The sequence below is a fragment of the Cryptotermes secundus genome, unplaced genomic scaffold (genome assembly GCF_002891405.2).
Source record: "Cryptotermes secundus unplaced genomic scaffold, Csec_1.0 scaffold2142, whole genome shotgun sequence".
Classification (NCBI taxonomy): domain Eukaryota; kingdom Metazoa; phylum Arthropoda; class Insecta; order Blattodea; family Kalotermitidae; genus Cryptotermes; species Cryptotermes secundus.
Genome location: NW_019731253.1, coordinates 18,735 through 90,823, shown reverse-complemented (window position 1 = coordinate 90,823; position 72,089 = coordinate 18,735). Strand labels below are relative to the sequence as shown.

Below are 72,089 nucleotides of genomic sequence, written 5' to 3'. Positions count from 1 at the left end.
ACCGAATCAGTGCACTGACTGAGCCACCCCCTTCACAGTCATAATAATAGTCGTATGTATTGTACAAAAATGCACTCCGTTTCACAAATATATTGTGAATGTATCGTAGGAACTCAAAGCCTCGACCAAATGTTGGAAGTCAGAGATCATTTCAATCCAGACTAACCCTCCACTGTAAATAATATTTTGCGCGGTAATTTTTTCTTTTGCTTTGTTAAATGAAGTGACAGGAGGTTGGTGAAAAACTGCATAGTGAGGGGCTTCATAACTTGTACTCTTCTCCAGGTATAATTAGACTGATCAAGTCAAGGAGGATGCGATGGGCAGGACATGTAGCACGAATGTTGGAGAAGAGGAATGCATATAGGATATTAGTGGGAATGCCGGAAGGAAAGAAACCACTGGGAAGGCCAAGAGGTAGGAGGGTTTACAATAATAAAATTGATCTTAGAGAGAAAAGATGAGATGGTATGGATTGGATTGATCTACCTCAGGATAGAGACGAGTGGAGGGCTCTTGTGAACACGGTAATGAACCTTCGGGTTCCTTAAAATACTGGGAAGTTCTTGAATACCTGCACAATTGGCGGCTTCTCAAGAAGGGCTCAGCTCCATGAGTGAGTGAGTGATATGTTGGTTACACCTCACCGCCACCTGTGAGCCACCAGAAAATGTGGGAGCCTCAACGTCTCACAACCATGTGTGTCTCCACCGCGTGTTACAGGGATAGCTTTACTTAATTTCTTTATATATTAACTACGACAAACCGTACAATGTTTCAAACAGATATTACACCTTTCAGTGAAACATACGCTTTTTTCCACGGGCACGTTTGTGGTCCTACAAGTTTCATCTTTAAACGTCTATATAGCACAACATGCGCAAAGAAAAGGAGTGAATATGTGAGCATTCCTTCTTCCACTCATAATAAATTGCGTGACTTGCTACAAGTATGAGCATCCAGATCAATTCCCACTTGAATCATGTAACTTTCGCAATATTAAGATCTTTTGAATTAGCCGCCCTTTCGGTTTGCAGGACGCACTTTCCCAGGGGTGTTAGTCACGTGAATGTGTAGGCTAGCGAAGTGATGCGTCTCTTCTGCTACGTGCTATTTCACTGTCAATTCCAATAACACTCGTGCCCCAGAGAACGCCACGTCTTCGGGCAGTTTATTCCAGAAACAATATTGCATGCATAACCGACCTATCATATATATTTATGTCTATGTAAGATAGCTCAATTTAGTGACATGTTTCTGTATTTCTCTCATATCGGCAAGTAGTCACCGTGAGCAGAGTGGCATTGGTAGGATGGTTACACAGTACAAGCAAGTGAATATTCTCCTGGGATATAATAATGAAAATTAATATTTTATTAATGACACTATGTCGACTACCGTGACACATGGTAGTGTAGTTGGTTGAGGCACTATGCTACAAGCCGGAAGGTCAGAGCTACGATTCCCGACGAGGCCACTGGATTTTTTTCCAATTGATCGAATCCTTCCAGCCGCACTATGGCCCTGAGGTCGACTCAGCCTCTAACAGAAATGAGTACCAGGAATCTTCGTGGGGGTAAAGGGCGGCCGGCGTGTAAGGCTGACAACCTCACCGCCATCTGTAAACCGATTGTCTAGAAAATCTGGGGCCCTCGACGGCCTGTTGCAGGGATAGCTTTACCTTTTACGTCGACTACTGCTCTTATCTACAGTTGTAAACAATAATAGTTCATGAATGTTGGAGATAAAGTTAAAAAAAATGGCGGAAGTGGTGACCTCTTTGGGTACCTATGGCAATGTACAGTCTGGTAAAATTATTACCAGAACTGAATGGCATATGAGAGTAACAAGGCCTGTACCGCAACACCGTTGTTAAATCAGAATATTATCCCTCTTATAGATCAGTATAAAACCGTAAGAATGTTGAACTGTAGGGTTACTAGTTGGAGCCCCGATAGCAAAATCAGAATAAATGACTACGAACTGGATGTCTAGGGTTTGATTACCGGAAAAGGTACAGGACCTCTGTCTTCACCATCTGTAACATGTGAAGAACCTAGCCAGCCTCCCGTGCGGTGGGACTGGATGTTCTTTCTTTGGAGTAAAATCGAGTGGAGCATCGTCCAAAGTGGTTTAAGAATACGTGGTCCACTACTCCTACGCCCCAATACTCCCTTATATTGTTTAAGCTAGGAAGGATTTTAGTTTTACTCCTAACATTTCCGTTGCAAATATCCGCCAGTGCAAATCTCACTCAATATCTCTGGAATGTTACTACTGCGTGTCTTCCCATTTTAACCAGGATTTTATTAGTTTCTCTTCAGAGCTGCCCCTTCTGTCTCCTCTCCATAATAGTGTTTTAAACAACAATCTTGCTCGTTCGTGCAATAAAAGACTGCTCAGAAATTCGCTTCAACTACAGCCGAGCCCACAGAACTCGTGAGCGGGGACCGGAATAATGCTCTCTTGTGAAAAGTAATTCTCTGATGCGAAGCCCGACAGTGAATGTGCTTTTTACACAATTTGTTTTCTTTTAATGTGTACTGAACGTGCACAGAGGAAACAGAGCTGACGGTGATTATATATCGCAATTGAAAAATCCGTCACGGAAACAAATTAACAAGCGTTAACATATGACGAACAGCACCTCTCAGAAATAACATGAACGTATACCTGTTCCTCATATTCTTATTTAAATTTCTGGCCGTAAGGAATTTAACAGCTTGCAGTACTTAAAATAAATATTCGTATCACAGGATGCGGCTGTATACGCGCGAGTCTTAATTACGTCGGCGACTGTAAATAACTTGTAAGAGGCCGTGAAGGCCCACAGAGTTGTGAGACGTCGAGGCTCCCACATTTTCTCTAGACAGTTGATTCACAGGTGACGGTAAGCTTGTCAGCCTTACGCGCCGGCCGCCCTTTAACCCCCAGGAAGATTCCTGGTACTCATTTCTGTTAGAGGCTGAGTCGACCTAAGGGCCATAGTGTGGCTGAAAGTATTACATCAATTAAAAAAATCCAATTATCTCATTGGGAATCGAACTCGCGACCATCCGTCTTGTAGCATAGTGCCCCAACCAATTACGCTACCGCGTGACCCCATTCTATATAATATACTGATTAAAAGGTCGTTGCGCGGTCTAAGGTATGAACTGCCATCTCTCGCTCGAACGCTGTTACCGTGGCTTCGAATTCCACTCGAGGCACGAGTGCCTTTTTATGTGTTTATTCTGTATTTGTGTTTTCCTATGTGTAGGTAGCGGCCTGGCGACGGGCTGATCTCCCGTCCAACAAGTCATACCGACTGTGCAGTATAATATTACGAAACTGAAGAAGAGGTCACGGCACAGCAAATGGCTGTAAAGCCATTGATTAATGAAAATAAGGTCATTATTGTTTTTTCAAAGACCCTTTACACACTCAATTAAACAAAGTTTTAGGAAATATTGTCTTAGAAATGTTCACCGCAGTGTTGTTACGAACCGTACAGTATATCCAAATCGATTGGAATAAACGGAGGAACCAAGACAAAAACTCCAAAGATGGCAGAAAACCCTTCTCACAGTCATTTAGTTTCATGTTGAGGAAATCACTATAGAATGACACAGGAACTTATAAACGAGTTAATTTGTTGACGAGACAGTTCTAAACGTGTTCTTTCTTTCCGATTACTAATTTTTTGCAGACTCTGAAGTTGTCTTATAAGAATGCTTTAAGTATATGCATATCATTAGAGCAAATGCAGTTTCCGAATCTTTGAAAAAGAGACGAACCAATGTATTAGACTTCAAAGGAAAAACATCTGTGGGGAAGCTTGTGGTAAACAGCCAAATAACAGAGCAAGTAAATGTGTTTATTTACTTACAATTTAATATCTTCAAACACAAGATGCGGGGCAAAGTGACACAAGTGCCTGGAAGTATCAGACTCAACAACGGGAACTACTTTCAGAAACTTAGAAACATGTACAGTCTTAAAGTTTATCAAAACAACGGCTCTTCCGGCTTTTATATTGTCACGTGTAGGGGTTGACGCGTGGCATATAGACGGGTTCTGGATTGGTAATTAGATTTATTGCACCTTATACATTCACATTCGGGTCTACAAGCAATACAGCGCGCAATCGCTGATCTACCCTCTTCTCAGTTCACCGTTGCACACTCAATAGGGTTCTCGGTCTTCACCAGTCGTATCCTGGCAAAGGATTTATAACCGTCTCATTGTCACTTAAAATCACATATGAATTCTTGTCACATTCTAATTCCTTTCTTGCCGTTTCTTCTCAATCACCCTTGACTGCCCTCTCCATAACTCGACCAAATTCTTGACAACTGACTCAAATTAACTCTTCTTCAACTGAACTCTCTCATCTTCTGACAGCAACTAACTCAGAACGATTTTCTTTATCCCTTTATAACCCTTCGGTACGGACTCTGCAGAACACACAGCCTCTCCCTTGCTGAGAAATCTTGTTTACCGACCGTTGCTTAGCAATAGACGTCCTATTGTTGGGCGCGTTGGCTCCCGCGACAATGTGTTTATCAAGGAAATACGTAACAACGTCACCATATACTTATCTCCAACATGAATATTAACAACAAAACAAGAAAAAAATTAATGAGGCATCAGAGATAGAACTCTTGAGACTTTGGTAGGATTTCAGGTTATCTAAGCAGTGGTATGAAGCGTTCTACCTCCTGGGATGATAGCGTGTAGTTCGGCGAAAGTCAGCGGACGTCTCATGCTAGTTTTTTTGCTTGGCTTACTCTTGAATAGCGGACGATGGACAAAGCCGCAAAACCCAGTAATTCTGAGTGCTATACATAATCGTCAGAACCCTTTAGAATCTAGTTAACGCAGTTATTTCAACAGATCAGACCCTCGTAAGAGAACGCGAAATGATTTTAAACGGTACAACGTTATGATTGCATCTTTCGGGATGCATTATTCAACTGGTCTAGCTCGTGCAGGTCCAGCCACTTTCAATAGAATTGTTATTTAGTACACCTGAATGAGCACGAAATAATCTCTTCGTGCTATTTTGCCAGTATTGTCGCGATAACTTGAATCGAAGAATTGGAGCATAGACAAACATAGCAAAGGCACACAGTTTTCTCGGAACCAGTTTTACCAGTACGCCCTACTGTTCGTTACTATCAGCTGTTACTCCACAGATCCCTTCTTACACTTAGCTGTACGCCCTGCTATTTACTACTGTGACATGATGCCTGAAAGCCGAAATAGAGGAGTCCGTATAGACGTTTATTGTTAGGTAACGACTCGGTAAACAGGTTCCCGTGGCAACGAATGAGCAAGCAACACTCGATGTACTGTTGAGCTATAACGATGGAAAGGATGTTTTCTGCTGGATCCGCCTGAAGGCTATATAACGAGAATCACAGGCCAGCTGAGAGAATAACACAAGGAGTCTCTTTAGATGTCAGTCGAAGATGATTGAGAAGATATGAAAAGAGAGGAATTAGGCCGTGTAAAGAAGACTTCATGTGTGCTACAGTTACGATGAGGCTGGTATGATTACTGTGTCTAAAATCCGTTGCCAGGATACGACTAGTGAAGACAGAGAACCTTAGTGCGTGTATAACAATGAACTGTAGAGTCTGTAGATCAGCGATAGCGCAGTATTACTTTTAGTTACGAGTTGAGTGCAATACGAGCAAATCCAGTCATATGATATAAAACACATCTAATAGTCACGCACCCCTAGAACACGTGACAATACCATTAGGTATGGGGCTAGTGCTTGTAGCTGTACTACCACTCTGCAGATTATAAAGCGTATTGTTCGAAGCTGTGAGGACGTCTTGGAGCTGGGAACAGTAGCCCCACTAACGTGACACTACACGTACCCGTCAAAAGGGCTGCGCCCCTGAGGAATTTCTCGCGCTCAGGGACTCAAGTCTTGTTTCATCCTGCTGTGCGTGCGCAGCAAAAGAACCCCATGCCCCCCCCCCCGAGTTTCTTTAAGGAAAGTTTCGATTGAATTGTGTAAATGAAATTTGTTTTGAGATGTAGACTGACTTAGAAAGGGGGAGGAAGATAGAAGGCTGTAGTGATAGAAAAGTTAGGAACTTTCGATACTGCTCAAAAAAAGAATAAAGTTTCTTCCACTTCTTTTCTTGGTATATATAAATCCAATTTTGGATGGAGCGAGTTTAACAAGTATGAAGTGCGAAGCCCTGTCCTTTTTTATTGTGGTCTGAATGTTTTCAGCGAATGACCTCATCAGTCAAAACCTGTTGTGTATTTGAGTGTCAGCCAGCCACTTTGAAGGTAATGGAGTTGAGAACTGCAATATAAAAATAACCCATACAATTTTCTAAAAGCCTTTATATCTTTGGAGGTTTGTAGAACTTGCATCTTTATTGCGGCATCCCACGGTGGAATAAGAATTATTTACTGAATCAATGAATACATTTTATAAACGTCACGGTCTTCTTTGATGTGACGCTCTCACTGATGTCAGATGTGTCGAGAGGCAAACCGTTTTCCCCAGGCACTGCATATATAATGTAGAGAATGTGCCGACAGTTCTCCGGTTTCTTACCAGAGTTTCGAGGAAACGTTTCCTCATCCTTAGCTATATTTTCCACATATAACAAATCCATTGATCATTCCTACCTATGGCTTTATAGCCCTTGTTGTCCTTGGTCACTTTTTTCAGTTTTTTAATCCATATACAGTCAGTAAGACTCCTTGGAAGGGCGATCAGCCCGTCGCAAGGCCGCTGCATACACACAGAACAGCACAAACGCAGAATAAAGGCATACAGACATCCATGCCTCGAGTGGGATTCGAACCCACGAACCCAGTATTTGAGCAGGTGAAGACAGTTCATGCCTTACACGGCGCTACCACCATGATCGGCTATTGTTCATTCTTACTTAATTACTCATGGAGCTGAGCCCTTCTGGAGGAGCTGCCAAATCTGCAGCTACTCAAGAATTTCCCAGCATTTTATGGAACCCGAAGGTTCATTACCGTGTTCACAAGAGCCCTTCACTGGTCCCTATCCTGAGCCAGATCAATCCATTCAATACCATCCCATCCTATCTCTCTAAGATCCATTTTAATATTGTCCACCCACATACGCCTTGTCTTCCCTGTGGTCTCTTTCCTTCTGACTTTCCCACCAATATCCTATACGCATTCTTCGTCTCCCCATTCGTGCTACATGACCCGCCCATCTCACCCTCTTTGATTTCATCATTCTAATTATACTTGGATAAGAGTACAAGTTATGAAGCTCCTCATTATGCAGTTTTCCCCAACCTCCTGTCACTTCATCTCTCTTCGGTACAAATATTCTCCTCAACACGCTGTTCTCAAACATCCTCAGTCTATGTTCCTCCTTTAATGTCAGAGACCAAGTTTCACACCCATACAGAACCACAGGCAAAATTATATTTTTGTATATTCCACTTTTTATGTTTTTGGACAACAGACGAGAAGACGATAGGCTCTGGACTGAATGGTAGCAAGCATTACCCGAGTACAATCGCCTCTTAATTTCCTCCTGAATCAGGTTTCGATCTGTTATCGTTGTTCCCAAATATCTGAACTGTGCCACATTTTTCAAAACATCTGTTTCTTATTTTTATGTTATGATACTGCCCTGCATTTTGGTGACGAGACAGTAACGTATAATTAATTTTCTCTGTGTTTTCTTCTAGATCAGCCTCTTTACTTGCGTCAGTTGAAGTTCGTGTGTTTTTCTTTATGGTATCTACATTATCACCCAGTAGGTTCACATCATCGGCGTAGACCAACAGCTGATGTGTCCCGTTTAATTTCATTCCCACCTGGTTTCCCTGGACCTTCCCAATTGCATATTCTAAGACAAAGTTGAAAAGGAGTGGCGATAAAGCATCTCCTTGATTTAGACCATTCTGGATAGGAATATTATCAGACAAATGTTTACCTACACGGACTTCAATATACGTTTCGTTTAAACACATTTTAATCAACCTAACTAGTTTCATGGGTATCCCAAACTCTATCAGAGTATTGTACAATACTTCCCTCCTAACTGAATCATGCCAGTCACGGTAGCCGAGCGGTCTAAAGCATGCACTGTCTTCGCTCGCTCGGAAGCCGGGATCGTGGGTTCGAATCCCACTCAGGGCATGGATATTTGTGTGCGTTTTTCTGTGTTTGTCTACAGGTAGAGGCCTTGCGACGAGCTGATCACTCGCCCAANGTGCAAACAATATATATTATATGTCTTTGATCTTGTTCTTTCTACACTACATGTTTCGGCCTCTATCGACCATCATCAGGTGTATACTCTTAACGTTGCTGCCACACTGAACCCGGTCTAAAATTTAACATTTAAAAACATTTGACGTGTGCAACATAATCTACATACCAGACACATATCAACGATGTAGATGTTGATAATACGAAGAATGTGACATTGTGTTTTTAAATGTTAAATTTTAGACCGGGTTCAGTGTGGCAGCAACGTTAAGAGTATACACCTGATGATGGTCGATAGAGGCCGAAACATGTAGTGTAGAAAGAACAAGATCAAAGACATATAATATATATTGTTTGCACTTGGGACGGAATTTGTGTCATTTATCGTGATCAACAAATTTTCGTTAAACTTCCAGACATGAAATTCTGTGAATATCCTTTCATCCGTTTCTAGTTCTTTAATACCGAGAGACGGATCATCTGATCAATTTTCATAAGCGTCCCGCAAGGATGGTAACGCGCGTATAAAGGAATCCGTTCTTTTTTAATTTGCTTAGTGGGGGTGGAGTCCAGTTGGGTCCACTCGTCACGGCGGCCACTGATTGGCCTATTGTACCTGCCCCGGGTGATTATGATGACGGAGAATTTGGTAAAATGAAGATTGGCAGGAGAAACCGAAGTAGTCGGAGAAAATCCGCCACAGCGCCACTTTGTCCACCACAAATCCCACTTGACCAGACCCGGGATCGAACCCGGGCCGCCGCGGTGGGAAGCCAGCGACTAACCGCTTGAGCTATGGCGCGGCCAAGGAATCCGTTAGACTGAGGTCTTGAGCCCGACAGAACGGTCTGTTTCTGCCTGCATAAACTAGCTCCCTCAAGGACCATATCAGTGGCATTTCATCTGTTCCTAGCTTGTCTTTGAAGATTTCAAGTCAAAGTATTTTATAAATAACGTTTTTCTCATGTGCAAAAAATTCCCCGTCTAATTCAGTCATCAAATTTGTGAGGTTAATTTGTATGCATTTAGTACACAACATCCTGGAATCCACAGTAAACATCTTAAAGACATAATGTCTTGTTCTGATTTTTCTTCCCTTATATAACCTGTTGCACTCCGCAATTACTGGTTGTCAAGCTTCACGGTTCCATAGCCTTCGAGAACAATTCAGATTTCTTTTCAAGCCTTCTTTTGTTCTCTACTATCTCTCAGATTCATGGAATGAGAATCTACAAAGATAAGTCTATTAAAACTGTCCCACTAGACAAGAGTGGGAGAGATCACAGTTTAACAACTTGGAAGTACATCGAACGCTGCCATTACTACTTTCATATGCTCTGTGAATTAACTGCAAAAAAAGAATATTAGTAGGAGGACGTGTGTCCCATTCTTCTGTCTGAAACTACTGATAGGACTCCAGTTAAAATTTTTTTATCGAATAGGCCTTTTAGAGAATTATTAAGGATATTCAATTTCCTTTCTTACCTGTCAAATGAATTTCACTTTATAAGAACTTCAGATCAAATATTATTGAATTTCTCAAAGATGCTCATTACACAAAACGCTTTTACATGCGGTAAAATTGTATTCATTCAATCATTCTTCAGTGGCTCTACATCCCTTTATTGGGCCATTGCCTCTTCTTCAGTTTTGTAAACTTTTTTACACAGACGGTAGGACTCCTTGGACGAGTGATCAGTCCCTCCTAAGGCCGCTACCTACACACAGAACAACACAAACAGAATAAACGCAAGCAGACATCCATGTCTTGAATGCAATTCGAACCCACGATCCCAGCGTTCGAGGCAGCGAAGACTGTGATTAGTACACACGCTAGAAGAGAGCATCTGAATGCATGATCATGGTGCTCAGACGTACAAATTTGTTTTATATTTTTCCATTTATGAAATATAAGGAGAAATGATTTCATGTGGCAGTATACACTCTTTGCTCAAAGTAACTAAACTTCGTAATGAGGTTTGTTTGATTTATTCCTGTTGCTGACCAAACTTCATAATTACTCATTTAAATATCAATTGATTTTGACAATTGACAAAATATGAATGGAATATCGTTGCACCTGCCGCTGAGTATTTTGCTAGACATGTACCAGTCTTTTGGAAAAATCTACTTATTTCGCTCTCCTGTCCTGAAGATGAACACAAAAAGTGCTTCAGATGTGGTTGTACATGCACATCACGAGCTCTCACATGTCAGAGAACCGAAATGTTAATTCCTACGGTCATGACAAACTCAAAACTTGCCAGGATAGTAATTCAAATGACGTCACGACTGCCTCCTTTTACGTCATTTCGAATTTATTTTTACTGATGATCCTGCTGTTCCTCTCTGAGCTACCCAGAGGGTTGTTAAATAAACCATAAAATAAATTAAACTTAAAACTCTCAGGTTCTTTCTATTCTGTGTCTTTCAGAGTCGACGGAAACTACAAAATATTAACTCCTCTGTTGCGTAAACTATAGGCCACGGAACAGTAAACTGAGAACAGTGAAATAAATGACGATCATAAAACATTCTAGCAGAAGCTGTCTCAGATAAATAAGTTGTAGTAATGTAACAAGTACTGAGAGCTAGGGTGTCTCTCATTTTAAATCGTGTTTGTGTAAAAGCAGTGTATTGTACGTATTTCGAAAGGTGGAAACAAATAAGCATATAATGAGGAGATGAGTCTGTCCTTCAGCGTGCTTCATCTTCAAAACTATCAATGAAACAGTGTTCAGAGATATCGGGACCAAATCGGTCTCACAGAATTAATGCGGTTTTGCACTTTTTCAATCGTCCGGAATTTTAGGTAATAGAGGACTCGACGTTTCGAAAACTGAAGAGACACATTCGTGGACATCGGTTTGCATCGGACGAAGACGTGTGTGGCTGAGTGAAGATGTGGTTCCGTAAACAGCCCAGAAGCTTTTTCAAGGATGGGATTGACCGTCTTATCTCCCAGTGGGATAAATGTATTAACAGTTTTGGAGATTACTTTTGAGGTAAAAAATGTTCTTTAACATGTTTTGGCTTCTGACCCGTTTTCATTGACTGCCCCTCAGACATAAAATCTATATCAACAGAGCGATTCTGAATGTTTTCGTGGCCTGTAATTTTCACACCGGAAGCAACAAAACAAAACGGCTAATGGAATATGAAATTGTAACTCAGACAGTTTCATGGCAATGTGTTCTCTGCATTGAGGTCTGGCAGAGACTATGATGTCATACCACCAAATGGCGACTGTTTAAGAGAAAGCAATGGGAGTAATTCGGTTCTTCGAAGCACAGTCCGTTATCAAAATGCAACGTCGTTACCGAACTCAATCTGGAAAATATCCACCTTCAGATAATGCTATCCGATGCTGGTTGAGACAATTTCAAGAGACCGGTAGTGTTCTGCACAGAAAGGGAGTGTGAAGACCGAGCTCTTCGCAGGAAGTTCTTGATCGAACCCAGGAAGCTTGGACATCTTACGTGTCACGAAAGGCGTTCATATGTTGAAGTTGTTTAGCATTCTGCAGTATTGATTCTATATGCAATGAAACCATTTGAGGTACGCCGTCAGATTGCTTAAGCAATTTTATTTGATAATTATAGCCACCTAAACCCCGACACTAATTTTTATTATTATTATTATTATTATTAGAGGGGGTGGGTTTCCCCATGCACCGCGACTAATAGTCTATTGTACGTCCCCCTTTGATATTCTACCAGTCGCGATACCCTACCGGTACTGGTGCGTGCTATTAGCCCCGTTCAGCCAACGAGGTCGGCCCTCGGTACCTGATACTTCCCCCATCTACCAGAGGCATTGGAAACTACTTGGGCGGGAAACTTTTTGTTCTTTATAGCCATCCTGTCTGCATTCATATGGCGTTGTTAAATAACCTACTAACCGAGCAGCGTATTAGCGTAATGTCTGTGCGCCCGAATATGTTGTGAGCTCAGGGTACAATGTCGAAGTATGTAATTACTGAGACTAATAATAATTCTGACAGTTCGAACGTGTTTCGAATTCAGTATGTTCCTGGTTCCACGGCGACATGAAGGAAGCCAGCGTGAAGTTGGGCGAGGGTATCACATGACGCGAGCTGTGCAACTATCTGCACTGATATTTATATCGACCCACCGGACTTTGTGGCCGGTTTATCCTGACTGAGGTTTTCATGGTTTCCTCAGTCCGACAGAAAAATGCAGGATAGAACTTCAAATTAGACCACTACAGCCTCACTCTGCATGTACTCAGACTCATTCATAAGCAAATGTCCCTCAGTTCTGCTCTATGCAGCCTCATCCATCAACAGCATCCTTAAATAAACAATGAATAAGTAAATATATTGTCACGTGGGGAAGTGACTATTGGCGGGGTTTGAGTAGGAAATGGACTTATTGAGCACATACACACGACTCTGAACTACAAAGTAATTACAGCGCTACCACTAGCCTCCAAATTCACAAATCACCAAAGCACCCGCTATGTTTTTCCAACCTGATGTGTCTTCACCAGCCATTTCCTTGTAACGGCTTCTGACGGTGGAGATTCAACTTCACGCGCTCAAGTCCTCTCTGATTGGTGGCTCCCAACTGCCTCATTGCTTCAGAGACTCATGTACAGAACTGACTTGGTTGCTCCAGTTGCTTTTTTTATATACCCTTTGCAGGACCGAGTATAAACATCATCTCCAACAGCACGTCTATTGTTGTATGCATATCCTTTGCTACGGGAACATGTTTACTGAGCCTCTGACTATAAATTAATGTTGTTTCAGAGCCTCTCGCTAGCAACGGCTGTTTCTCTGGCTCCAGAGTTCTTGCTTAGAGTAAGTATGCTACAATACATATGACATATAACACAGTGGCTTGAGCATACACTTTTTGTAGAAATTAGTGCAACTCACGTTGAGAATTGAGCGGGAAGTCTCTTCATATGCTTTGGCACCATTAACTTCCCTGATATCTGCTGCATTCTTTTCCAGACCCATATTTTGTCGAATGATAGGTCGTGGCCTATGTTCAACGCAATCTCCCACTTCTCATACCAGCATATAGTCAGTCATACCCGTCTCCTCTGCATACTATGCTACACGATACACGACAAAAGACTGCTCAGTCTTTCGAGGCTTACTGCATAAATTAAGTTCATGCTCGATAATTCGTTGCTATGGCAATATGAGATTGCGTAATGATAGTGTTCACCTCGCCGTTAGGATGCAGACAGGTTTCTCCCTTCTTGGTGCGGATCTGTCCTCAGTGTACTGGATTTTGTGTTCTCAAGCGGAGGCTATGAATGTGCTCTCCGGTAGTTCACCGCCAGCTTCTTGTTGATTTCTTGCTTATCTTCCTCTTCGACCATGAAGATGGAACCAGTACGGTCCTCCGAAACGTCGGCGGTCTTTACCTGACTGCATGTCGTTACAGTTAAAAAAATAGTATACTAGACACTTATCCTGATTTCTTTGCTTTAATGTGAGAGACCAGTTGTAGTTTTGTATATTGTAACGTGTTTCGTTACTGAAGACGCCGTAGAGATGGTTAATTGGTTTATTTAACAATCTTCAAATAACGGCTACAATTAATTATCACAATGTTACGGGTTTCCACACTTTACAAACCCTAGAACAAAATCTCTTAACACTCTCTTCGAGAGTCTTCACGTACTAATAATGCGGGAGCTATGCAAGTCCCCCTGAATTACACACTCCAGATATGACTGGTTATCGCACACGCGGCTGTAGCTCGTAACTTGCGAACTGAGAAGTTGTTGATAACGCACTCGGCGAGTGTCACAGTACAACTCGCAGGCTGCTATGTTTCAACTGACTCTGAATAGCCTTCGCTGCTCCTTATGTAGCCTCGATCGGACAGTCGTCGCCTGGTGCCTTGTTGCTAGCCACGCTGTCCGGAGTTGTTGACGGCTGCCTAGTAACCGCGATATCCCTCGGTGACGTCACCGCGTTGACTTGCGTTGCCTAGCGACCAGGATGCTAGGACTCGGCTAACATCGGCTCGCTTCGGCTTCGCTCGGCGCATCACGGCTGGCGGAGGGTGGGGGGGGGCGTCATTCAGAGCTCAACATGTCACAATATTTTAATTTTTATGTCCTTGAATACCTGAAGAGAAGACACTCCCCACTGAACTAAACTGAACTGAGTGCCGGAAGCTTTATCCGACTTTAACATTCTCTTTAATTTCTTAGTAAATGCAATTTTGATTCCTTGTTTTCATTCCCTATTTTTATTTTGATAATTCTAATACTAATAGACGATAATCGTTAATCTACTCATATTACTTCCATATCTGTCTGTCTGTCTTTCTGTCTGTCTATCTATCTATCTACGATCTATCTATCTTTAGTCTTGTTGCTCCTACTTGGAGAATATGGCATCTGTGAAACGCTTCGTTTCACTTCAGTTTCTTAATCCTAGACAGTCGGTAAGACTCTTTGGACGGGGGATCAGCCCGTCGCAAGGTCACTGCCTACACACAAAACAACACAAAAACAGAATAAACGCTCACGGATATTCATGCCTCGAGTGGGATTCGAACCCACGACTCCAGTGTTCGAGTGGGCGGAATTGCTTCATGTCTTAGACCGCGCAGCCACTGTGATCGGCACATTACGTCAAATTTCCCTAGGTAAAGGAAAAACTTATTATGTGTAGGTGATAATTATCGTTTCTCTTTTATACAAAAATGTATAATCGCCTGCTGGTTCAGCGGTCTCCCAGTGTCCCATCTGTACTACCACTGAACCTAGTTTACACTTTTCTAACCTTAACGCTTCTCTTTGTAATGGACGTTACCCGTTATGATTTCCCAAGCTCCATATTCCACTTTGCTTTTAATGATAAATATAGGAGTCATATATTACCCCTTGTAACGGATGTGGGCACTCATCTCTGCAGCATGCTTTCAGCACAATATGGAGGCGAGGCAAGAAAAGGAGAAATTACGGCCATGGATCTGTAACCAACGAACATGATCACCATGGAGTTATGCAAGTTAGCAGATGTACTTCTTTTGGCTTATTTTGGACTTCACCCATCGTCCGGTATATAAAAAAGACAAAAAAACCACAACGTTTCGGAGACTGGATCTGTCTCCGTCTTCAGGTGTATAGGGAAGGTTTTAACCTACTCAGTTGGGCCCCTTAGAAAGAGCTAGTCTCAATCACTGGATGTTTGCAGATGTTTGCTCCACCGAAGTAGGCCGTACACTTTTCCTGTCAAGACAAGTCTAAATGCCCATCAGGCGTTACTTTGAAACGTGTTGAATAACAATTGAATGTTAGCACGTTAAGCCATATCCTTACTGCATGACGTAGCATTGTCCCTTTAACGTGCCCATCTAGCGCCATGTTGCTGAACTTTAATCTCTGTTGACTGGATGCGTTACGCAGTGAAGCCACTGTAGGGCGTCTGCGCGTTTAGTAGCCATTGCTTGCAAAGAACGTTTAACTGAAGTCGACTCAGTATGGGTTCAGAGCGATAATTAATAGCGCGGTGCGCAGATAAACGAGCCTAATTTCAGTAATAATTGTGTAAATAACACCTCGTAAACACAGCACTCGCAGTGTCTATCAGAAGCCCAGTGCCTAATGGATTGTATGCAGAGGTTTACAATAGGCACTGGACCAAACCAAAATCCACCATTTGTTAGCTGTTTCTTTGTATTATTTGCATGGATTTGAGTAAAATCGATATGCATTTCTGACAACTGAAACTAGATCCGTAACTTCCTAATTATATACCTTCCTAATTGAATAATTAATGCTATGTTAATGGAACAAAAATTTTAAAGGCTGCCAATAATCGCCTTTATACTGCATATTAAATTAGTTCAGTTCAGTTCTAACCCTCACGACACGTTTGTACATTGGTAGTGTTATCTTGTTTCCTCTTTGCTTTGTGGGTCTACAGACCCTGTGGCCCTTGGCCACTTTTTCAGTTTATTAATTTATATACGGTAGGTAGGATTCCTTGGACTGGTGATCAGCCCGTCGCAAGGCCACTACCTTCACACAGACTAAACTCACAGACATCCATGCATCAAGTGGAATTCGAACCCACGATCCCAGTGTCCGAACGTGCGAAGATGGTTCAAGACTTGCACCGTGCGGCCAATGTGGTTGGCACTTACTATATTTACTGCCGGGTTAGAAAATGGTGGAATGAGACTGCTATTCCCCCATACGTCTTCATGGCAAGACGCTTAATTAATTAAGGAGACAAATTTACCTTAGAGTTCTAGCCTCCAAATAACTGCTCCCCAAAAATCGTTTGTCTGCATAACCTGTCCATAGTTCCCTTACCTAACTGAATATGAATACATAACAGGACTACAGCTAGAATCGTTCCCCTTCCCTTATTGAATGTTTCTGTTTTCTGTAAATTGTTGCTTTTGGGCTTTCTTTCAAACATATTGTAATGTGATCTTTTTTTTTTTTTTTGAAATACTGAGCCTGTGCGTGGCAGCTGTACAAAGTAATAGATTTTATTCAAAGAATGTTTCTCTTTCATTATGGCGTTTAAGCAGTTTCCCCTTTTGGATAAAGCTATCGCCATACGTAATTTAATAACTAGCGAACTTTTAACAAGTAAACATAGGAAGACTGCAAGATTCATAGTCACGGCTTTGATGGTTTAAAAAAAATACAATTTCATTTCCATACTTGCTTCTTTGAAATAAACAACCTTCGTTGTTTGCAGTCTAAATTTAAGACCTCTTGAGTCAGAAATATTTAATTCGATCTTGAGTGTAATACAAATATTCTTGAAAATACGCCCTCTACAGTTTCGAATACTTCGTTTACCTTGTAGAACAATAATTACAGATTTTAATTACATTTTTATACGATAAACAATTTTGAACAACAGCTACGAAGTAAATGTTGGGCCCGTACTTGACTATTAAGTCCTTCCAACATCCTTAGTATAGAACCCACTAACAAACACAATATAAATCCGATAATTATTGTGGGAAGTAAAACAATGGGACGAGAGACAAATTTACGTATTAATTTTGTATATTGCATGTAAAGAAAGATACAATAAATAATTTACATGAACGATGTAATTTCAAGATTACTGTCGTATGGTTGTGTGATCATTGTAATGCGGTAAAAATATAGAGACGTTTCGAAGGAGCGAACTGCCTCCACTTTCAGGATCGAAGGGTAAACCGAACAAGCAAGTAGCAAGCAACAAATACAGGAAGTTCACTTTTGTGCTGTTGGTTCTCTGGCTAAATAGGCTCCAATTTGTTCGTCCACGGCTTAATATTCGGCACTGAAGTTGGAGGTGGTATGTTTCTCCGAAACTGCGGTAAATCTCTACCAGACTACACTGCGTCATATCCCAAAATATCACGCTATGGCTTACGTTTCCATTTCCATCTGCAGACCCAGATGATACGCTGATAGTGACCACACTCACCACCACGTGTATTGATATATAGCGTTATCTTCCCTCACAAATTCATAACAGGACGTTGCGGTTGAATAACCTCCAGATGAGTTGTAAACTTTCCAAGTCCACTGAGGTCGGAATTTACGTGCGTCTGCAGTCAAGAGGTTTCAGTTGACGGTAGGTCACACCCGCTGAGGCTTGGTGTCACGTTCTGGAAATCTTGAGGGAATCAGCCGATAATATACGTGTATTTTTTTAAACGCTCGAGTACAGCAGAAAGTTCGGAAACATCTGTAGTAAGTGCCACATTAATCATTGCTGTACATTAAATGTTGTATTTTGTATTACTTCGAATGTAAGACGCTCTCGAGTTCAAGACTCGCCCAGTTTTGTAACATGGATTTCAAAGGAAAAGAAAATTAGAAATGCGAATATTTCTCGAATTTCGGACGCACCTCAGTTTTTCAAAGGGCAGAAAATCTGTAAAATACGCATCTTATATTGCATGTATCAACATATATTTGAAAGGATTCTGACGATGGTGTATACTGTACCNGTTTTTATGAGTTGTAAATGTAGCGTGCCCGCGCATGCGCGTGTGTTTCGTCTCCGACTCTACTTAACAGGAATTGTATTAAATAACAAGTTAGAAGTCCACGGGTAAATGTAATTTTGGTTAACTACTTTACACGCAGCTCAAGAAAGTTATGTTTTTATTCTTTTTTTCCGAAAAACAGTTCATTCTTATGAAAATGTTATTTATGCCAAAAAATCTGGTTATAACATAGATCTACTGTGTTATGAAATTTAAATTTTTCAAAGCGGTTACTGTTCAGACTATGGTTTTCTGGTCTCAGACATCTTATATAAATTTCTTGTACGCACGTACATGCTTCAACTGTGAAGACCGAAGCAACATAACTGCTCCGAAATTTCGGAACCCCACTTAAAAACTTACACAGTCCCTCAATCCAGAAAGCCACAAGCTGCTCTACAATTATTGAAATATTTGTCAGCTTCTGTACCTTTAATGATACGAGATAAATATAATTTACTCTCGTACGCAGTGTAAACAGTGTTGCATGAACATACACATACCTGGAGAGGTAAGTATGGAGAACAGAAGGTTTACAGAAGTGAAAAGAGCGGATGTGGATAACTGTTATAATATTTCACGTAAGCATTCTGCTGCAACCAATTTAATCACTTAATACACATACATATAATAGAGTATTTTTGTGTTGAGTAAGTGGTGATCGAACCAATAGAGTGTGGTATTGCTCTGAAGACTGTTTTGTGCGTACATATCAAGTACGTGGAATAGTTTGGAGTACAACTCCCCAGTCCAGCCCAAGCTATATCCCCATATATCACGTTATGTAATACACAAGCAATAGACATACCCTGTTTCTACTCCCATCAAAGAGCAGCTTCTATTCATCGAGAATGTAATTACACGTTTCAGCTTGGACAGATTTTCCTTATATTTATTCAGTCCTTCGAGATAAATGGAGCACGCAGTAGCGTAGTTGGTTTAGGCACTTTGCTACAAGCCGAAAGGTCACTCGATTATTTCAGTTTACCTAATCCTTCCAGCCACTCTATGGCCCTGAGGTCGACTCAGCTTCTAACAGAAGTGAGTACCAGGAATTTTCCTGCAGGTAAAGAGAGGCCAACTGGTAGGGCTGACAACCTCAACGCCATCTGTGAGCCTGTTGTCTATAAAATTGGAAGCCTCGACGCCTCACAACCCTATGGGCTTCCATGGCCTGTTACAGAGATAACTTCTTTACCTTTACCTTTACCTTCAAAGCAAATTACGAAAACGCGGATCACAGTCGCGTCCCTTCAGTGCATTCCACGTCTCACTAATAGTAGTTTTGGGCGCTAAATAATAGCTGTAACGTACGTAGCATCGCCGGATAGTCCAGTGGACAAATGGCTGTAGTGGTACGGTGACTTGCAATCTCAACATTTCATATAGAGGTATATAGACTACGCATCAGCAAAGTAAAGGTACAGCTATCCTATAAGAGGCCGTGGAGGCCCATAGGGTTGTGAGACGTCGAGGCTCCCGCATTTTCTATACAGTCGGCTCACAGATGGCGGAGAGGTTGTTCCACTTTATAAAATAAGGAATTTTAGCTAAAAAAATGTGTTTATCTCTGCCAACACAACTTTATATACCATAAGTCAAGTATTTGCTACTACATTGTTCAACCCATAGGCTACCATCAAGTAACCTACCTTGTCTGTTACCATAACTACTCCTCTTTACGTTGATCAATGCTTACATCTGATATCTTCCATATTGTGGTATAATCCTCCCCCCCCCCTTGGCACTACAGCCCCAGTGGGCCTAGGCCTACTTCCATGAACTCCGTTCACTTCGGTTTTTCTAGATCTTACACTTAAGGTAGGACTCCTTGGGCGAGTGATCAGCTCGTCCCAAGGCCTCTACTTGCAGACAAACACAGAAAAACGCACACAAACATCCATGCCCTGAGTGGGATTCGAACCCACGATCCCGGCTTCCGAGCGAGCGAAGACAGTGATTGTGGTATAATACCCCAGTAAAACACAATATGACTTTGCGACACAACATTTTTAATAGTAACACTGTACTTCGTGAAAACAATAAGAGAACTCTACACAATATGTCAGCTACGAAACCTGTTTTCCACACTTGGAAAAGCTTCTCACACTTGCGGTATTCTGTTTTGCAGGAAGAAGGAGCGCAGTGCATGATGGACGCTAAAGTGGAAGTGGTTATCATCTTCATGCTCGTAATTGCGCAGGTAAGGGGACAGTATTTGCTTCTTAACGTTTCAAATCAGAACACCATAAGTTCGCTATGGATATTACATTAGGTCCTATCCAAATTACGGGAATATCTTAAACGAAGATAAAATATTCTTGTTGGAAAAACTCAAGAGAAATTATCACATTGGTCTCAGACATAGAGCATTGGATATTATTAAAATAGATTTTCTGAATATAGATTCGGAAACTGTGAAGTGGATTATGCTGGCTTAGGACAAAATCCATTTACTAGTTCTCTTAAAACTTTTGATGTACCTCCAGGTTTCATATCAACGGATAATATAGGATATTCCTCGAAACATTTGCCCGATTTCAGGGTATAATTGATAATGTAATTTTGAGTGTCAAATATTGTATCGACACGGGCTGGACTCTAACCCCTTACCGAAATAACCTGGCAGTTTTAAACTGCTTCGTTTGTTGACTTGTTTTGATCATTTTATTTTTTTTAAACCTTGAAATGATATACAACTATGTAGCTATATAACAAAACGACTCAAAATTTTATAGATGTTCGCTGCTTTTTAGTAAAATAGGTAAGTTATTAAATCTAAAAATAAATGGATTTCAACAACCCCATGAAAGTGGGAATATCCCTTCATGATACCTTCTTTCTGTTTTCCAGGCATATAAAGGAACAGATATTATTGTGACATGTTGCGCAATGGAGGACAACCCCTCCCTAACCAGCAGTGTTCTTCTCAGTTCACAAATGCATTGACTTGCTGTCTTTCCTTAAAGGAAAATTTCGCGGATTACAATTGCGTCTGCCTGCATAGTGCTTCATGTGTTCTTAGTGGAGGGCGACTGTCTGCGTACTGTTTCAGGTGTTCTTAGTGGAGGGCGACAGTCTGCGTACTGTTTCAGGTGTTCTTAGTGGAGGGCGACAGTCTGCGTACTGTTTCAGATGTTCTTAGTGGAGGGCGATTGTCTGCGTACTGTTTCATGTGTTCTTAGTGGAGGGCGACTGTCTGCATACTGTTTCAGGTGTTCTTAGTGGAGGGCGACTGTCTGCGTACTCTTTCAGGTGTTCTTAGTGGAGGGCGACTGTCTGCGTACTCTTTCAAATGTTCTTAGTGGAGAGCAGTTGCCTGCCCACTGCTCCAAGTCGTCTTAGTGGAGGACGATTTCCTGCATACTGTTACATATAGTATTTGTACAGGGGGACCGCTTACTTGCTGTTTCAGATGTTATTGCTGGAGGCTACATCAATACGAGAAAGCTGTCACAATTCGTCTAACGATGAGTTAGACACGGCTTCAGGCGCGTTGGACGTAGGAAGACTTGCCAGAATCCTCAGAAGAATTGCCGCCAGGAAGACATCGTGAGCAACACTTGCCACACTGAAGTGTCGTCCGAAGAAACGCCTTGCCAACCGTTCACATAATCAGTGGTTATTTCATAAACAGTTGTGTTTTCAGTATATTTCGAACGTCAAGCATTGATTGAAGGATGACACAACGAGACGTCATATCGATCATATCATGTCTTATCGTTCTAAATGGTACCTCTGTCAAGTCTCACGGCTACAGTATATTTTGCTACTCTCAATAATGAGGTTGTCATGTTAATTTCTGTCCAACTGCGCATACTTTCCGTAAAAAATACTGCTATGCAAGGCAAGAGAATTCTAATGTTGTGTAGTACTCTATTGTTTTATCTTATAGACCTATTTTATGCTCACTGATATTTATTGATCCGGCATTCCTTTGAAGATTCTTGATTCAAGTACCAGTTTCCGGAAAGTACAGTCTATTCAACATTAAATCACTTTCAGAATTCTTTCTTGGGATACCCAAGTTACTGGATAATTTCTTCGTATTTATTGGCAATATGAAGGTCGTAAGGATGGTATTTGAAATAATTGTTAAATTTGTTTTAAGCCAAATAACTTTGTCAGAAGCATGAGTTTTTAATTACATTCTAAAGAATGTATTCATGCACACTGTAAGAGCGCAACTTTCAACATGTTTCGTCATTAAAATAATCAAGAACGAGGAAGTGTAAGGACAGGTTACACTGAGTCTGATATCAGAGTACGCGGTCCGCAATGATGTGACACGTGACCCACTTCTAACGATGCAAATGCGGTGGTTGTACTCGTAGCAACATGCAGCAGAGAGGGAGAGTGAAAATTTCATAATTCAAATGCCAAAATTAAAAATGACTTTTGATATTTACAAGAAAGAGAAGTCAGTCGGTTACTCCTCGGGTTCCCACAGCGGCGGCCCGGGTTCGAGCCCGGGTCAGGTTATGAGAGATTTGTGGTGGACAAAGTGGCGCTGGGACAGGTTTACTTCGGTTTTCCCTCCCAATTTTCATGCCACTAACTGTTCTACAATAGGCCAAACAATGTCTGCCGTACCAAGTGGACTCAGTCTCACCCCACCGCAAGGAACGTAATTAAACTCAAGAGCTCTCGTTATTAATAAAACAATTATTCATATGTTAAGAAATGACCCAAATTACAGTCTCTTTTCCGAAACAAACGTCAGTCCTAATGGACGATATATGCTGTATACACACACCCACCTGATAAACTAAAAATTCAGTCCATTCCGTAAATATTCAGTGATTCTAACGTGGCATTAGTGGAACATTTTGCTGCCATAACAAAAAGGGGGGGCGAGGGTACGCGGCAGGTTCGAGTATCTATTTCGACTCTGGTTACAATTGCTACTTGTTGTGGTTTCCTCATTTGAACAAGCATGCCTTACATTAGGTAATTCCCGATTTTCAATTAGGCATCTCGCCATGAAGATATATGAAGGAACGGGCGTGTAAGTCCTGGCATACCTAACCTTTTCACTGGATGGGGGTGAGCTGTCAGCTTCAATCACCGATAAAACAGCCCTCGGTACCCATTCCATAGGCTTACGCTGGTGGTATAATATCCATACCGAGATTCAAAACAGTCGGATCTGAATAACAGCTAACTGCACACAAATTACGCAACTTCGTCGAATAATTTCTCTCATCTCTCTCTCTCTTTCCTGTTGCTCCCACTTGGGAGCACAGGGCATCCATGAATCGCTTTGTTTCACTTCAGTTTCTTAATCATAAGAGAGTCGGTAGGACCCCTTGGAAGGGGATCAGTCCTCGCGATGCAGCTACTTACACAGGACAACACAAACAAAGAAAAATGCAGACATATCCGTGCCTTGAGTGGGATTCGAACACACGATACCAGTGTTCGAGTGAGCGAAGACGGTCTCTCATAGCTACAGTTGAAATATACAACAAAATGAACTGCAGGTAACAGTGGCGTATGCTGTATAACAATGATTAGCTTTTTACTTATAAAATTTACGACTTTATCGAATGTTGTGTTTCTACTGCAGATTAGCACTCTTTTATCTGTGATTAATGAAAAAGAAAAAAGGCGAGATATGCAAAATAGCGAAGTAAGCATTTCGAAAGAAGACGTTTGTAAACTGCATTGCATATTTATGCTCCGCTTTAAATTCAAAAGAGACTGGAAAGGTTAGAGCACTTCAGACTACATTGTGTAACATGAGGTCGTAAATATCCTAACGAGGTGAAACAGTTATGAACCATTAAATTTAGTTTACAGCTCGAATTTTATGGACATAAAGAATCGGAAATAGACCTTCTGGCTACGTGGACTTCCATCGCGCTGTTGACTGAATTGCACACAGGCATGCTCACAGACAGACAGAGCTGGTCCTGTTCGCGAGAATTGCGAGAATTTTGCTTATTCCCCGAAAACTTAATCTAATTTAAAGTTTTATCACTTACTGTCATTTCCATAGGTCCATACCTAATATATTTTATGATGATTCTATTGCTACCGACGCTTTTCACGTATAATTTCAATAGCTCCGTTCTTTTGTCTGTTCGTAAATCATTAATTGCGACGTCATAGAAATTCACTCTCTTTCTTTTGGTCTTTCTAGTTAACCATTGCATTCTTATTTAGAGCATAGCTTCCTTCACATTAGAGGAACCGTACTGGTTAGGCCTCACACTTCTTATTCGGGAGATATCGATCTTAAGTAAAAGAATATTGACTGCACTTTCTCAGATTCCTTATAGTTTTTGAGTAGTCCGGGAAATTGCTAAAATACCGCCTTAACTCACTTCCTAACGTGTCCTTTACAGACATTCGCACTTATTGAAGTGTTAGACTTCGAATCCCACTCAGGGCATGGATGTTTGTGTGCATTTTTCTGTGTTTGTGTACAGGTAGAGGCCTTGCGACGAGCTTATCACTCGCCCAAGGAGTCCTACCGCATGTGTAAGATCTAGAAAAACCAAAGCGAACGGAGTTCATGGAGGTAGGCCTAGGCTAACTGGGGCTGTAGTGCCAAAGGAGGGGAAGTGTTAGACAATATGTAAAATTCAGTTGAAGATGAGTCATTATGTAAGCCACTAAACAGATTAAATATAAATAATTTTGTTTCCTTACACGAAATATGATAGCTTTGCTGGAAGGCCATTCGACTACACGTTTTGTTCAACGCCACTGTCTGGCTCTTGTTGTGTTCCTCGTGATGTGTGAATACTGAACTACATGTTGGTCATACATATACAAATGTTTACATATGTAAATACATGTATATTAAGATATTCTTGGGCCTGGAACAGGTAAGAACGTCCCATTACGACGCTACGCCAAACTCTATACGTGTATGAAATTTGGCATATGTTCTCGCACCCGCCGAACTGACGTCAGCATTGATGCGAGTCGAACCCAAGACACTGACTAAGCGACAGGGCTTCTCATCACGGTTCGTAGTGCTTCCGAACGATAGTAATAAAGAGTCCGTTCTGGCCGGAGCACGAACTCGACACTTACACTTAATTGCAGTCACATTTCATCGGCGTGCGCCAAGATAATGCGCAGTCACGATCATGTCGTTTACATGCGAAATGAAGTTATAACAAATAGGGATCATGGATTCATAACGGAAACGGATTTGGGGGTTAAATTGGACCATAAATTTAGGCATCCGGGGAAACGCGATATGAAATGAACATAGATTCTCATATTAGGCGTCAGGCTGCATGGACCTGCACAGCAAAATATGGCGGTCGTAGAATTACACTGCTCGCCGCAATTATGATCGCTGCATGTTTCATCAGAGCACACGCTTGTTATTCAGTTATGGAGCAAACTGCTTTTTAAAATTATTGAATAACATATCAATTTAGTAATCAGCGAACGTTGCATTGTGAGCACAACTCCTTATATCGCGAAAACCCCTCCCTAGTATCTGCTGGCTGAGGTTCTTGTAGCCTGCCCTCTGTCGCTTCCGGAAGTGAGGCATTGTGCTTTTTAACATTTAGTATACACAGTCTGCAGAATCTGCAATAAATGTATGTGTTCAATAAGTACTGACTTGTGAAGGAGTTATGCCCAGTGGCGTAAATCATATATTTTTTTTTACTTAGGTATCATTTTAATTCTTATATTTAGGTTTTACTCAGGTCTTTCTGGTCGAGTTAGGCCGGTGTATCTTCAGTCTATGTGTAGTTTCGTTATTGTCTAGTGCGTTAGTGTGGTTTTCTGATTTTCTTAATTATTTGATATTCCACTGAGCACTGTGTTCAATTGTAGATCTTCATGGATCCTGTGGCTGTTTATGTACCAAGGTGCGTTCAGAATGGATCGGGGATCTCGGATTGAAAGCGCTGGAGGATTTCGATGTTGGAATTGTAGGCTGTCCCACATAGCTGAATTCCATAGATCCGTATGGGTTTGAGTATTGCTTTGTATAGGAGTCTGCTTCTGTTGAACTTTTAGCGAGTAGCCAGTACATTGTTTCGCTTTTTGGTTGAGCTGTTCCTTTTTTAATTTCTTGTGCTTTGCCCTCGTCAGTCTTGTATCGAGATGCATGCCCAGGTTTCATCAAATGATGCTCATAGCCTATGCAGTTGTGAGTCGTTCGCGGCCTACCAGTTCCGGTTCCGGGTTCCGGTTTCCGCTTGCCGTGTTTTGTTCCGTGCTGTCCATCCATCTCTGATTCCAGTTACTTCCGCTCACGTTAAGGTCACGTAACTTGAGGTGAACTGGCTGCTCTGATCAGTGCCGCTTTTCCTGTATCCAAGTGCTCTAGGTTTGGAGCGAATGCTGGCAGGAAGCCTTGCGGTTATGACGTGTCTACATTCGGTTTGGATCCTGCTGATTAGTTCAGAGTGCTTAAATTAAATTGGGTATGTTTTGTCCAGCGAGTTTCCTTGCCGGCGAATGGGCCTTCGCCGTGTATGTGTTTTAAGGTAAGCCTTAATTCTTTTTACACTACGAAGCAGTCCGTGTTCTGTATTTCTTCGTAGATGAGGCCTTTAAGGTTGCTGTTCGACCTTTCTCCACTGACCATATATTTATATTTCTGTGTGTATGTTACAGTACTGGCAAGGTGGGTAAGGCCTGGTGATTTTCCCACGAAACATACTTTGTATGTCCTTGACTTTGTGCGTCACGATATTTCTTCTTCGTTTTCTTTGAAACAACGATTGTGTCTTGCGGAACCAGTCGTAACGTAATCATAGTTCATGGAAATCTGCTTTGTTACAGCTGGTGGCTTATGTCTCTCTTTTTAGCTTAGTTATTTTATATTGAAAAAGTAGAAAGAGGCTTATGAGATCACATTGCTCTCTGTCTATCCGTCTGTCTGTCGCTCTATGTAACCCCCGGATTTTTTGTTCTCTATTCGGTCCGTGTCGTGTCAAAATAAAGTAGGCGATTAGTTCTTCCCTGAACTCCATTTCCTTTATGTGGAGAACCATTTACTTTTTCTTTAGTGGGCGTGGGGGTTGAGATCAGATGCTGTGGAGTTTTGTTGTACCAGCTCTCCTATGTAGCCTCCGCTTGCTGGACGTTTCTAAAGTCTGTCATGTTCTTTAATTTGGCCGTCGATCCTTTTATTTTGTTGCATACTGTGAGTTACTAGTTCTGTTGTCATATTTCCTGAAGTGTTGCTGTAATTATGAATTAGACACGCTGCCATCTTCTCTCGATCTAGTATCTCGTTACTTCTTGGGAGCATGTTCTTCAAGCATGCTTCCCGTTTGATAATCTGTTTGTTGTTATATTTTGTTAATGAAATTATTTCTGTTCATTTGTTACTACTTAGTTGGAGGAAGGAGAAATTCGAGCTTATTGTATCCTGTTTAATATTATCTTGATGCTCATGTTAATAAGTGGAAGTTCTTGTTCTTGGACAACTCAATATAACCACGGGAACGTTGTAAACGCATCTGCAAAGCCTGGCGGGATACGTGTGGCACCGTCAGCCTAGTAATAGGCTGACGGTACAGGGTAGGAGAGGACGGAATGTGAAGCTAGCCATTTTTTTTTCAGCTGACAGCAGATAAACTAAACAAAATTAAACCGGAACTGTTTCATACTGTTCGAGTCAAGACGTTGTACCTTTTGCTCTGCTCCCCAAATACTGCTTCGAGCACCAACTGTACTGCCGTTCCCGACGGCCTTGATGGGTTAGGTGCGTTTTAGTCAAAGTCTGCTCATTTAGCCGTAACGCGCACGTACAGTTACAAAGTATAGAGCGCAGAAAAGTCACACTTTTGTCTCAGTGATATGGGCTAAGCAATGTGTTTATTATATTTGGTTTTCTTAACCTCTCTAGAACGCAAAGAACCTCAGTACGCTAGGAAGAATCATTCTTCAGTTAAATGCAGAAACCAATTTTTTGGATGTTGCCATAATTTTGCAGGGTTACTTGAATCATTTGGTGCTATAAGTGTCTCGCTCCTCCCCTGCCATCATTCAAAATTTGGTGAAAATCTGTATAACGATATGGAATATATAAAGAAACAACGGATACCCACTATCCTTAATATAATGCATGTATATTTATATCTAGAAGGTGCATAGTTCTGGGATGATAGTGGAAAATTAGAGTTGAGAGGCAAATATCAAGACAGTAATAACGAAACACCTTGACAGCATCTCCTAGGTAGGTCACACCTAGAGTAGGTAACTGTGTAGGAGGTTGGAAGAAGTAGGATATGTTCAAGAGGAACTCTGATACGACTTTTGGTTCCCATCCCACGTTTAAAACATGATCTATTAACTTTGTAAGAGGCCGATCACAGTATAGGGAGTCAAACGTCTTCGCCCGCTCGAGACATGGATGTCCGTGTACTGTGTATAGGAGGCATCTCCAACTTCGAACAGGTTGTGATCGACTTTTTAGTGTCAAAACTGCCAGTGATCTACCACCCCCTCCTCTCGTCGTACCTCGATTTAAGCAAAAATATTGGTGAAAATAACACGACACATGAAGTTTGTAAAAGCAACATACATTGAAAGCACAGACTTGTTGGTTAGTGAGACATCTGGGTCTGCATTTCATTCATCAGCTGTTGGAAGTCAGGTGAGTATTGGGTGAGGGCCAGATTCAGGTAATCCTGAAGATGTTCATCTGTCATGTTGGAACGTTGTTTACTCTTTGTCATTTTTAGGTAAGAAAGCGCAGATTCACACAAATAAGTTGAACCGAAACAGGGGTGTACAGTTTCACTGCATCTTAAGTTGGGAAATTTTGTGTCTAGGCACTAACTTCCAAAACGATTCTTGTCCAGCACGAGTCTTGAGAAAAATGTCATTTGTAAGAGTTAATATCTCATTTTCAAGAGATGCCTTGCTCAATGGGCAATTTCCACAGAGAGTAGCTGCAGTTTCTTTAATGTTTAAATCTGATTTGAACGGGAATGACAAGTACTCTACAGCTGTTCTAATTTTTTGGAAGTCACAGAATCTATTTCCGACATCTTGGATAACAGAACAGATTCTGGTCACGTACTTCTCTGTCTGAAAAACAAAATTAGGTTATTTTTCCAAATTGTCCTGCATATTAGGAAAGTGATCAAAAATATTGTTTGTAAGGTCAGTCATCATTAGCTAGAATTTGGTTTTGTAGGATGAAACTGTACTCATCATCTCAGCAATGCATTTGTTCTTACCTTGTAGTTCAAGGTTCATATCACATAGTTTGCCTGTGAAATCAGCGAGAAATGCCAGCTCAAATAACCACTTCTCGTCTTCTTACTTTGCTTTCTCATCTCCTCTCTCCTTCAAAAAAACTGTTTATTCACTCAGCAAACTACGAAATCTCTGCAGAAATCTGTACCCACTCAGCCACCTTACATCTGTGTGCAAAGTGATTTCCCACGAATTGAATTTATAATTTTAAAAGCTATGTCCATGTATCGGGTCTCTTGCTTGCCAAAACTTGCTGGTGAATGATGCAGTGGTAAGAAAGGAAAACAGGGAAGTCGTCATGCTGTCTACAGAGAGCAATAAAACCATTAACCTGACCTGTCAGTAATGGAAACAAGTTTATGTAATGGAACATTAGACTTTGTGACAGAAGACTAGAAAGAATTAAATATTTCCTGATCCGAAGTTCTCCCTTTTAAAAAAATCATTCCAAGTAGTTCTTCTTTGATGCTGAAATCTTCAAAAACCATGAAAACTAGTAACTGAGCTGTATCTCTGATGTCTGTAGATTCATCCAGTTGGAGGGAGAAAGCAACACAATTGGAAACATCTTTCAACAACTGTTCGGTTATGTTTCCACACATCATTTCTCTTCGCCACACAGTGGTGTTTCTTGATTATTGAAGATCTTGAATAGCAGCTATGATCCCTTTCTTATTTTTAAATTCTTCAAAAAGATTATCAGCTATTTCGAGAAATCACTCTTTTACAAATGCCCCTTCAGTGAAAGGTTTGCATTTTTAACGATCAGCTTGCTGACATTGAATGATGATTTGGTTGCATTGTTAGAAAGTGACCTTGGTTTTGCTGTCAACTGTTGTTGAGCAGCTATTTCAATTTTTAAGTTCTTTGAGCTTAAGTTTATGAATTTCACTTTTGGTTGGAAAATCAGCATCATACATATTGCTATGGAGAGCATTATAATGACGTCCCAGATTACACTTTTTTGGCAAGGATACTGAGGCGTTGCATTTTCAACTCTATTGAGGTAACTGTTTTATATGACACACGCACACGCACAGAGACGCTTTCGAAATTAATAAAATCACGTGGGCAGAGCACTTACTGTCCCTTTGATTACACCGAGCTCATCCCCAAACTCTATTTGTTTAATGCACAGAAAAGCAACAAATCTCCGCTAACAGCTAATATAATAATACGTCTCACCTATTAGTTCATCGTAAGGGGATTCACAGGTGACCGGAGGGAGGGAACGAAGTGAATCACACGTTCTGTCGATCACTCTTGTATCAGAACACACACGGCTGACGGCGAGTGATGAAATAAGTGTTCACACTTGATACAAGTGTAAAGTAATTTTCATGTAAACTACATAAATCAGAAAAATAGGAATAACTACTACGTATTTTCACTTAAAAATCTGAATATAATAATATTATATTACAAATGAATTTACATGCTTTTCACGTATAATTTCCTTATAGACCTATGAGATCGACCAAAACTCGTCCCGCTATCGACGGGTTGGACATTCCTGGTGTATAGGATTAGCGACTAAGTTCTACAAGGGTTTCAGTGCCATAGATATTGTCGCGTATCGGGCGTATATCGCGACAAATAAATTCTCGGTGTATTTGATGTAGCGAATTTTATTTCACATTCGCACTTACGATCACACAAATTACAGATTCACTATCACTGCTATCTGCAGTATCACAATTAGTACACTCCAAATGCCAGAATACCACTGACTAGTTGCTGGCTAACTCGGCGGTAGCTCCAGGTCTCGCTGACTGTCTCAGTACAACTCAGTACAACCCGACGGTAGCCACACTAGAACTGGCTGTGAATAGCCTTCGCTTCTCCCTATGTAGCCTCGATCGGACAATACGGGAAAACGGCCACGTAATAGGCACCCTTTTGCCTGGCGCTGTGTTGCTATGTAACGCTAGCGGAGGTAACCGCTGTTACTATCGTAACGTCGCCGCTGTTGACTCGCGTTGCCTAGCGACCGCGATATCCCTCGGTGACGTCACCGCGGAGGGGAGTGGCGGGGCGGGAACTCGCCTATTACCGTAAGAACGCGAGCGTTACGTTACCGCCACGTACCGCTGGGGAGGTAGGGGTCGACATGTCACAATATTAACCTAATTAATTCTTCAAAATTTCATAGAAGTACTGTGATTAATCAAGACTATCACTCTTAGGTCTGTATGCTGGGGACTTCGTGTCTGATCCGCACTTGACTCCTTACAAAATACAAGGGTCACGGTTTCTATTCTCTTCTCTTTAAGACTTAACCTGTCCAGGCTGTTCCAGATGTTTATTGAGAACATATTTAGGTACCCTGGACCTCTGTATAATAACAGACCAGCATAAAAATCGAACACAAACAATATATTGTTTTAGTTCGCTAAAACGTAATGGATATGTGTAAAGCCTTTTCATTTCAAAATTTTTTCTCCAATTAATGATTTAATTTCCCATTTGTATACTCCAATTAAATTACACAGAAAAAAAAGTGGACAATGCCACGCGTGTCCCTCTGAACATATATTTTATTAGTTGTACGTAACACTGATTTACATTTATTTTGCAGGAATTTCATGATTAAATATAGCTAATTCGCCATAACAGATTGTGTCAGAAGTTTCGTTACACTGTCAGCTGAATTGGGAAATTGGAAAATGGAATGAAGTCGTTGAATTATTAATGTATATTGAATTCAAACTATGGTACGCAAACTATGACTTCTATTATTTGCTATTTATTAATTTTCACTAATTTCAGTTTGAATGCCATCATGTTCAAAGTACAGAACATAGCGTCTCCATGTCCAACGAAATATTCGACGCAAAATTCTGTTTATGGTACATAACTTTACGTAACCTCCGTCATCAGGCTCGAAGAATTAGCCGACTAAGAAACCAGCATGAAGGCAGCTAGGAGGCCGAGGTCTGTTGAAGATGGAGGAGACATCTTTCTCCGAAACTTCGGTTGACTTTCAACGTGTTACACGGCTTTTTATCCAACAGGATGGATCTCTGCATAACTCAGATCCCATATATACCACACACCATTTATATAACACGTTTACTGCCTCTTTCAGATCTTCAGTTGTTTGACAAAGTTTCCGAGACACATCTTGTCTGTTCCCCACAAGAAGAGAGATCGTGGCTTCTTCGAGGTCTCTCCATTTGCCACGAAAAACGTCATGAGGTGCTCCATCCTGCTGGAACCAGACTTTACCAGTAAGATTCGTGTTGGCGCGCTAAACCATCTCTAAACATGCTCAAATAAGTGTGTTTACTGAGCCCTCAAAGGCGTATGGACCAAACTTTTATCTGCCTGATATTCCTATCCGTTTCATAACATGGGCCGGATTGTGCTCTAAACCGTCGTGTAAATGTGGATTTTCCTTACTAGAGAAATGGAAATTTCTGCTCTTTGAACTGCGATAATTCGCATACTCATCAGTCAAAATAACATCACCGCGTACTACAATTATAGTGAAGACTTCGAGGAATCTCTCTCAGTGATCCTGCCTCTTTTCATATGCCGTTAGCGCTTTTATCGTTCATAAATTTTCTTCGATATCTTTTGAAGCAGAGATCGGTTTTAATATTCCTCCACTTAGATCGTCTTGGGAGCAGCGAAATTGTTGAAAATTTTCTGAAATTCTTCACTGAATACTCCCTTCTCATATGCACAGTACTGGGCTCTCTTCAGTGCTCTAGTTGCTCTAGGTCGACTGGTCTGTCGTGCTTCTATGTAGCTCTACGTCTGCAACAGAAAAGAAGCTCATAGTGCAAAATACATGTCAACATCAGAGACAAATAATGAGGTAACGCGACTTCTTAGATAGCGAACCTTATTTACAACATTTTGAATATCTTTCTCTCGTTGGACATTTCATTAATTCTGTTTAATATTGGTTTATTTGTGTTTGGAATATTTAAATGATTCATTTAGTTATTTTGTCAAAATCCACATAATATATGTCTCAAAGCTACTTTAAATGTTTAAAGTAAGATTCATTGGAATTTGAAATTGAACATTCAACCTCTATACAAGTCTAGCATTCACAGAAATTTAATAACAGTTAAATCAGTTGATTATATTTTAACTCAGTTACGGCTCTGTGTATCTTATACTGTTTAACAAATATTTAAATTAATTAATGCACTATGGACTCTGTGCATCATTTACCATTGTACTGGACTAAGTGGTATTTACGCAATACATACAGAGGATTTCTGTCAACACACGCTCGTGCAGCAGGTTATGCCATACTAATTACACCACTCCAAAATTGAGCTAGTCAGCTTTTAGACCAAGCCAAGTCAAAGTCTCGTCAAAATTATGTTATGACCTACGGTCAGTCGACGAGTCTCTCTTGGTGTCAAGCACCCGCCTGGGGCCCAAGACCAGATATTTGCAACCGTCAGAAGTTGAGGGTTTGTCGATGTGGTGTGCCCTCTCTAACGAGTGGACGGCTCTGTCGTTTACAATTGCTGCTGGCCCTCTCCAGCGCTATCATTTTCGAGTCCTAGTTCCGTGGGACCCAGGACCATATTTTATTGTCTCAGACTCTATATTCTCCCAACTTGGAGGGCCAGGTCCCCGTGTTTATATCCCCCATGGACAGGGTAGACCCGCTATATCCCCAGGTACCGGTTTCCCTTTCTATCGCCTTTTACGACTCACAGGACTACGGTGGAATTTTTGGACCCCGCCTCCACACATGCAGACTTCCATACCTCACTTTGATCCACGTTATACAGACTCGACACGGACCACATAGAAAACACCGCTTTCCACTTCTATTCTGTTGCGTGGACGTGGAGGCGCGTTTACCGATCCACTCTTCGGGCTTGAGCCGTCATATCGCAATAGTTACAGAGGATGACACATGCTGAGATGATGGTAAATAGAACAGGTGTATATTGCTGCTGGTGAATATTTAAGATTTCTTTCCTTATGTCTCGTTAGTGTAGATTTTGTGTTTAGTATGTAGGTGCGTGGTTATTGTTATGGAATGCCTTTGGTTTATATTTCCGGTCTTGTTGAAGTGTGCCCAAGGGATTTTGCTCGAAGAAGTGCGAGAGAATTACTCAAAATGTTCTTTAAAATCAATAATTTTGACGATGAAGGGGCGAAATAACTGAGGTGTGCGGAATACGTCACGCTTATATGTGTGACATGCAGCTGCGGGAGGAACAACAATGAAGGAGAATGCTGCAGTTCAGAATAACATTTTGCTAAGTGTTAAGTGAGTAGTCTCTTTATTTTGCTCTCAGATCCCGTAAGATTGAGTACAGTATTTATAATCATGGCAGTATTTATTCCTGAAAAACTATTGACACTGTCGTCATAACAAATTAAAACTGTGATTCTTGGAATTGATGTCGTGCGATAGAATATAACAACGCGAAATTATGAGATATTATTCGTAACATGTTAATGTATCGTTTTTTAAGTTTTAGTGTAAAATGCATATTAGCCACACATGTCACAATATTTTAACGATTTGAGTAGTAATTTATTTCAGATTAATATTTATAAATATAATTTGAATAGAAGCATGTTTTGTTAATACGTATGATAATATCGCAAAATAATTATTGAACTGACAAGTAAATATTTTGTAATATTTTACACGACTGGAATAAATTTGCTGTAGAATGAGGAATATATTTCATGACTTCGCAAACAATGGATATTACTTGGCAAGCAAACATTTGTTTATTCACATAAGTAGCGACAGAACTTAATATGAAAATTTCAGTCAGTGAAATGAGTAAGTGTGCAGTGACGTTTTGAAAGGAAATAGTTTATAAGACGTAACTGTCACGTTAAGATAGGAGCGGAACAACTGTGTGAATTAGAGTACATATAATCAAGACTGTGAAATTATTATTTTCACTTTAGTCAAGTTTTTGATGATGTTCCGCATAAGCTTCTCTTGCATGAACCTTGTTCTCAAGTTACTCAAGATTTTACTTTGAAGAAAGCAGTTTTCTTGGATTTGGCACCGTGTATATGTGGTGTTAACCGACGTTTCGAGAAACGTATCGCCTCCATCTTCAGGGTAGAAGGAAAAATATAAGAAATCCGCAAGCGAAGAGACCGTGAGAACCGGGGTTCTCCGAACGTCGGTTAACACCACATATACACGGTACCAAATCCCAGAAGACTGCTTTCTTCATAGTCACCTCCGTGAAAGTCTTAAATCTTACACAGATTTTACTATGTTCGCACTCGTGGAAAGTTCGCTTCGCATTTTCTCATGCTCTGGCGTGTCACTTGGCTCCACTTGAGACTTCTTTGTTCAATATTTCATTCATTCATCAGTAATCTGTCAGACGACAGGTCCACAGTCTCTTCCAAAACAGTTCCTCCACGTAATGCGATGTCAAGCTTTTTCTTTCAATTAAAATATCCTCTTCTGTCCCCAAGGTCATCCAGCATCTTCTTACTTCTTCTTCCTCGTCTTCTGGGCACTTCTATCCGCCCCTCCGGTTTGTTTTGTCTCCAGAGGAAACATCTAGCATACATAGTATCTCTGTTTTTGGAAAGAGACTATCCAGGAAAAGTGATAATGTGGTAGTTTTTCCATTTGCTTTCCACATCGCAGTACAACAGCCGTTCAAACCACTCTGGTCACGCCTGTTGCTATACGAACTTGAACCATCTCGAGCATCATTTGCTCTGAACTTCAAGTCGCTACTGATGACGCTGCTTCCGGCATTAGTTTACACTTCAGAAATTTATTTCTCCCAATTTTTATTGTTTTTTGATGATTTAAAAATGTTTCGTTTCAATAATTCCGCTAAAGAATGCGAATTACAGTCCGATATCGACTTTGCACAGAAGTTTTGCACTGACAATTATATGAAAATTAAATTGCTTAAAACCAATATACTGCTACTCGTAAAACTAAACGCATACATTTTAATTACCATGTTGATGATGTACTTATCGTAAGAATTTATTAATTAAGAATTAATTTTGTAAAAGATATTTGGTTATTATTAGATAGTAAACCGCATTTTCATACCTTTGTTGACTTCTTGTATTCCATTTCATTAAAATTCGTTTCGTCCCATAATATTTCTCCCCTGGACAATCTGAAATTTGTGCATATTGCCTTAATTGTACCAAAGGTTCAGTACGTGTCTGATACCTTTGGCGGATTTCGATAAACTGGAAAACGTCCAAAAGGAGTTTGCTAATTTATGCTAAAATTGATTCATTTCGTTCAGCTTTCCTTGAAGTTATATTCAGTACTGAATTATTTAAATTCTTGACCCGCGATGAAATTTTCATTATTTAGGGGTGTGACTACAGACGGGGTTCAGATTGCAAATTCGATTTATTGACCACTTATACACCCGACTCGGAGGTACAAGTAATTTCAGCTCCTCATAAGCCTTTTGCAGCCTGCTGTGTCTTCACCAGCCTCTCCCTGGCAACGGCTTCTGTGGAGATTCTTCACCTTCATTCAGTTTTTAACTTCACAGCCTCCCATGCAGAACTCTCGACTGAACTGTCAACTGACCTATAGCGCCATCTCTTCTCAGCTCCCCTTGCAGAACTGAACTATCAAATCTCAACTGACCTGGTTGTGAATTCTCGGCACGGACAACATACAAAACACCGTTGTTCTATTGTTGCGTGCCTAATCCTTGACGCGGGAAACTTTTTATCGATCCGTTGCTTAGAAAAGGGTTGCATGACACAGTTGTTTATTCGTCTGTTTCGCAGTCATTGCGTAGCAACGGCTGTACATGCTACAGAAACGAAGTTATGTTATCAATGCAAAGTTTTACGGAGCTCACTGTGGTATTCTGCATTAGAAGATAAACTGCAGCAGGTTTCAGTTCATGAGAAGGATCAGCAGTGTTGCAGAGTTATGGAAAGTTCAGGGATGATGGGATTTGTGGTCCTGTATGAGAGAGAAAGAGAGAGAGAGATAAGGATAAACTGCCATCTGAAAATGATTGGCCACAAAATGTAACATGTATATTGCATACCTCATGAATTTCACATGACGTTTCAATGAGGACTTTAAGCTGAGTATACGCCGCGATAGGAGTAGGGGGCATGGAGGGGAATTTCAGCAGAAAGTTATTCAGGATATAGAGGAGCCGACAAGTGATGGAGACACATAAAATGGATCATCGAATGCATGTGTGCCAGACCTCTCTTCAGCCCTTCTGAAATTGAATAAAATATTACACTGATTTTCGCCGAACATGTTTCTAAGAATTCTGTATGGTTACTTCTATAGTTGGATGAAGTCATTCCACATTTTACATTCTTCGGCTGGACTTCTGTAGTTTGGTCTAGAGGCCTCATACACATATTATGCAGGAGAATGAAGTGCAGGTTGAAATGCATGCTTATGCAATCAAACAAGTGAAGAGAAATTCCTCTGTGCAGAAACTGCTCTATACTGCCTTACGTTTCCATAATATTGTCGCGTGTTGCCTATGTAACGCGGCGAGTAAATTCACGCGGGTCTCAGATTTGGCTACGACTTTTATTAGACAATCTCTTTTACACTCGCAAGTACAGTTATTACCAACTTCACTATCACAATTACTTGTACCTCTGATCTTGATGAAGTGTCCTGCCCTTTGCCGGTTGCGAGCTGACTTCTGATTCAGTCGGAGCTACACTAAGAACTGACTGGTCTCGTCGAAGCTGGACTCTTATAACGTGCACTCGCACTGAATAGAGGGCACCATGTTCAAGGGTTTGGTTTTATCCGCTAGTAGTATTCGTTTCCATGGATATCCTTCAATTTCCGGAGAAACGCATTTGCATTCCTATGCAACGGTCTGCTGGTACTGCATTTCTACCGAAGTATACATTCTTATCGCAGCCGTTGCCTATCAGTGGACGTCTTATCACCTGGCATTTTTGGCGGCACGCCACAATATTATTATCAGCCCTTATTCTTATTACGTAACTTATATTCTCTTCATCTGCTTCACATGTTTATATATAGAACATACAGTTTATTTTCTAAGGCTGTAATTAATTTGCGTAGCCGGGATGGCTCAGTTGATATAGCGGCTAGACCTCAGGTTGGACGACTAGGATTCGATTCCCGGACAAGGGCAAGAGATTTTCTCTTCTCCATACCCTCGAGACCGGCTCTGGGGCCCAACCAGCCTGCTATACAATGGGTATCGGGTTTTCTACCCCCGGGCTCAAGCCGAAGGGGCCATCTTCTGCCGAGGTAAAAAATGGTGGACCTTCACTCTCCATATTTCTTCATGGCTTTGTGCGTAATTGCATAATTAAATATTGACTTCGTCTTTTCCTGTACTTGGTATGTATTAATTTGCAGTCAGCATTCTGATTTATTTCCATATTCGCACTCATAAACGTTCCCTCAGTTATTTCAAACTGATTAGCAATGCTTGATTTAAACATCACATAAAGTACAGACTATACTGGACTGATGTGGACCAAAATGATATTGTGCAGGTAACGTTTGGTGCAGACCTCCTGTAACAAGTTTAATAGAAATTCATTAGGTAGATTCGGAGATGAAATTTACCGCCAACCTATGCAGTTGTTTTGTCCGCACCGTGCAAGGGGTAAAAAAGAATATTAAACAGCAGTATTGATTTATTTATAATAGAATTTTTGTGTTGATTGATACATTAAGAATACCATACATAAATAAAAAGAGAACATAAAACTGACTAAAGGCTAGATAATCCTTGCAACCTACTAATATCATGTAGGTTTCATCCTATAACGTTTGGCTTCAAGTATTATAGTATTTAAACCCTCAACGAAGACTAGCGNAGTTTTCTGCTGCTGAAGATATAATAACCTTATAATTAACTGTGTTTTTATATCATTATTTTTATGCCTCTCTTTTCCAACTTATGAGCCAGGGTTCAATTATAATTGAACCCTGGAAATACGAAAGTACAGGCGGAGAGGAAAGTCCTGCTTGGCCGATAATTATCGGCCAAGCAGGACTTTCCTCTCCGCCTGTACTTTCGTATTTCCAGGGTTCAATTATAATTGAACCCTGGCTCATAAGTTGGAAAAGAAAGGCATAAAAATAATTATATAAAAACACAGTTAATTATAAGGTTATTATATCTTCAGCAGCAGAAAACTAATTCATTGGTGATAGAAATGTGATCAAACTTCGTGATACAAAATTAACGAGTGAAAGACCGAATAAATGAATGATATATAATTTACTTTTATTTCTCGTACTGCATCACGGATACGCAAACCGGACTGGAATCTGAGTGAATGTATTTTTTTTTTCCAAAGTTACCGTCTGATACAGAACCCACTAAAAGTCAATATTTCGGTAGGCTTACAGAAACATTATAAATTTTAACATGTTTCATTGTCCACTCGCTTTTAATTTCCTGTGACATATCGGATCTCGATATGGATATACTTTTCAAAAACTGTGTTATTGGTAGACCTGTTGCCTGTAGCGTAAATAGAACGCCCGTCAACCAACCGAATAAGAATGAACTGAATTTTGTTTTCTCGAGTATTGGTTACATCTGGTCCCTGTGCACAAATTTTGAAGCGTTACGCCCAAATTAAAGATAAAGTCGCTTCTGTGCTTAATTAAGAACCACGTTTTAAATATGTATGGGGGGTTGTGATATAACTCCACGCATTCTTAGCCTCAGAACTAGATGGAAGTAAGTGGTGAATTTTGTGTTCCGACAGCTTTACTCCTGAAGAAAGAGCTACAATTTGAGCCACTCTGTGGACCTTGAGCACGTCTGGACGCTGCGGAGAAAATAAAAATCCTCATCCCTGACAGCAGTCGAACGGCGACTCACTGTCTTCTAACCCATTGAACTGACAGCTGTCCACGCTCCAGGGCTTGAACCTCCCTCCGTTATAAATACATGTTTAAATTCCGGTGACTCATCTGTTTACACGATTCTCTGGCGACTGTCGTGGCATATTCAGGAAATTCCACTACCAAAAATTCATAAAAGTAACTTAAACAGAGCCGGTCACGGTAGCCGAGCGGTCTAAGGCATGTACTGTCTTCGCTCGCTTGGAAACCGGGATCGTGGGTTCGAATCCCACTCAGTGCATGGATGTTTAGTTTGTGTTTGTGCGTTTTTCTGTGTTTGTGTACAGGTAGAGGCCTTGCGACGAGCTGATCACCCGCCCAAGGAGTCCTACCGAATGTCTAATATGTAGAAAAACCGAAGTGAACGGAGAAGTTCATGGAGGTAGGCCTAGGCCCACTGGGGCTGTAGTGCCAAGGAAAAAAAGAAAACTTAAAACAGAGAAAAAAGTAAAATTGTCCCATTGCACCATTGCATGAATGCGTATGTGGAGTGGAGTCATAGCTCCACAATTCTTAACCTCTTCACTATACGGAAATGAGTGGCCAGCTTCACGCACTGGCCACTTTACCTCCAGAGAAAGCTCATGGGGTACCCATTAGATAGGATCCTGGGTTGTTACCAAAACCCGTCAGAACACCGTGGAGAAATTAAGAAATATGTTTCAGTTTATTTTTCTGATATCTTGGAGTCGTAAACAGTCCTTATAGTGAAGCCTGCCTTAATTAACAAATTATATTAATGATTCAACAGTAACTGACATATCCTATGTGATTGTGAGGCCATAGCTAACGTAAGATTTCGTCACCTGGGTCAGTTCTTCATGGAATCAAGTGACTTTTATGACGACCCATTAATAAATAAAGTCCTACATTTCATTCAAAGTGTAGGATTAATAAAGGTTAATCCAAAGGGGAAGCACAATAGATCATTGAAGGTCGCGGTGTGAGGGCCGGATTTTATGGCCCACTCTTTAGGCCTAGCGCACACATGCAATTTTCAGTTGGCCGATAGTTGAGCACGATCGTGGAGGCCCAACGACTGTTGAGGGACGTGCTCACACACACAATTTCGAGTTTTCCACAACTACGCCAATGATCAGTCTGTCAGTCGCAGCATTGATGTGTACGATACAACAGTAGTAGTATTTTTTTATTTTTTTTATTGCTAGTGGGGTGGGACTAAGTCCCTTGTACTGCGGCCACTTCTGGCCTATTGTACCAGCCCCAGATGATAGGTGAGGGTGACTGTGGAGCAGTTGGTGGAATGAAGATTGGCAGGAGAAACCGAAGTACTCGGAGAAAACCCGCCCCAGCGCCACTTTGTGCGCCACAAATCCCACTTGACCAGACCCGGGATCGAACCCGGGCCGCCGCGATGGGAAGCCAGCAACTAACCGCTTGTGCTATGACGCGGCCTACAGCAGTAGTATGTGCACTGTTGTTAAGATTCAGGGAAATAGGAAGCGGGAATATTGGGCTCGCCCTATTTATAGCGAACGTCTGTTGAAAGGAAAATTTTACACATTGTACCATGAACTGAGACAATAAAGTAAAGCTATCCCTGTAACAGGCCGTGAAGGCCCATAGGGTTGTGAAACGTTGAAGGTCCCACATTATCTAGACAATCGGCTCAAAGATGGCGGTAAAATTGTCAGCCTTACACGCCGGCCTCGCTTTACCTCCCAGGAAAATTATTTAATTCCTGGTACTCATTTCTGTTAGAGGAATACCCATCAGAATTTTTCAATTATTGCAGAATGAGTGTTGATAGTTTTGATGAATTGTTTCTTCTTCTGAAACCTCATATATTGTACAAGAATACAAGATGGAGATTGACTGTACCACCTGAGAAAAGACCAAGTCATTAATGCAATGAAGAATCAGCGACTCAGTTTAGCTCTTGGTACTTTGTGCTGTTGATTATGGACATTTCCAGGGATATTACGTTCTTCCACACGGCAGAGGCCACCCGGATTTCATTCAGCTCTTTCATAAACCATTGTTTCTTAATGGTTCAAAACCCTGTATCAGCTACAGAGGTTGTGGAGCCCAGAATTAAATTTAAACGTCGAATTAAAAGGGTGGATTTTGAAATCGTCTGTTGCGTATACGAGCGTGAAGCGCCTTCTACACAGAGCGGTTCTGCAGTAGATGCGAGGTCCCGTAGCTGGTGGGTATTGACTCAGTGTGAGGATACATAACACGGAGGCTATTTGCGCTATCTGCTAGCCCATACATTCCCCAGCTCACACGTACATAAACCGGTCTGAATGTCAGCACCGCTCCGTCACTGACAAAGAGACGTGTACCAACTCATTTCACGCTCGCTTTAACTTGATTCTGTTTGAATAGCGTTGATTCAAAACGAACAGTGGGATAACGGGCGCATGTGAGTTGCAAGGATTCACCGTCACTGACGGAGCGTACTGTCTTTCCATCAGTTTGGCTTCTTACTGACTTCAGTTAGCAGTGTCAGTTGACTTCCAGGAATGAAAACATATGTTTTTACAGTCTTCAGTAAAGTAGAACAGAACTGTTTAGTCACGCGTAAAGATCGTGTGACTGAGTTGGTTGCTTTACTAGCCTGGTTTAGTATGTCAGTACCATGTTAAGTGGGTCCTTTGTCACGGCATGGCGGGCCCTCAGGTTTCGGATGAAGAAGGCGGCCTCCAGGTTTGGAGGGTAGCTGCGAATAAATTGAATAAGCAGTTGAGAAGAGCCGACAAGGGGTGGTCCTCAGTCCTGGGGGTTGTGCATGTGGCTTACAAACAATAAGCTTGTTACGAAATGTAACGAACAGCCTCGGACTTGAACGGATTCTTTGGATAAACGATGTGGCCGAAGAAAAGTGGACACGAGATTTGGTAAGTGGAATGTAAAAAGTCTGTGTAGGGCAGGTTCCCTCATGGCAGATGCGAAAGAAATATGAAAATGTAAGTTAGGTTTAGTGGGAGTACAGGAGGTCAGATGGGAGAAGGTGGCAACGAACCAGCAGGCGAACATACATTTTTCTGTGGAAAGGAAATGACAATCATGAATTAGGTACAGGTTTTATCATACATAAGAGAATCATCTGATCAGTTAAAATGGTAGAGTTTGGTAGAGATAGGATGTCATACATATATAAGAGGTCGCTGGTGTGATATCATTGTTCTGATCGTTCAGTACGGAGGAGGTTGGTCTAGAAATAAACGCAGAGAAACTGAGTATATGTTGGTGTCTCGTTGCCAGAATGCAGGGCAAAATCTTCACATAAAGAGAGGTAACAGATTCTTTGAAAATGTGGCAAAGTCCAAATATTTGGGAACGACAAATTAAGAGGATATTGAATTCGGATAACACTTGCTACCATTCAGACCAGAACCTTTCGTCTTATCGTCTTCTGCCTAAAAACGTAGAAATTAAAATACACGAGAGTATAATTTTGCCTGTTGTTCTGTATGGATGTGAAACTTGGTCTCATACTCTAAGGGAGGAACGTAGACTGAGGGTGTTTGAGAACAGGGTGTTGAGAATAATTTGGACCGAAGAGAGATGAAGTGACAGGAGGTTGAAGAAAACTACATAATGAGGAGCTTCATAACTTGTACTCTTCTCCAAGTATAATTAGAATGTTCGAGTCAAGGAGGATGAGGTGGGCAGGTCATGTAGCACGAATTGGGTAGAAGAGGAATGCATAAAGGATACTGGTAGGAAAGACAGAAGGAATGAGATCACTAGGAAGACCAAGACATAGGTGGGTGGACAATACTTAAATGGATTGCAGAAGAATAGGATAGGGTGGTATGGACAGGATAGGAAGCCGTGGAGGGTTCTTGTGAACACGGCAATGAACCTTCGGGTTCCATAAAATTTGGAAAATTCTTGAGTAGCTGCACATCTGGAGGCTTCTCAAGAAGAGCTCAGCTCCATGGAGTCAGTCAGTCAGTCAGTTTGTCCGATAGGCAATCAATTTAGAAGTACTTACTTAGCATCTGATATAGAGGAAATGCAACTGTTATACTAAATATCTTTACACCATTTTTCTATACTTCCGGCTTTACTGTCACAAGTGTGGGACCTAGTTTATGGCGATTAGAAAACTGCTTGTAAATTTGTAGTTTGTTTAACTAGACTGCCTAAGGTGAATACTTCATATAAACTTAAAAATTTTCCTTATGCTTAATTTAGTTAAGCACTATGCCATGAAGACATGCGCGGAAGTAGAGGTATAGCTCCACATTTCTTGACCTCGGCACTAGATAGAGGTGAGTGATCAGTTTCACGCCCCTGCCGCTTTACCCAGGGAAAAGAGCTTCCGGAACCAATTGGATAGGAGGTTCCAGGGTCGGTCTGAACTCTTTGCAGAAGAGGAAATCTCTTGCCCATAATGAGAATCGAATTCTTTCGTCAAGTTTGTAGTCTTAGTCGCTATACCGACTGAGCCAGCCCTACTCCTGTATCTTTATATATCTTGAACTAAATTTTGAATATCATGGACGGAAGAAAATATTTCCAGGTATCTGAATTGCGGAAACGGCCCTGTCCCCATATTTTAACCTGATATCTCCGGAAGAGCTATCGCCATACGGCTTCCCTTGTGGTTCTGGTGACTGTGAGCTGACTGCCCATGAATCTGGTTGAGGCCTCTCTCACAAGCTACTTCTCAGAGAGTGTGGGTGGGACCGACGTGCCGCTATCCAGCATATGACAGCTGGTTTTGATAACGCGCCTATACAGAGACAAAAGTGGACGAACCAAACGCGAGAGTTCTGCTGCAAGCATAGCGGTATGATAAAAGGTCAGTGTGGGGCTGCGTCAGTATATCTCGTGGGGATAAACTGTTATTTGCCTACATATCCGAACTTATTTTATTTACCTGCGTTTCATTTAATGACGCCATCAGTAGCTCAGATATATAGCGTCAAATGATGAATCGGAAAGGATATGGAAGGACGCGGTCAAGCCTTAATCTGAGATGCTATTCCGGAAATTTCCTCGAGGGCCTGAGGAAAACCAAAACATTTTTAGTCTGTGTTATCGGCGTCTCGGGCGGTATTCGAACTGGAACCTTCGGAACACAAGTTAGGAACGTTACCGCTTGAGCCACCTTTGCTTTCTACTTATCTTTCCACTGCAGATGTGTGAGCTTATAGTCTGTCTTCCGACAAGCCTTCCTATCTCCTCTCGCCTCTCTTGCGGGGTAGAGGTCACCTTACGCGATAAGACCCGCAGACGCGACATCCTTCACCCACCCCCCATTGATAGGTCAGTACACTTATATACACTCTACTGTATCGCTGGCTTCTGGTTTCTGAAATGTAACCATCGAACTGTGAACATCAATTCAGGTAGTTCAGCATCTGGGAAATAACTTTGTCGACCGCTTCTAGGCTCTGCGCTTCACGGCGACCGGTGCGCTGTTTGCCGCGAGGTGCTTACGAATTTTGCCGATGAATCAGCATGCCTGATGGCCGATAACGTTTGTATTGAAGGGAAGTAATTTACTTTTGGACCGCTTGACGGTATTATGTTTCACGGCTAGCAGTGCGGTTCCTGCTTGGGAGTTTGTTTATAATTTTTCAGCAGTAGGCAGCACTTACCAGAACCATTAAGACACATGTTCTCATTACAGTTAGTGAACAATGTGGCAAGTCATGGTGCAGTACTCTTCAAGAGCAACGTGTATTTCTGTATAACACGGATCTGCTGGAAAGTGTCGGCGAAAATAACGCCGTAAATTTCGTGGTAAAAGAGTTCTCAGTAGACAAGCAATTCATAATCTGGTGAACAATCTTAGAACAACGAGACTCCTAATAGACGAGAAACAAAAACATAAGCGCCTAGTGCTTGCTGAGAGGCAGTTAGATGGCATAGGGACCAGACTTGATCGTACACAGTGTGTCCAGGTTCTGTTAGGACTGTATTCTAGACTCACGTTTTCTTCACCTTGGCACTAGTTGGAGGTGAGTGGTCAGCTTCACGCCCCGGCCGCTTTACCCCTTGGGAAAGAGCCCCAGGTACCCATTGGATAGGAGACTGCGTGGGCCCCAGAGTTGGCTGGGATGACATGGAGAAGTGAAAATTCTTGCCCCCATCAGGACTCAAACCCTAACTCCTTGGTTGTCCAGGCTGTAGCCAGTCACTATACCAACTGAGCTACCCAAACTCAAAATGTAAATTAGGAATTATATAAACATAATTCCTGTGACTCAGGAGAAGAAGCACATTTCATTGGCTATCTTCTGGGGTGCAGCACTTATGAGAATTTCTTTTACACTCTCACAAAGCCACACCAGCCCTGCTACTGATGGGGCAAAGAACTCAAAAACAGTATCTTCTATCTGTTCTGTTCCCTTTTATGGTGTATAAATCTCAGTAGAGAAAAGAAGGAATGCCGTAGATGTGAAATGGAAATTAAGACTGCTGAAATTTATTATTCTCTACAGTTGGTATTCAGTGCTGTTTCCTTCAAAATTATCTGTGAACTTTCATAAAATTATGATAGCTGAGGGAGCTGCTGAAGAGTTTGTGAAGAGAATATGTTTCTGGAAGTTCAGTTACCAAGATATTTTAGAGCCAGATATATTGCAATTACGTATTTCTCCCTTAAGTTATGGAATACACCTTATGATTAGTTTCAAAAAGAAGTTCCTTGCCGTTATTGTATCTGTAGAAAGCACTACCAGAATCTCCATTTAGGAATTTGGAATCATCAGTATAGATTTGTATTAATTTATTGGTTCTGTTCCATATTTGTTACTGTTTAAGCTAAAGGGCTTTAGTAGGTTAGGATTATAAAAGAGGTTTTCTTTTTTCACCTATAGAAATATTTATATTGAAAACTTTTTGTGTACTCTCAGACGCTGATAAGAGTTATGTGATATGTTTTCTGCAACATTTAAATGTATATTTTCCTCATATACGATATACACAGTTAATTGTTTGTTTATTCCAGCTGTTTTCAGTTTTGCAAAATTTTACAATGTTCTCTGATGCTTAATGTCTGTTCTCTTTATAATGATGATTGTTGTATTTTGTGCCCACTGCATGCATAAGCAAATTAGAGTGTCTCATATTCAGCCAAATTTCCAAGAGACACTGGACGGGAGTGATATAACCACTAAGGAAAGGAATTATACAGGCTAGCAGTAGCACCCAAGGGGGTTTCCTGCCTCAAGGCAAAGTGCTTCTCTGGTGTTTGATGACAGATCTAGGTGGAACCAGGTAGGGGCTAAGCTGTCCCTGTATTTGGCATAAGATGACTGAACTGTGCTTGCCATCGGTGCTCCAAGGGGGGAGCTTTTTCTTCATGCTTTGGAGGGCTTGGTCATATGCTGTCATGGAGAGGCAGTCAGAATTTCTTGGGGGATCTGATGTAGGATCCACTGAGGGTAAGACTGTATGAGGCCCCTTCCTAGGGGTGAGTAACCTGACTACCAAGGAGAACTGAAGAGATTAATGAAGTAGTGGGCCAGGTAGATGAATGAACTTCTCAGAGTAACTGAAGCTGCAATCGGAGCTTGGTTGCAGGTCCAGGTGGACCACCACTAGGGGATCAGCTTCTATCCCTGTCAATCGATGAAGGTCGGTGGTCATAGAAATTTTACTGTTAGTAATACAGGAGATGATTCACCTCCTGCATTGGAGAATTTAACTGTTTGGTCCTCTGCTGCTGTGAAGAGCAAGACAAAAATCTCTCAGGGGCTCTGGAAAGGGATCCATGAGGATAAAACTGAATGTCTGCTGATAGGGACAGGGTGGTTGTGAGTAGCTTATCAAAAAGATGAAATGGAACAGCCAGTAGAAGCAGATGACTAGAAAAGGGAAGACACTTCTCCTGGAAACAGGGTTCAGCTGAAGTTTAATTGTGAGTCCAGCTGGGACCAATGGTGGGGCTCAGCTGCCCCTGTCAGTGAATGACAGGGTGGCTGTCATACCCTGCTGTCAGTATTCAAAAAGAGGAGGACACTATGTCAATGCTGTATTTGGTTTGGCCTAGACTGGAGATTGTCGAATCAGCATAGATAAAACTAATGGGCATTATAAGGACTTCAGTCTCTAGGGTTTTGCCTCTAGCAGCACCGGGACTTGGCCCTTTACCTGAAGGCGTGGTGCTTAATTAAGCACAGGAGCAACTTTACTTTTACCTTATTGGTTCCATCACGGAAGATTTTTACTTCGACACCATCAATATTACTAAAAAGTCATGTCTTCAAATTCCACAAATCTGTTTACATTTATACAGAGTAGACACATTTTACCGATCATAATTATTTGACTAAATGGAGTAATCACGCGGACCAGATCGAGAGAGACAGATATAATGCACACAAATTACTATGCCCTTTGACTTTTGAATTTTTGAAAAACTGAACAAACATGTACGTTCGAAAAAGCTTAGAAGGCGTAGATGGCCTTGACAGCATTAAATATGGCGGTGTTTGTTTTTATGATTTTGGTTGTCTGTACGCTGGTGTCACGATTTCTGTGTATGTATAGATTTGCCGTACATGAATTGTTGCAACGAATGTAGATGCAGTTGTGTTGTAATAACCTGTTGGATTGATGTGGGAAATTGCATATGTCATAATACCTAACCTCAAGATCGTCTAACATTGAAAGTACCAGCTTATGGTATATTACCCAAATGAAGAAGGTTTAACGTTACTTTTATTTTCTATTTCCAGGCCTGGAACATCATACTGAGCAAGAATATGGGTTACAATTTTCTTCCACACATTTTTCATCAGGGCCGTCTATTGTATTGAGGAAAGGTGATACATTAAACCTAACCTGTAAAATAACATCAGCAAGCAATAATTCAGTACCAAGGTTTCAAATAACAATTCACACACCATATCATTCCCAAAACAGGTATGTACAATCTTGAGTATTCATAATGAAAGTATTATTTTTTATGTGTAAAGTATATCAAATGGGGATCATCTTTATATTACCAGAAGTCAGAGTAGAGTCTACTGAAAATGTGAGAGAAGATGCACTGTTTTGGGTTGTGTATGTTTAATCAGTTGTGAGGTGTTGGTGGAATGGTCAAGTGGTTGGTAAATCAGAACCAAGGCATCAGTTAGTAGAGACCATAGATAAAGCCACTGTTAGCATCAGAAACTGGGACACACACAACATTAACAATGATTGGTCAGCATGCAGACAATCTAATGATGGGCATGTCTAACATGTGTTTTAATAATATGGAAACTTAATCACAGTAAGGGTTTAAAATCATAATGAGGGCGAATTGAAAGGATGTTTTCTATTCATTGCTACACCAAGTGAGTACTTAATAATGGTGTAAAATTGACATGTAGTTTGTTGGACACTTTTTGTGCAAGATGATCTGTAGAACATGTTTCTGTAGTTTGGCCAATATGTTGCAGAACACTGTATGTCATGAATCAACTGATGCAATAGGATGCCCAAAAACTGTATTGTGATGTTAATTATGAACTGTAAGTCATTTGATGAATCTAGTAAGGAGATCATTCAAGTAATTTTGGAACTAGTCAGTTTCTTGATGCAGAATAATAATAATACTTGCATCAGCAAAGATTTCAGGTTTGGATGCAGAATTGATGATTAAGTCCAAATCATTGATCTGAAAGAAACAGAGGTCCTCCAAGTGTTGATCCTTGTGGGAATCAATATTTTGCCATATGTCATTGTTATAATTTGAATTAAGGGATTTATTTCTGTTCTCTGTCATTACAATATGATTTAGACCACTCTCTCTCTGTAACTTGAATCCTCTGGAAGCTAGTTTTAATAGAAACAAATCATTGTCAACACAGTCACACACAAATGCTTTACCAGGGTCAGGTCAAAAGTTATTCCACCTAAATGCTTCTTGTTATTGAGGGCACATAAACTTCACAACTGATTATTTATATAAGGTGTTATCCATTGTGAGATCCTTCAGAAATCTGAATTGGTTTTCTTATATAATCACTTATTGTCATATATGCAGAGAGATTGAAAAGTCGTGCACATCAGACTAAAAGTTGTCATAAATCATATTGCAGTTAATATAATTATATCTCCTACCACTAGATGGTACTGTAGGAGTACTAACGAGTAGAAATGCCATCTATCATGTATCGGTCATAGGACGGCTGCAGTGTAGCTTTGTTTATTGCGTGACAGACATGTCGTTTTCTCAACAAGAATGAGTTTTCACTGTGGAACATTGTTGGCAACCATGGAATTGAAGACTTTGACTGGGTTTTCTTCACTGACGAAGTGTGGTTTCCACCTTAGTGGCTACGTGAACAGTCAAAATAATAGGATTTGGTCATCTGAAAATCCACATGTGTTACATAAAAAGCCCTGGCACTGTCAAAAAATTGGAGTGTGGTGTGGTGTGCTGTATCACGTCGAATAGTGGGCCCAATTTTCTTTCAAACAGCAGTGAACAGTCCAGCGTACCAAGAGATCATCACAGTTTATTGCGCTTCTTGAAGCTGATGAACGTAAGTGTTGGTTGCAGCAAGATGATGCCACATGTCACACATCTAATGAAACCAGTTCTTGCACGAGTTTTTCAGTGACCGTCTCATTTCAAAAGGATTGTGGCCCCCGCATTCACCCAATTTGTCACTCGCAGATTTTTTCCTTTGGGGGTACCTCAAAGGAATTGTCTATAAAAACAATCCACATACACTGGATGACCTCAAGAAGAACATTATGACAGCGATTAACAGCATCAGTTTACAGGTGCTCCACAAAGTGGCCTCAAACATGGTAAAAAGAGCTCACGCATGCATTACTGAACAGGGAAGCCATTTCGAGCATATGTTGTAAAGACATGTTTTAATTTTGCATTTTTAAGATGTAAGGTTATAAACATTAATAGTAAGTGCTATATGTCTTGTGCATTAAACCAGCAAAATATAATTGTGTAATGTGATGTGCGCGACTTCTCGATCTCCCTGTATTTAACTTTTGAAAGTATTTTAAAGAATGTTGTCAGTAATGACAGTAACCAATGCAAGATTTTTCAACTTTTTTTTGTGGAAATATTTGATATTTTACTTGTAATAATCAAGTCTTTATGGAAAACATCCTGCAGTCGTTGGTTGACCCTATGATTAGTAGGTCTGGTTTTATTTTTCAGATCTAAAAACATTGTCATGAATATTTATACTAAAATAACATTTATGCACTCCAAGAAAAATGTTTACACAAATAGTACAAGTAGGCACGACACAGAAAATCAATTCACTGACATTGTCCGTTCATTGTGGGAAGCTTTTCCTTTCCTCGCCATTTGACCTTAATATGCATATTTTTTGCCTTTAAAAATAACATAAATGTGTTAATAAACACATCAACATGACTGCTCAGAAACAGTAGTTAGTGTTATCTGATTGTCACTTCTGTGACATTTCAGTATAACTCGAGTTCTCCGGAACGAGAGCTACAATGAAGTGAATATTGTGGTTCAGAACTTGCAAGAGAGTGATGGTGGTGACTACAAATGCCAAGCAATAAGTTCTGATGAAGAGCAGACTGAGTTTCAGCAGGTGGTGCTGGTTGTTGTAAAGAACAGTATGTATCAAAACATATAATTGTAACGTAGTCATGTGTTTACTCTGTGATAGCAGTCACTAAATCTACTCATATTCTATTTGCCCAATATAAGTTTGCCTTCCAGTTTCGAGGAAAGAAATTGTTTTTTAATGTTCTGCCACAATTTATGTGGGACCGCCTCTGTGTTCTAGAGGTCAGAGTTCCTGCCTACAGATCCAAAGGTCCCAGGTTCGATTCCCGGCGATACCAGATTTTCTGAGAAGTAGTGGGTCTGGAACAGGGTCCACTCAGCCTCGTGAGGATAATTGAGGAGATATTTCAAGGAAATACAGTGGAACCTCGCTTAACAAGCACCTCTCGTAACGAGTAATTCACATAACAAGCAAAATAAATTGTAAAAAAATGACTCACTTAACGAGCGACGTTTCGCATAACGAGTGATGAGACAATGATATCGATGAGCTTGTGGAAGAGCACAGCCAAGAGCTGACCACTGAAGAGTTTATGGAGTTGCACTGTGTTTCAGAGCAAGAAGTTGTGGAGGAGAGTTTGTCAGAGGAGGAGGAGGAGGAGGTAACAGCAAAGCAACAATCTTCCGGCGCAATAAGAGAAATGCTGAAAGCATGGGAAACTGTTGCATTGTACATTGAGAAGCATCACCCTAATAAGGCAGTGGCTATGTGCGCTACAAATTTATTTAATGATAATGCTGTGTCGCATTTTCACCAAATTTTGAAGCGTTGGCAAAAACAAATGTCTCTAGACAGCTTTCTAGTAAAAAAGAAGTAGATATGTATCATAAATAATAAACTAATTATTTCGATTTTTTTTTTCTGCAAATCGAATTCACATTCCAGGTTGCTTCATTCTGCATAGAAGTAAAGATGAAGATGATTCACGCTCCTTAACAATGTATATATAATTTTCTTTGAATGAACGTTATACATAACATTTTTTTAGTATTTTTTTTGGCATGGAACTCATTATCATATTTTACTTTAATTTATATGGGAAAAATTGTTTCGCTTAACGAGTGTTTCGCATTACGAGTAAGATTCTGGAATGAATTATGCTTGTTAAGCGAGGTTCCACTGTAGTGGCTCCAGCCTTGAAAACCGAGATTAACAGCTGTGGGCATCCATTGCACTGACCACCTGACACCCTCTATACACAAGAGTTTGCACCAACTTTGCTGACAAGCAGCAATCGCTTGGTCAGTATAGTTTGCTTGCGGACTACAGGCCACGGAGTTCTTTTGTTTATTTTATAATTTATGTGATTTCATTCGCCCAGTTCCCTTCAGTATGCACATTTTTTGTGATATCCCAAGGTTTAATTGTTGACATGGAGGCCAGCTGTTTAAATATGAGATATGAGCTTTCGCAGTAGTTCCTGTGGAGATCACTGCGTTCTGGAGTGTGACAGTATACAGTCTGTTAAATCATTAACAACATTTCAGAAGAACATACTGGAGCCATCATTCTACATTATATGTTGCCAGGGTTGGGTAGGTTAGAAGGGTTGGTATTGTGAGTAACAGTTGCAAACAAATTTTGTGCCAGTTTACGGAGTTGGGAAGGTTAGAAAGGATTGTGTTAGGTTTGATTTTACCTTATAGAAAATTTCTATGATTATGCTAAAGCACGTGGAGCTTTGGACAGTTGGTGGATCCATCCTTCTCTGTAATGACTGCATATTTGTTGTTTGTCTGATGCCTCCAGGTGTGTTCTTTGCTGACATTTTGGCCTCTCTCTATCAAGCAAGGCCCTAGAATCCATTTATGAGTTGTGGGCACTCATAAAAAATAGCTCTCTTTTATATAATACTGAAAGCACTGGGGCACGTGGTAGCATAGTTGGTTGAGGCACTATGCTACAAGCCGGAAGGTCGTTGGTTCAAGTCCCGATGAGGTCATTGGATTTTTTTCAATTTACCTAATCCTTCCGGCCGCGTTATGGCCCTGGGGTCGACTCTGCCTCTAACAGAAATGAGTACCTGGAATCTTCCTGGGAGTGAAGAGTGGCCGGCATGTAGGGCTGATAACCTTGCTGCCATCTATGAGCCAATTGTCTAGAGAAAGTGTGGGAACCTCATCTCACAACGCTATGGGCCTCCACGGCCTGTTACAGGGATACCTTTACTTTACTTTTTTACTTACTGAAAGCAGAACTAAAATAACATATAGGAAGGGGAGAAATGTAAACTTGGATTAACTGAATGAAAATGTAGTCTTACATTAGACTTTTATTGAGGTATGTTGCATATACAAGTAGTTTTTACATTATTTTATGATGCTAAATCAGCCTCTGAAGTTAGGCGATGTTGGACTGTGTAGTCAGTGGCATGTTTTTCCTAGTGGTCACCCATCCAAGTGCTGACTGCATTGACTAACTTTGCCAATTGGACAAGAATCTTGTATACATCTTTTTGTATGTGTCAATTAGTATATGAAATTTATTAGGGGATGTGAATGCGAAACAGATTCTAATTGCAACTTTGAAATTTCAGAGAGGTGTGGTCCGCACTTTTTCCAGTGTTTAAGTGGCTTGTGTATTATGAAGCGTTACATGTGTGATGGACTTCCTGATTGCAAAACTGGAGAGGATGAGTCAAGGGATGAATGTGGTAAGCATGTCATTCATAAAGAAATATATTGTTATGTGACTGGCTATAGATGGGGTTTGGATAGGTAATTGGATATATTAGAATGTTACAGATAGTAATGTGGTGTGCCACCTAAAAGCCAGAATATCTGAGTCTAAGCGAGCGTCCATTGTTAGGCAACGGCTCGGTATCCATCGTTCTGGATCGTTGTCCAGGTGACAAACATGTTCACGTGACAACGCATATATAAGAGGCGTTACCACGGAAATGAAAACCAGAACTAGTGCGTTTGGTATCTCAAGTATCATGTGAATTAATAGTGACTCAGATGCTTAGAACACACAGAATTTGAGGTTCTCGTAGTGGTGATTATGAAGAGTCCTGTCTTCTGGGATATACATGTAGTTGACTGAAAGTCAACTGACGTTTCAAAGGAACATGTACTCATATTCAGGATTGAAGAATAAGCCAAGCAAGAAACCAGCATGAACCAGGGAGCTCTGCTTGCTTGCTGCTTCATGCTGAACCCTAAACTGTGGGAAATATGAAATGGAGATGCCCTAACACTAAGTTCATTGACTTGGGATCATTGATATTGTTGCTGAATGAGGGGAAACTGTAAATCCAGGAGCATGAAGTAGGTTTGGAGGATCAGTGTAATGTATTGTTTTACATATTCCATGAATTTTTTGGAGGGGGGAGTTCTTTAATGGCATTCTTGGTATCAAGACTGTACAGCATCAGATGGTGGGACAGTTGGTCAGTGAGGAATCAGAAAGGATTCAGAAGGAAGCAATCATGGCCTGATAAAGGTGCTTACCAGCATTTGCTTTGGGGACTGAGGAAAACCATCATAACTTCAGTTCCTGGCTGAGATTTGAACCAAGCACCTACCAAACATGTCTTGGGCATTACATCTGACCTGTTTGTTTTCAGTGAATTTTTTTTTTAGTAAGTAACCTGTATTTAGTATGGGAGGTTTTTAATCTAGCAGAGCTTGTACCTCAGGTTTGTGCAGATGTGGTCAAAATAGCATTTCCTCCTTGCTTGAAATCATTACCATGCAACCATAATGTTTGATGAGTCATGTCACATAATAAACATGCTTCAGAGCCACACTGCTTGCGGAACCATAGTTGCTTCGTTTCTCAGCTGAGGTTCTTTCCATATTAGTTTCATATGTCAGTAATTGTCTTAGAAATTATTTGTTATTATTGATCATGTAAATACTATAGCATATAGACCTGGTGCTAAGTAATGACTTTGTAAGCAATGGATTCCTAATGCACCAACGAACTTGGGAAGCGATGTTCTCTACGTAGTCCATGCAACAGCCTTGTGATGCAACAGAAAAAAAAATGTTGGAAGCGGTGTTTACTATGCAGTCTGTGCTGAGATGTTACAAGCAGGTCACATCTAGAGCATAGTCAGTTGTGTGAGAGTCACTGGCCAGTAAGGACATGAACCTGGTAGTTGAGGGATCTACAGCGTCGGAAGCTGTTATCAGACGATGACTGGCAAAAACACAGCAGACTGAGAAGACTTAGTATGTGCTGTAATGAACTGCTGAGTTTGTGAATTAGCTATAGCGCTGTAATGACTTATAGTTACGATCTGTAAGCGTTCAGTAAATCCAATTGATACCCTGTCTATAGTCACTGTATCACATGTAATGTATATATTTGTGTAAAAAAAGTTTCTCTAATTGTGCAAGATTTGAAGCTTTCACAGTGAATAAATATGCTAAAATCTTCTTGGGCAATGAGCCATGTCAGTGTTGAGTTTCTCAAACTTCAGTTATAAAGAAATTATTTATTGTAATTATGTACAGTCTTATAAGATGAGAAATTTCTTGATAATTTTATTTAACCCCCATTTAATATAAAACGTTTTTTAGTGTAAGTGAGGCCATTCCCCTAGAGATTTATTAAGTTGAGATTTCACTGTATCCTGCCCTAGCTTCCTGACCCTCCCCATAGCCTGTAACGCGTGAATGATGTGACATTATTTTATGTTGCTAGGACCAAATCCATGTGAGAACAAGCTTCGCTGTGATGACCATCGCTGCATTCCGATAGACTGGTGCTGTGATACAATCCACGATTCAAATTGCACTGCAAGGGTCTTGCCCCCCTGTTGCCTTCAGTTGTCTAAATGTGAGTCCTCCAAGGAAATGACTAATTTACTTTACAGTTGCAGTTTTTATATCATTATAAAATGTAAACCTAATAAAATTCCGTGGTCTTAAACTGCAAGTGAACTATACCTACCAAGCGACCACCGCTTGTCGATGAAGTTAGTGCCAACTTTAGTGGATAGAGGGTGTCGCGTGGTCAGTGCAACGGATTCCCACAGCCATTAATTTCGGTTTTCTGGATGGGACCCGCTACTTTTCCATTCAAGTAGCTCCTCAGTTATGCTCACGAGGGTAAGTGGACCCCATTCCAGACCCATTGCTTCTCAGAAAATCTGGTAGCTCTGGAAATCGAACCCGGGACCTCTGGATCTGTAACCAGGAACTCTAACCAATAGACCACGGAGGCAGTCAGTATATTAATGTAGACCTATTAGTTGTGGAAATTTAATTGCCAATCCTAATGGCTACACTGTTTGACCACTTCAGCAGCTGAGTGTACATGCAAGTGGGTCTTGCTTCCGGCTGTTTTGTGTACTTGATTTATAATCTATGGTCTCATTGTATCAGCTGTAATTGTACAGTATGTTTACAAATTTATCTCTAAGCTATACCTGTTGTTTAAGAATAGTTTGAACTCTGTTCACATTTTGACTATATTAAAGTAAAAAGTAAAGTAAAGGTATCCCTGTAATAGGCCATGAAGGCCCATACAGTTGTGAGATGTTGAGGGTCCCACATTATCAAGATGATTGGCTCAAAGTTGGTGGTAAGGTTGTCAGCCACGCTTTACTCTCCAGGAAAATTATTTAATTAATTCCTGGCACTCATTTCTGTTAGAGGCTGAGTCGACCCCGGGCCCATAGTGCAGCTGGAAGGATTATGTCAATTGAAAAAAATCCAATAACCTCATCGGGACTTGAACCCACAACCTTCTGGCTTGTAGCATAGTGCCTCAACCAACTATGCTACTGCATGCCCCCCATTTTGACCATATTAGGTTTAAAAAATGTTTATTTTTGCCATGCATTTTATTAACCTGTTACCGACATAATGTTGTATATACAGTATATGCATTCTCTTCAAAGTGGAGATGCTACAGAATCTCGTGAAGAAATATGTTCAGACGTTGTTTCTAGCGGCAAGAGTGGATTCCTTTGGCTTCCATCCTGTCTAGATTAGCATCCATTTTTGCATGGTTAGTCTTCATTTGTTCTCTCATCTTCTTCAGTTTCTGATTTCAGCCAGGAGGCATGTCATCATTTGTTCTTTTTCTGTAGTGTGGTGGTATAATGATCATGATCCAATGCAGTGTCCAGTCCAACCACTTCCAACCTTAGTTGTCACATGTAAGAGTGTGACTGTAGATGGGGTTTGGATTGGAGATTGGATGTATTTACCACTTTAACACATGACTTGTGACTACACATAATTATAGCGTCATCACTGATTTCCACACTTTACAAATCACTACAGCACACACTAAGTCTTTTCAGTCTGCTGTCTTTACTATGCGTTCCCTGGTAACATCTTCTAACAGTGGGGATTCTTAAACTGCACTGTCCAAGTCTTTTCTTCACAGGCTCCCTTACAATTCTGACTACTGACAACTAACTTCTAAAATTGTCCCTTGCTTATAACATCTTGGCACGGACCACATAGAAAACACCGCTCGTTGTACGCCAATCATTTCCGTGGGAACGTGTTTGTTTGCAAAGGCGTTGCCTGGTGACAGGTGCATATGCTTGCTTATTAAGAGTCTCTTGCCTAGCAGTGAATACCCAGTAATGGTTCTACACACTGCAATATATTGTTTTGCTTTTGGCATATGCTACTTTCAACAATTTTGTTTATAACCAAGAAGAATTAATTGATTCAATTCCTGTAGTACAGTGTTTTTCTTTCTGTGTTATGGCGTGCATGACAATTGGTACTTTCCATCCCATGTCACCAACAAACAGGCTGTAAAGTTTGCTTTGGAACATTTTAGAAGTATGGGTGTATGGTTGCATTGTTCTATTTTTTGGTCTGCTTGTTTGTTTTCCCTCCCTCCAGTAGTTTATTTGATGACAGTGTTCTGTAGACTGTATTGCTGAATGAATTGGAAAGGATGTGGAAAGAAGCATTTATGATGTAACTTAAGGTACTGTCTTTCATTTGGTTGGAGGATCTGAGAATATTGAGTGTCCCATCTGAGGTTTGAACCAGGCACCTCCCAAATAGAAGTCAGAAGCATTTCCTCTTAAGCAGACTTGTTCAGTGCTTGCACAGTCATTCTATATGTTGTAAATGGGTCTTATTGAAGTCTTATTCCTGTGTGTTTTTTCTGTTAATGTAGCATTCATGGACCATGGTCCAGGATACATGAATGAACCACCACCCCAGGGTCTCAATGACATGGGATTCCTTCAGACTACAATTTATACAGTTGTAGGTGAGTGTTACATGTACTGCATTTAGAAATGAACATCTTAAATATATGGCATATTGAGGCATTTGTCAGTGTGAATATAAGAGAATAATGGGCTTGAGAAAAGCTTAAAGAAAACGTGAGTGCAAAGAATGATTGGGTAAAGTGGGATTCTATTGGTTTTGATATGTGCAGAAGTGAAATTTACCTGACAACTTTTAGTATTTGTTTTCTCTGTTATATGGGTCACTCAGTAACTGAGCCTCTCCATTTATCTCTGTCTTCTTTAAGCTTCTTCTTAGTTTCCTTTCGTGTTCTTTCTAACTTCTGCATTACATCTTCCATAACATGTTTTCATTTTCATCATTATTTTTCTCTCTCTCTCTTTTTTTTTATGTTCATGTTGAAGACAATGTTTGGGATTCTGTCTTTGTGCATTCTTAAAACATGCCCCTACCATCATATTCTGCTGCTTATTCATTTATGTTTTATTGTATAGTGGGCCCTTGGTTTACAGTGGTTTGATATACACCAGTTTAAATATCCACAGATTTGAAAAATTTCTAGTATTAATTTCCCATCTTTATAGTTTACATCCTGTTGTGTGTCATAAATAAGATATACAAAAGTATACAAGGTATGCCATCTACACAACAATATTCTGGATTTAAAAACAAAGAAGACATTACTGTATCAACATTTGCTTTTATTATGCTTTTACAGACACAACATGTTTCGACCCTTATACCAGCTCATCATCAGGTGTACAATGCTCCAGTATGAGCTGATGAATTGCAATTAATTATCATCTAATTCTTCAAATAAGTATCCTTATCGTGTCTTGAAATTATTTAAATGCAAACTTAATACATATATTTACACATTTCGATAATTCCAAGGCACAATAACGATCCTTATTCGAACAATTAGATGATAATTAATTGCAATTCATCACTTTAAACTGGAGCGTTGTACACCTGATGATGAGCTGATATAAGGGTCGAAACATGTTGCATCTGTAAAAGCATAATAAAAGCAAATGTTGATACAGTAGTGTCTTCTTTGTTTTTAAGTACAGAATATTGTTTTATAGATGGCATACCTTGTATACTTTTGTATATCTTGTTCATTTCCCATGTTTTCCCCAAAGAGCCATCCTCAGCCTCTTACAAATGAGGAACTGGAAGATTTGGCTGCATAATTGACATGGAAACAAAAATAGCAAGAACAAAAAGAGCCTGTTTTACACTCTGTAGAAATCTATGACCTGCAGGAAATCCTGGCTGGGATTGATAGTTACCTGCAGAGGATAGGCGACATATATCTTGACTGGGAACTGAGCTGTCTTGTTAGCAGAGGAATCAGTGCAGTCCTGCAGCCCTACTGTCATGTTCTGCGGGAAAGGGGACATGAAGGAAGGCAAAGAACCCTCCTCGTTTTAAAAGGAAATCTGAAGAGCCTTCACTTGAACCCGTCGGCCCTTAGGATCCTTTCGTCAGTAGTGCCTGCATATTCATGTTTTATTACAGAGTAAATATGATATAAATCCATATGTTATGTTTGTGTTTAAAATATACAAACGCTTTGTATTGCTTTACAAGAGTAATTTCAAATTTTGTGTACCTGGAGCACATTCAATTGAAATACAATTCGTCTTTCATTTATGGCAATTCGGTATACGCCGGCATCTCCATGAGCCTAATTCTGGTATAAAACAAGGGTCTACTGTATTTATCTTTGAATTCTGTCTAGTTCTGTTCACTTCTTAACGTCCCTCTCCTGCTGCCTCCGTCTGTGCTTGTTCAGTATCTCATCCCAGCTGCTCATAGCCTTCTTACATGTCCATATGTTAAAAAGGGCATGTAGTAATTTTTAAATAAAAGCATATTTCCTGCTTTTGGCATTTTCCATTTGCAAAATATATCCCTAATTAACTGGTAAAAATTTCCTATACTTTTTATTCTTTCTGTAATTTCTTTTTGTACATGCCTGTGTGTCAATATTTTACTTCATAATTATTTAAAACTCATTTTTTGTTATTTATTTTTATCATTTCCATGTCTCGTGTCATATGGAATATTTTCCTAACCATACTCTTTTTCCAAATTGACATTTAATCCAAAATCTTTACACACAGTAACAACTGTATGACATTTTGCTTTCTAAAGTTGCCTCATTCAGCTCCCATGTAGCAATATAATTTGTATGAACCATAGTGTTTGTTATTTCATAGTCATGTCCTTCTTTTATGGTACATATGTTTCATCAGATAAGATCAGATCAACTGAGTACTTCCAAAGGTGAACACAGCAACTTTGTGCCTTCAGTTAAGAATTGTAGACATGACACGATAAGTAACAGTGTTCAATGGCTACCATGCTGCTTTTGTCTTTGTTCAAGCTGTAACCATTTTCAATAATCAGACTCACTCATACATGTTTGCTCAAATAGAGAAATTGATGTATCTCTCTCTCTTTCTTTCTGGCTGATCCTTGTCCTCCTTTGAACCTGAAGGCTGTGCCATGGCATTCATGTTCATTGTAACGATTCTTGTTATTGCAATTTGCCGTGTTCACATGAAACGTTCATTATTAGTCACACGTTGCCCTACTGCTAGGGGTGGAATTATGATGTCTCCACTTACTGGTAACAGAGCTCCACACCACCACCATCATGGTTTGCAGCATATGCCTCTGTACGATCTGGATGTGCTGTTAAATCGCCCCTCTTACCCCCCAGCATCATCAGTTTCCCCACACTCAGGTCTCTTAGTTACTTACAACATTAATAACGGTGTTCAATTTGTGGGACGGCCTATAGACCCACCTCCGTACTGTGAAATTGTTGCCTCTCCTCCCAGAGAGGGTCCTCCTCCTCCTTATGCATCTCATGAAACCCTACCTCATGCCAATCCTGAAGCCAGTTCAGTAGATCCTGACAGCGTGGATGACATCCCATGCGAAAGAGACTCGCTTCTGGGTCCAAGCACAGAAGTGGAGCATCTGGAAAATGCACAATTAAGAGGTAACACTGAATACTTGGATACACTTGCTCCTGATTTGTTGAACGCTGGCCCAGTTTTCCTTTCTGGTCAGCAGCGGTCGATGCAGGAAGTGGACAGAAGCTGTCAGCTTGGTAGTGCAATTTCATTAACGGTAAGCAGCAATGTAAATGATCACAATGTTGTGTCAAGTCCAGATACTGCCTCTAGTCTGGGAAATTATGAAAGAGCAGGTGAAATTACAGTGCAGAATGGTGTCGGTGTTAACAGCTGTGAGAATATAATAGTCACTCCGAAGGTGCCTGATACCGATGATGTTAGCCCGAGGAATATGGGCGTTATGGGCAAGTCTTCACCTGACGTCTCAACTGTTCATCTTGTGGACAGTTCTGTGAATAAGATTTCTTGTATCACACAAGATGAAAGCAGCTTCAGTGTTGTTTGTCATAGCCAGGAAAACCCTTTGCAGTGCCTACATGACACCTTCATTGCTATCCACGCAAATCAAGGTGACCTAAATCCAAGAATCAAATCAGCAGATACAGCTACACCCAATGTGACTTTAGGAAGCTATGCAAGGACTCAGGTTGCTAACAGTGAAGATTGAGGATGTGTTCAGCATCTTTCTTTGAGGAGATATATCGTAGTGTAAATATATTTACAGGGTTTATTACACTGAGATTAAGATTAAATGAGTACTGTTATTATTTCTTGATATATTATCAGATGATTTAATTGGTAACTGCGCTGATTAACCTTGTTATATGTTCACATTATCTACTGTCACATTTCGTTATTAAAACTGGAATGATATTATGTGTGGTGGCAGGTTATTAGTGTGATTTCATAGGTAAAGTTTTAGGGGTATCATTGCTCACGTAAACATGTATCACTGTTACATGAAGACAGAGATGAATGCAGTTACAGTATGGTGGAAACTGGAAAGGTATAGTGCACGTTCTTCCAATGCATTCCAACTTTTATGCAGAAGTTTTCATAGGAAATGGAGTGTTGTGACTGATTTAATAGTTTTTAAGTTAACATTTTTAAATATAAGTTCCAGGGTTGAGGTATCATTTGTATTATATTTTATTAAAATTATTTCTCCATTAAATTGACCCAGTATTCATCTGTATTACAGTGCCTGAAAGATACTAAGTTATTGACAAGTATGGCAGGTGGTACATATAGTATCCACTGGTAGCCCAGATAATTTTTGAAAATATGTTTTTTCTGTTAAGAGGGGATAACAGTTTTGTTGCAGTGCATATAAGTGTCTTACACAGAAGCTGTTGGAAGGTGTTGAAGCTTTGTTGGCGGTAATTAGAGTCATATTTCCATAGCCTGAATGGAATGGTACATTTCTGTTGCCTCTGACTCATATTTGGAAGGTATTTAGTTTCAATCCCAGTCAAGAAATGCTTGCCTTACTCAAGAGGTTTTATGATTTTCTTCATTCCCATCATGCAGATGCTAAAATGGTGCCTTAAAATAGACCATAACTTCTTCCTCCCATATATCTGCCAATTCATAGTTTGGAATCATGTATTATTTGATAATATAGCTCAGAAATTGGTGTCTTAAAGTAACCAAATAATCAGTCAGAGAACCACTGAAAAGAAGAGATTGTCAGCTGTAGTAAGAAAGAGTAATGCTTGATTGGGAAAAGTGTGGGCCAGTGATATGTTTTGGAGGAAAGTCAGAAAAATCAGTGACTCATGAATCTTGAGCATAATTGCATAAATGCCAAGTAATTTGTGAACATCTCCCCTCCCCAAAAAAAAACATTACAGTATTCTTTTCATAAAGTTCATATTTTGATAGTCTGAAATTGGGGACAGAATAATTATAGTCTGAAAGTTATTTCAAATTTCCTTCTGGCCACTCTTTATCATCATCAGCATCGTCACAGCTCATTTGACACTGTAACCATGGCATTCAATATAAACTGTCAGCAGACATGCCCCTATTTTTACCGCCGTTCATACCTTGTCATTGCCACTAGGTGTTATAATTCAGTTACTGCTCTTCATTCTCACTCTGAATATGATATGTATACAGTTTTTAATGCAGAATTTTGCTCTCAAATTAGTTTATTAAATTTGAATGTTCCAAGCATAAATTTAGAAAATTCTTCCTATCTGAAGAATTGTGGTGTGACTGGTATAGTAGTTTGGTGGTACAAAAGTATGTTTAAACATTTTCAGAAGTGCTATGGAAGGAAACCGTTTAAGTAATTTTTGTGTGCCTACAACCCTGGGACTGAAAATATATGTTATTCGTTTTATATTGTAATGACATTGTTGATGTCCAGTTTGCACTGTTATTGGTAAAAGTAAGAGTTTCAGGTTGAAATGAATTTGTGATTTTTACTGTATGACGATTTTCATACTGTCATGTTTTATGTTTGACAGTGTGACACATATTGTGCAGAACTGTTGTACCTGTTTGTATAAACAATTATGATCTGTTTATGTGGGAGTTGAGGTTCTCACACTAGTGATTATGAAGAGTTCTATCTTCTGGCAAGTAACACCAGTCTACCCAGTAACATACGAATCCCAGAATCTCGTATCCCAGAAGATAAAACTCTTCATAGTCTCTTATAGTTGTAGTCTTCCATGTCTGCTTTATTAAAACTGAAGCTTTCATAATATATAAACAGATATCAATGCATGATACAGTTGAATCTCCACATGATGTTCCTCATTATAGGGCTGCATTTCTTTTAGTCCTACAGTGGAACACCTGTGCAAGGTTTCTTTTGAGAGCAGTGCATTTGAACACTAAACTGATGAGAATCTTGAATGGAGGTAAAATTAAGTGAGATATTGATTTGTGACTGTGAAATTTAATGTTAAATGAAGGAAAACCTTATACTGAGGAACACTCAGTTGAGCTCCATAGTATCTTATTTCAGTCTACACATTTCATTTTTGGCATTGTAATTCCTTTGCTGTTAGCTCACTAGATTATCATTTAATGAGAGTACAGTGGAACCTCACTTAACAAGCATAATTCGTTCTAGAATCTTACTTGTAATGCGAAACACTCGTTAAGCGAAACAATTTTTTCCAGATAAATTAATGTAAAATATGATAATGCGTTCCATGCCAAAAAAAAATACTCAAAAAATTTTATGTATAACGTTTATTCAAAGAAAATTATATATACATTGTTAAGGATCATGAATCATCTTCATCTTTTCTTCTATGCGGAATGAATCGTCCTGGAATGCAAATTCGATTTGCAGAAAACAAAAAAAAATCGAAATATTTAGTTTATTATTTATGATACATATCTAATTCTTCTTTACTAGAAAGCTGTCTAGAGACATTTGATTTTGCCGACGCCTGAAAATTTGGTGAAAATGCGACACAGCATTATCATTAAATAAATTTGTAGCACGCACAGCCACTGCCTTATTAGGCTGATGCTTCTCAGTATACAATGCAACAGTTTCCCATGCTTTCAGCATTTGTCTTATTGCACCAGAAGATTGTTGCTTTGCTGTTACCTCCTTCTCCTCCTCCTCCTCTGACAAACTCTCCTCCACAACTTCTTGCTGTGAAACACAATGCAACTCCAGATCATGCAAATCGTTGATGTAGACCGATTGTATGTGCGTCCTAGATCAGCCACGCTCACACCTCGTTCTCGCTTTTCAATGATTTTATGTTTCATTTCTACGGTTATTTTTATCCTCTTATGGCTGTCTTTTTGCGGCTTTTTCTTTGGGGACATTTTTGCAAGGGTTAAACTTTGCACAAAAAAAAAACACAAATAATATGTCTGAACACAAGTTTGGAAAAATGTGTGATCACAAGCGACACCAAGATGCTAGCGGAACGAGTGCTAAACACAGGCAGATGTAGCAAGCGCACAACTCGGGACTTTCCCTCTTGTCACTCGTTATGCGAGTCGTTTTTTTTACAATTTGTTTTGCTCGTTATGCGAATTACTCGTTATGAGAGGTGCTCGTTAAGCAAGGTTCCACTGTGCAGTCTCCCAGCCCTACAGTCTTCTTCTATTCTGCCCTTTAATCTCCAGTTTTACTTGATTAAATTTGTTTCTGTTTATATGTACCATCTGATTCTTCTGGTCATTCATATTTCTTTTGGCTGATTTTCTTTTATATTTCTATTCAGTCCATAAATTTGCAGTATGACCAAGATGACAGTTTTTATTATTGTTCAGTTGCAAGTGGGTGTTTGGAACAAATGTCACATACAGGAGCTACTGATGCATAATCTGGTGGCTGATGTGCTGTTAGGCACTGTAAGTCTTGACCTTCATGTCTTCAAATAAATTGGCAAGAAATGACGATATGCACATCCATGTCTCAAAGACAAAATATTGATTTTCTCAAAACCACCTTTATGAGTTAGATAATTTCTTTGTTACATATTCAAGAGACAGCAGTGGTCTACTGCACAATAAACAGTTTAATTCCCACGGTAATGTAATCAGATCTGTCATATAAGAGATGACATTATGTGCAATATCTTTGCACTAGTTTTCTGTGTGTGTGTACAGTCACATACGTAGGCTCTTCAGATGCATATAATTATTTGTTGTGAAATACATGTTTTAGTTTACATTGCAAGTAGCTCGATTTGTTACTGTAGTCATATTTTCTTGCATTTATGCTTTCAAAGAATGAAGAAAGGCATGGATAACAGCTTGCACATTTGGGAGTGGGTTGCACAAGTAGTTTTTGCACTACACATTGCACCTCCTCATCAAAACAAAAGCGAATTCCAGTGATTGTCACTCTTAAGGGCCCATAGAGATGATAGTTGCTTGGTGCAAGGCCTGAAGGCTAAGATATGTGTGGGGAGATTCATGCGGATTTTTCTTTGATTGTAGCAACCATCCAAGAGCTGGTATCCTTAGAGAGGAATTCATATGATTTTCACAAATTATTTCTTAGACTTGTGAATCTCTTCTCTAGAATATCTATGGTACCATTTATGTCTCAGAAAACCATCAACATGATTTATCCAGCTGACTATTAAACTGAAAATTCATTAGATTTCAGCAGTGAAGAATAATGCCACTCTCTCTGAGCTTATTTGCTTTCAAGAACCATACACTCGTGACTCATTCATTTTATACAAAACTACTTCTATGTGATAAGTCAGTTGAGACAAGGGAATTAATTTATTTCTCAGAGGTTATCTCAGTTAACTCTGGTTTTTAGTCAGGAAGATATTGAAGCTAACTCTGTATTTGTGTCTGGTTCTGGTATGTTACTCATACAATAAACATGACTTATTTTGGACATTATCCATTGTCTTAAAGTCGTCCCCCAAACATAGCATTCAGGAGACTGTATATGCTTGTGTTAACATATCTGAGGGAGGAAAGGTTCGTACTTGGTTGGGCTTATTAAAGGGGAGCAAGTATGAATTACTGGACCTTGATCTGATTTCCAAAATTTTGAACATGGAACTGCTTGAGATGAAAGACAGTGTCCTACAAAATAGCTGTGCTTTATAGAAAGATATTTCTTTTCCTATATTGTTGGTTTATATGTTTTTGAACACTACTGTTGAAGAATAATGTCATGAGTGTGTTAAGGTGTATCCAGTCTGCTCATACTTGAGCTTAGATTCGGCTTGTGCATAATTTCACGAGTCTGAACTTAAGCAGTATGATCAGCTCTAGCCCTAGGTGGTGTTACAGAAGCCAAATTGCAGTTTGCATTTCACACAGCCAACAGAAATCAGCATAGATGTCTGACTCTGAATGTACCTTTACAGTAAGAGAAGGTCTTTAATACTTGCACAAGTTACAGTGTGTGAGAATGATTGGGATTTACCTATGATCAGACATGTAGGGCCATGCCATGGCTCAAGCGGTTAGTTGCTGGCTTCCCACCACGGCGGCCTGGGTTCGATCCCAGGTCTGGTCAAGTGGGATTTTTGGTGGACAAAGTGGCACTGGGGCGGGTTTTCTCCTAGTACTTCGGTTTCCCCTGCCAATCTTCATTCCACTAAATTCTCCATCATAATCACCCAGGGCAGGTACAATAGGCCAATCAGTGGCTGCCGTGGCGAGTGGACCCAGCTGGACTGCACCCCCTACTAAGCGAAAAAACATGATCAGACATTCTTAATGTTTAAGCTGTTAATTAGTATATCTGCTGTTTGACAGTGAGTGTCTGATTTGTTAAGCAAAATTATGTGTTCGTTATCACCCGTTCCATCATAGTAACTGTTGAAGATCTAATGCGTGTTCAGTCTCAATGTGCCCACATTTCATTTTGTTTTGGAAGTTGTATTCAGGTTTGCAAACACACAGTTTACTTCGACATTATGCTCAATTGTAAGGTACAAAATGTGTGTTTATTTATAATTAATTGAAACACAGGAGTAACAGTGTTGTGCACTACATAGTTCAAAGTAATGTAAGCATAAAATTTTAAGTTGATTGTCACAATTATGATTCTCTCACTCATTTCTCCCAACTCCATAAACAGTTGGAGGAAGTGTGGTTGCTGCCTTTAAGGGGAATTAGATAATAATAATCTTTTTTTTTATTGCTAGTGGGGTGGGACTAAGTCCCTTGTACTGCGGCCACTTCTGGCCTATTGTACCAGCCCCAGATGATAGGTGAGGGTGATTGTGGAGCAATTGGTGGAATGAAGATTGTCAGGGGAAACTGAAGTACTCTGAGGAAACCTGCCCCAGCGCCACTTTGTCCACCACAAATCCCACTTGACCAGACCCGAGATCGAACCCGTGCCACTGTGGTGGAAAGCCAGCGACTAACCGCTTGAGCTATGGCGCAGCCAACTAATAATGATCTCGCTATTTGTCTAAACAAGTGTTTTATGAACTCATAAATTAGGGCCACAAGCCGTGCTAAAAAGGAGTTGTTATACTCTTCTTTCATTTCTAACATTTCATTTGAGTTACAGTCATTTTGCAGCTGGTGATACTGATTCGTATAAAGTTTTATCGGAGTCTGTCTGAAGACTCAAAAGTACACACAAAAGTTTAGTTAAGTCTTTAATAAAATAATCGCTAAATTGTATGAAACTGAATGTGATGTATGCATGCTAACACTCATATATACTTACACAAGTGTCATATATACATACTTTTGTAAGTGCCATATATCAAGTTAAAGAAACATTTGTATCGGAGACTGTGTACAGAGAAAAGCTGATACACATTCCTGATGCAGATTATAGAAGTCAACCAATAATACTTTGAAGAGATTCATCTTTGCAGATATAAGACTCCATAGTCCAGTGGCAATCAAGTAGCTTGACTTGCTTGCTGGCTACTACATTTTGTCCAGGAGGTTGGAGACAATAAACTTCAATTTACTTTTACGAGACTACATGGCATTATATTCCAGTTGACAGAACACTTCAGTCATTGCTACACTAATATTTTGGTGGCTGCTAACCGCTATTTGCCGAGTGTTAATTTTTGTGGCTTTTACTTATATGTGTACATTTGCAACTGGACACCATCTGCCTTGTTTGTAGAGACAAATAGGAAATCTTAAATGAAAGAAAATAAGTGGAATTATGCCTTAAAATGTATTGTATTGCCTTTTTTTTTAATTTTTTATGCAAGATTTGCAGATCTTTTGTGTGCATTTGGTCTTGTGCTTGAAGATTATATGTTTTAGAGTTTTATTTCCCATACAGAAATTCTCTATAGATACAAGGTTAATCCACGTTTAAAGGAGCTTTAAAAGGAAATTTGACTTGTTTTGAAATATACTTAAATTCTTATTTGGTTCTCCTCTCCTATTTGTTACTCTATGCAGTGAAATATTATGAAATTGTAATTATAAACTTTTGATTCAGCTGCAGACAACAGACATTTTAAAATCAATGTGGAACTATTAGGCTATGACTGCCGACTACTATTTCAGAACATATGAATGAATGAAGGTTATATTACAGGGAATCTGTTAATTTCAAGGAAACTGATGAGGTCTTTTTGTAAAACCAAATGTAAAGGGTAACACAACTGCATAGTGATACAAATTAAAGGGAAAGGACTCAAGTACACAAAATTTGGACAAGTAATTCTTTGCTTAGAACAGAATATCAAATAATGTCTCAGAGTAAACTTCAGAAGGCTCCATTTGATTTGTACAACAGTTTGTTCAAATACTGCATAAACAATTTATTTTGATCTGACAAATGTTAAGAATTGTATTAGGTGTTTTATGAAAATTCTTATAGCCATAAAATGTTCGTGATCAGGGTGGATACTTGAGTATGCCTGGCTCAAGGAAGCTTTCTCTTCCCACCAAAACTGTACTGTCTTCTGGGAAGCATTTGCTTTGCTGTACAGCAAGTGCAGTAATATTGTTTTTTTATTTATGTATTCAGTGTTTTCTAACGTTAATGGGTAACAGACATTCTCTTTTCTTCAATATATGCATGCTGTAAACAACCGTCTGTTAATGGTAAACAAGTCTTCCATGTATAGAAAACTGTATAGTTGACTAAGTGAAATAGAGTCTATTTTAGTCCATTTTGTGTGTTAGAATTCTTCATACTGTTGGGGGGGGGGGGGTTTCCCTCATTGTCATATTCCACAACTGTAAATCATTCCAGTCACTTTTCTTCAGTTACTTGTATTTTATGGTTCCTTTATAACCACCACCACATTATTGTTGATGTTGTTGTTACATTTAGTGTTCAATTCCCAGCAGGGGAATATTAGCGGGATATTCTAAAGTCTAGGCTGAAATAAAGTTCTTCCTTCTACAGTCGAGGGGTATGCGTAAGTGAAGTGGCACGCAAACCCATTTCTACATTAATGCAAATATCTGCGTATTTATATGTGTGTAGACATTCTGACGTGAAAAGTCCTGTAATCAGGGAGATTTCGTATGGACTGGCGTCGAACGAGGTAAGAACATGGGTACCTCCATCGCAATGACGTTGAGGACTCGAAACATCGTAGCAGGTTGGCAGACCTGCCCTGTTCACGAACCGTGCGTAAGATGTTGCGCTAGCTGACGCTGCCTATTGCTCAGTAACGTAAGGAACGCGGTGAGCGCGGTGAGTGTGTGAAGCGTGATAGAGACGTCATAAATAACATACTTAACTGTATATAGTATAATTTGAATAATTGTTAGTATTGCATTCCTGAGGAGGGATTTTCCATACCGAGCTAAAAATTTCTTCCCTACTTTAAATATGTATTTATTTGAACAGTTTTATCGCCAACGTAAACATTAAATTTACTTCGGACTTAAGTTTTGTCGTGCTTCATACAATACAAGAAGGCACATACTGGTGAGTTCTTAGACTTTTATTGTTATTTTATATAAACATTTATTTTTGTGTCGTTTACTGGATTATGTAAAGACACTGTCACAGCATGAACCAGTGACTGGGTAATCATGAATTGTGATCTTCGAGACTTTGTATTTATCTATACATATGTATATATTTATTTCCAACCATTTGCCTAATATAGTGAAGAGAATCACGAGTGATCTCAATCAAAATTCGTGTCTTAGGCTGAGATTGGAATCAGTGATCTCCATAATACGAAGCGAAGGAACTAATCATTACACCCGCGAAGTTCACTTACGATACACCAACTACGTACATAACATGAATTGAAGAGAATTACTGTTGGGAAGAAGAATTTTGCAAGAATCGTTTTCGTTTTCTCTCTAAGATATGAGCTTTAGCCGCAAAATCGGCAGATAGGACTGAGGGAACATTTGACTAAACGAACCTCATTGAGAACAGCGGAACATTACGACAACGTACTGCTGCGATAAGCGTGTTATGACCGCCTTGCTGAAGCTATTGTCAAACAGGCTTCACTGATATGATTCTGGAAATAACACACGAAACACTGACCAAACATCGCTTCTGGACGGCTAGGCATCCTGCAACATGTTTGGAAGATTCCGTATTGAAATGCGGGCCCGGAGACCGGCTACTTCACAGGGTTATCATGGTTTCCCTCAGTCCGTCCAGGAAAATGTTGGGATAGTAATTAAAGTCAACACACGATCACTTCTTCCGCGTCCTTTTAGATCCATGATTTACAAAGTACCCGTTATTCGACGTTTTATAATTTGAGCTATTGAAAACTTTGTTAAATACACGTATTGTAAACTTCATATTTCCCTTTAATATA

The 72,089-nt window shown here is 40.2% G+C and overlaps 1 protein-coding gene and 1 long non-coding RNA gene across 2 annotated transcripts; both read left to right on the top strand.

The window, feature by feature from the left end:
• The first annotated feature begins 17,776 nt into the window (after positions 1-17,776).
• On the top strand, positions 17,777-22,472 carry LOC111866664. The gene is made up of 3 exons (XR_002843187.2): positions 17,777-17,928; positions 20,359-20,430; positions 21,643-22,472. It is a non-coding gene; the product is annotated as an uncharacterized LOC111866664 (long non-coding RNA).
• A 26,177-nt stretch (positions 22,473-48,649) lies between these two features.
• Positions 48,650-64,626, top strand: LOC111866666. The gene is made up of 7 exons (XM_023855839.1): positions 48,650-48,743; positions 48,942-49,128; positions 51,659-51,816; positions 54,307-54,423; positions 56,424-56,558; positions 58,875-58,970; positions 61,461-64,626. The coding sequence occupies exons 1-7, from the start codon at positions 48,665-48,667 to the stop codon at positions 62,552-62,554; spliced, it is 1,866 nt and encodes a 621-aa protein (XP_023711607.1). The 5' UTR covers positions 48,650-48,664; the 3' UTR covers positions 62,555-64,626.
• The last annotated feature ends 7,463 nt before the right edge of the window (positions 64,627-72,089 follow it).

Coding starts and splice junctions, on each gene's coding strand:
- LOC111866666 (XM_023855839.1), top strand. CDS start 48,665: ATGGCCTTGACAGCATTAAATATGGCGGTGTTTGTTTTTATGATTTTG. Junction 51,817..54,306: donor GCTGGTTGTTGTAAAGAACA/GTATGTATCAAA, acceptor TTGAAATTTCAG/AGAGGTGTGGTCCGCACTTT. Junction 56,559..58,874: donor TTGCCTTCAGTTGTCTAAAT/GTGAGTCCTCCA, acceptor CTGTTAATGTAG/CATTCATGGACCATGGTCCA.